We start from the raw sequence: 72,089 nt of genomic DNA, 5'->3' as shown, positions 1-72,089 counted from the left end.
GAGGAATGAGTTTTGGGTTGTGGTTGGAGTGGGTTGTGCATGGGCGTGCCCGCCCATTTGGGCAAGGAAAACTTGTGTTTGGTTGTGAGTTGTATTTCGGTTGAGGTTGAGGTGTGACCACCACGCGCTCTTGCACGGGTGGGCGCACAACTCGGGTGTTGTGGGGAAAATGCCTATGCAGGACGATCCTATCCACCTAAGGTGTGACAGTGCCTTAGCAACAAACAGATACAGCTATTCTGGTTTCTTCCTTTATGAAATGTGAAAGAGGGGAGATCAATGGACTTACCGGTGTCTTCCGTTTGTCCCTCGATCCAGATCCTCTTCTCTTTGGATGTTCACAGCTACTTGCCTCCTCGCTCGCCCAAGAGAACAGCTACTTGATCCCTGCGAGATCACAAGAGAACACCTACTTGCGACAAGAGAAGAACACAACACAAAGACATATATTCATATTCATAAATGATTCAGGATTAGAAGTAAATCAAATACACTAATGCAATCATACATCAAAGATACATCAGTATATAGGAGAAAACCAAGATAGCTTTATTGATAAATAACAAGTTTCAGGAAGAGATACAACCCAGAGGGCTCCAATCCAGCATCTCCTTCCCAGCAGAATGGAATTCCTATCTTCACCTCCCTTCAAAGCATTAAGCACCCAATGATTCCAGTCTCAAACCAACAACAATTCTTTGCAATAACAAAATTCCAGCCTCTAGATCTCATGGAGGAGAGATCTATATATAGATGTTTTGGAGAGAGGATGAGTCAGCTTGAGATCTGACTAGTGTCCTCTCTCTCTGTTAGTTCTTGATTCCACTTGGAGGTTCTTGCTTCCACTTGGAGATTTGGAACCTCTTACTCATCACCAGTCGAATTCCCTGAGGCAAGTGTCATTTTGGAAGCTTCCTGGGCATTGACACCTTGAGGAATGAGTCTGCCACATGTCCAATCTCGCTCAGCGCAGGTAGCCAGTGTTGGAGTTGACATTCAGTGCAGGTAGCCATTGGAGCCATTGACATTCAGCGCAGATGGTCAGTGGAGCAGTTGACATGATCCTGAATTGACTTGTTTTTTAGCAGTTTCAGGTGGAGAACTTTTGTGAATTGCTGTGGTTTGTTAGCCTTGTTCCTCTAGGGGTAGGAACAACATGTTTAGGGAATTTGGATCCCTTAGATTATGGACATTTCATGCTCAATGCTGTAAGGCACAAAAATGTCTATAACATCGGGTATAAAACGTCGGTCGAGCCAAGCTCCCGGTCATTGTACAAAATGTTCTTATATATATAATAAAAGCATTCTCTTGCATATGATGTGTTCCTGGTTGTTCTATCATGTTTGTTATTAATGGTTTCCACACATTAATATAATAATTCATGTTATTGATGAATGTTAAGGCATAGTTCACAAAGTAGGCTAACAATGGAGGATGTTGGTTACTTAAGTGGTTCCGCACCCGGCGAATTTAACGAAAAAAGAATTGGGGGTGTGATAGGTGGTATCAGAGCCAGGTTCATAGGGAGTGAAGCCGTTGCTTGATGAACGCAGAGAATAGACATGTATGCATGGAAAAGTTATGGAGAAATCGTGGATTAACAGTCCGGGTTTCATGGACTTGATGGTTCATGGCAAGACCATTCAAGCTCTGGTGGACACAGGGGCCACTCATAACTTCATGATGACACTGTTAGCGAAAGAAGTTGGACTCATGATCTTCCCATCGAATGTGGAAGTGAAGGCAGTGAACTATAGAGCTAAAGTGGTTGGTTTGGCACACGAAGTCCCTGTGCAGATAAAAGACTGGAAGGGTCAGTTGGACTTCACAGTGATGGAGATGAACGACTTTGATATGATATTCAGACAAGATTTCTTGAAGGGCAATAGGGCTATTGTTGTCCCCTTCTGTGATGAGGTGGTGCTGGTTGGACAGACACAAACTTGGACTTTGCCCACTCATAGGAAAAGGAGGGAAGTAAGGGTGCAACATGTTTCGGCACTGAGTTTGGAGAAGGCTATGAATGAATCAGATATGGAGACATATGCGGTGATGTTCAAGGACGTCGAAGGTGATGGAGTGGGGATGCCTGTTCCAGCCGATATTTCTGAGGTACTGACCAAATATGTAAATTTGATGCCTGATGAGCTACCAAAGAAGCTTCCACCAAGGCGTGTAGTGGATCATAGCATTGAGCTTGAGCCAGGAAAGCAACCCCCGGCTAAAGCACCTTATCGGTTGTGAGGACCTAAGTTGGAGGAATTGAAACGACAACTAAAGGAGTTAGCTGATGTAGGTTTCATCAGACCTTCAAGGTCCCTTTATGGAGCTCTGGTATTGCTCCAGTGGAAGAAGGATTCGAATGAGCTATGGATGTGCTGTGATTACCGTGCATTAAACAAGAAAATGGTAAGGAACATGTATCCTTTGCCATTGGCTGTTGATTGCTTTGACAAGCTTGCAAAAGCCCGAGTGTTTTCCAAGCTGGACTTGAGGCATGGCTATTATTAGGTGCTGATAGCTGAAGGAGATTGGAAGAAGACCGCGATAGTAACAAGGTTAGTAGCTTTGAGTTCCTTGTTATTCCATTCGGGTTGTGTAACGCTCCTGCTACATTTCGCACTTTGATGAATGATGTCCTACAGCCATACTTGGATTTGTTCGTAGTAGTATACTTGGACGATATAGTGGTGTTCAGTGACAACATGAAGGATCATAAGAAGCACTTGGCGATGGTGTTCGAGGCACTGAGGGAAAATCAATTGTTCTTGAAGAAGTCTAAGTGTGTGTTCACTCAGACCGAGATTCCGTTCCTTGGGCATATTGTTGGTCAAGGGTACATACGGATGGAGCCGAGCAGAGTGAAGGCGATCGAGGACTGGGTTGAACCAAAGAATTTCCATGAGATGAGGGTGTTCTTGGGCGTGACCAACAACCAATGGAAGTTTGTAGAAGGGTACTCCAATGTGACATCGGCACTGATAGACCTATTGAAGAAAGATAAGAGGTGGAGTTGGACAAAAAAATGTCAAGAGCCATTTGATGGTTTAAAGAAGAGGATGGTTACAACACTGATACTAAAGTTGCGTGACTTCGAGAGACCATTTGAGGTACACATTAATGCTTCGGATTTTGCCATAGGAGGGGTTCTTATGCAAGATGGGCATCCAGTGGCGTACAAGAGTCGGAAGTTGCAGGATAGAGAACAGAGGTATCCAGTCCATGAGAAGGAGATGACTGCAATCATTCATTGTCTTCATGTGTGGAGGCATTACCTGATTGGGAAGCCGTTTATTGTGAAGACTGACAATGTTGCAGCAAGTTATTTTGCATCACAACCGAAGCTTTCTATGAAGCAAGCTCGTTGGTAGGACTTCTTGGCAGAGTTCGACATGACTATCGAGTATAGACCGGGAAGATATAATGCGGTAGCAGATGCCCTCAGTAGGAAGGGACAACTTGCAGCATTGGAGGGAGAAGACCGGGTAGCTAGGAGTAGCAGTCGAGTTCAGATGTCAGAAGAGATGCAAAATAAGACCAAGGAAAGTGTTGAAACCGATACTTTGGCACAGAATATAGTGAAGCAGATAAAGGAGGGGAAGACACGAAAGTTCTTTCTACGAGACGGGTTATTATTCTTTGGAAACCGACTCTATGTTCCAAAGTCATCTGGGCTGAGGAGGCACCTTTTGAAGTAGTGCCACGACTCACCATGGGCTGGCCACCCAGGGATGCATCGTTCTTTGGCATTATTGGAGAGAAGATTCTTTTGGGAGAAGATGCGAGAGGATGTAGAGGAATATGTACACACGTGCATCATTTGTCAGCAAGACAAATTGGATACTCAGAGGAAAGGAGAACTGTTGCAGCCTTTACCGATTCCTGAGAGACCATGGATGAGTGTCTCAATGTACTTCATCACTCAGTTGCCACAGGTTCAGGGGTATAATGGGATAATGGTCATGGTTGATCGTTTTTCCAAGTATGTTGTCTTTGTTCCAACAAAGATGCCTTGTGGAGCCGAGCAGACTGCGGAGTTGTTCTTTAAGGAAATAGTGATATATTGGGCAATGCCATTGAGCATTGTGTCGGATAGAGATCCACGTTTTACAGGCAGATTTTGGACCACGTTGTTCAAGTTAGTTGGGACAGAGTTGTTGATGAGTTCGAGTTACCATCCATAGACAGATGGGTAGACCGAGAGGATCAACGCATTGCTGGAGGACTACTTGCGACATTATCTGACAGCTGATCAGAAGAAGTGGCCTGAACTCTTGGATATTGCTCAGTTTAGCTACAATATTCAAAAGAGTTCTGCGACGGGGTATAGTCCATTTGAGTTGGTGAATGGGCAGATGTCGGTTGCACTACATACCGTAGTGACAAGAGGTTTCTTGAGGAGTCCTCATGAGAAGAAGTTCATGAAGGCTTGGGATGAGACCTCGGAGTTGGCTCGGTTGCGCTTGCATGAAGCTCCAAGGAGAATGAAGAAATATGCTGATCGAGGAAGATGAGATGCGCACTTCAATGTCGAAGATACAGTGTTTCTCAGGATTACCAAGGTGCAGTTTCAGCCAGCCAAGGGGACTGCAAGCAAACTGACACAAAAGTATGAGGGACCATTCCGAGTGAAGAAGAGAATGGGGGAAGTTTCTTATGAGCTGGAGCTTCCTCACCATATGCACATGAAGCATCCAGTTTTTCACATCAATCATTTGAAGAGATGCAGACTTGATGCTGACCATCCAGAGAGAGCTGAACCGCCGAGAGGACTAGCCGGGATTGTGGACAAGCCAGGACTGGAGTTGGTTAAGATTTTGAGCTACAAAACTATAGGGATTGGTTGCCACATGAAATGGGAGTATCCTGTCATATGGAAGAATGCACTGGAGGAAGAGAGCTGGGAATCAAAGGACTCACTTTGGAGATGGAAGAAGAATATTGCGAAGTATGAATGGAAGATACTGAGGCAGTCAGGATTGTTGAGGGCGACAATGATATCAAGTGGTGGAGGATGTAACGTCCAGTGGTTCATGAGCAACCGGGCACGCGCTCCTTCCTCCACGAAAATTTACTAAGGCACGAAAGAGGAACCACGAGCGACCAAGGCGTGCAATATATGCAGATGAATGGTGTTCGTGGGTTTATAGGGCAAGTTGGACGACTTGCCAAACGAGCCGACCATGGAGCGAAGAAAACAAAGGGTGAGCCGACCATATCGTGGCGTTGCATAATGTTGAGGACGCGTTGGTTGGAAGTGTGTGGAGGCGTCGGCCATGGGCGCGACCTTCACACGAAAGAGGAGTATAAACAAGCAAATGGAGATGGCATTTTGACCATCGAACATCGCTCATCTTCCATTGCTCAACAAGGAGTGTGCACAAGTGTAGAGCCGCGGCAAGGAGCAAGGGATGCGCCCGCCTGTCGGGCGAAGGGCACGAGCTGCACAAAGGTTGTAAGGGAGGTTGAAGGTGCAGGTGGAGGGCGTTCTAAGGCGCCTGCCCGCCAAACGAGGATCGAGTTTTGGATTGCGGTTGGTGTGGGTTGTGCACGGGCGCGCCCGCACATTTGGGCAAGGAAAACTTGTGTTTGGTTGTGAGTTGTATTTCGGTTGAGGTTGAGCTTGACCACCGTGCACTCTTGCATGGGTGGGCACCCAACCCGGGTATAAAATGCTGGTCGAGCCAAGCTCTCAGTCATTGTACAAAATGTTCTTATATATATAATAAAATCATTCTCTTGCATATGATGTGGTCCTGGTTATTCTATCATGCTTGTTATTAATGACTTCCGAACATTAATATAATAATTCATGTTATTGATGAATGTTAAGGCGTAGTTCGCAAAGTAGGCTAACAATGGAAGATATTGGTTACTTCGGCGGTGCCACACCTGGCCAATTTAACGAAAAAAGAATTGGGGGCGTGACATCCCCGCCCACACTCACGGCCAACCCCACCCATGTGTGGCCCGAAATATTTTTTTATTAATTTGTTTTTTTACGAATTTTTTATTTTTTATTTTTAACTCTTTTTTATTTCATTTTTTAATAATCCTTTTTGTTTTAAATATGTATTTTTTTCCTTTTATTTTTTTTTTTAAAACTTTTTTTTAATTGTTTTGTTTTGATCTGATTCTTTTTGTTTTTTAATTTAACTTTTTTTAATTTAATTCTTTATATATATATATATATAATTTTGTTTAAGCTATTATTTATTATTATTATTATTTTTATGTGGGTATATTTTGTGTTTTTAGCTTAAAAAATTCCATATAAATGTGTTTTTTTTCTTTTATTTATTTATTTATTTATTATTTATTTTTTTTAATTTATTTTTTGATATTTTTATTTATTTTTTATTTTTTGTTTAATTTTACAATTTAATTTGTTTTAATTTTACATTTCTATGGGTGTGTTTTTGGTTTTTTATATATATTTTTTATTATTTGAATTTTTTTTGTCATGTTTTTTAATTTTTTTTCATGGTTTATTACAAACATGAAAATGACAAACATTTTTAAAAAATATCCACACTTAATACATTGGAAAATTTAAAATGTAAAAAATAAGCCATCTAAATAAAAACGCTTGATGCTACATCAACACTTCTCAAAATCAAGATGAAAATCACTAACATTTAAAAAAAGTGTTCGTACTTGATACATAAAAAAAAAAAAAATTGTCAAAAATAAACTCTTTAAAAAAATGTGTTGATGCCGCATCAACACTTTTCAAAATCAAGATGAAAATCACTAACTTTTTTTAAAAAATGTTCATACTTGATACATAAGAAAATTTAAAGTGCCAAAAATATGCTAAAAAAGAAAGGTGTATTGTGCATCACCACTTTTCAAAATCGGGTGATTTTTTTCTACCTCAAAAAAGGGGTACTAGGTCATTTTCTCGTTTGATCGGTAACCATGTTCTCCCCAAATGTGAGATTACCACCTGTGAGGGGATGTTCTTCTAGAGTATCTAGTTCATCCTCCACTGGCTGCATGGTATCTTCTTCCTTCAACTATTCCTCTTCTCTGTTTTGAGTTAACTATTGTTCTTCTAGCCTCTATGCTACTTCTTCCTCCTGGGAATTCCTTTGTTCTTCTTCTTCTATCCCTCTCTTCTATTTTTCTTCTACTTCTTGCTTTGCTAGCAACTCATCCTTCTTCCTCTTATCCTCTTATTCTTTTGATTCTATCTTCTCCTATTGTTCTTGAATATATTGTATGTTCAAAGAATCAACTTTCAACTTCCTACTTCTCTCTCCTGATGAATCATATCTCATCCTCTTCTTAGGACCTACATTCCTTGCTTGAGGGGTTATCTATTCTTCCTCCTTTACTTGCATATCTTGAACTGATAGGTCCTGGGGTGAATTGGTATAAGCTATTGGATGTGTCATTATAACTACATTATACAAGTTCGTTACCTTGTAATCTTCTATTATGGACATTGATGAAAACCTTGTATTGAAACCGATCCTTTTAAAATGTTTCCTGCACACTCTCTTGGGATCATAACCATGAAATTATTTAGTGGTGAAGTGCAAGCATTCCATCTATTGCGCATCTACTCCTCTCACCTTGTGTCTCTTCAACTCATATAATTTGATCCTTAATAGGAAGCTGGGGCAAGGGGGTTTCTTCCTCTTGTGAGAATTCCTAACAATCCTGCCCAACTCATTTTCTACTTCCTGCATGACCACCTTATAAGTCACATATCACGGCATGAGATGAGGAGATATATGACAACCAAAATATTTGATGCATGTACCCTCGGGAGTTGCAAATCAATCAGTGATATCTTGCAATGACTCCTTCACTTGATCGATCATACAAAGAGGATTGATCTTGAATATCATTTGAAAAATAATTACAAATAAGGGCTCACCCAATTTCACATATGTGCCTTTCAAGATTGATTTTGATAACACTTTGTAGTGGAAGTACATTGGGAACTTGTTCTTGAGATTCTAGTTCTAGTAAAATGTTAGTAAATAATATGATGCACATATTCCATCTAGAAGAAATGCAGACATGTAGAATTCAAGTGCCTAGTTCGCCTTCAAATTTGTTTTTTCCTGCTTGAAATCACATTGCAATTCAAATGATAGTTTATCTTCCCAATTGAAAGATTTACCTTGGGTTACCACCACATTCAATATATATATCCAATTATTTTCAAACACCTCAGAATTCTTGTGTCGATGCATAGATAAAACATGGGTATCAGATACTAATATATGTCTCTAAGAATCTTAGTTAAATAGACTACGGATAGGCGATGGTGAAACTTGGTAGGCGCTCGGCACCATGATTTGATAATGTCACCTGTGTTGAGGTTGGTCCATCGTTATGAATCCAACGACATTTGTTTCACCTCAGTCTGACACCGGGAGCTCAAGTTATCATCTGTTAATCGATTTCCAAAAGAGGTAAAAAAATGGAAAATTAGGTGTTTGCCTCTCTTCTTTTTTGGGTTTTTATGGAAGAGTGGTAGGCTTCCACTTGGCCTCTCCATGTTGGTAAAAATTTTGCAGCGATCAGATTAGTTGTTGTTGTTTTTAGTTGGACCAATGGTGGAGGGCCACATGGGCCAATTGCTGGTTATTGCATGGCCTCCTCACAATTGAGTAAAATTTGTTATGATTTGGTTTAGGCCTCACCGGATTCGAACATGAGACCATTTCCCAAGCATCAAGCCACATTAGCAATGTACCACTGCACATGTTTCTTACCATATACATTCTCGGCATACATTTAAACTAATGCGCAAATATTGTTGGGGGAAGCACCAGGGTTAAGCCCTAGCCCATGACCACACCCCACACCACATGAAGAGCGGAGGGAGCCTAGGGCTCAGGGCTTAGCCCCAATCCCAAGCCATGGTCGCAACCCACACAACATAGTGTAAGGGAGCTGTAGTCGGAGTTTGGAGTGGGGCCCAACATATAGGGTGCAGAGCAGAAGGTAGCCCTGGGCTAGAGGGGCCACACATGACCGCAGGAGGGAGCGTATTGGATGGTTGGATTATAGGGCCTATCCCTTAGACATATGACACACCATATAACCTTGACAGAGGAGCGGAGGGTGCCAGCCCATAGGCACATGCAGTGGGGGGTCATCCCCAGGTCACAAAGACCCTCACATGATCGATCCCTCCAGCAGTTTGGGGGCACTGATATTTTGATTCTACTCCCGAGTTTCCAACCACTAAATGCGCCATAACATGTGCAGGAATCAATACTTTTGGGAGCTGACCGACGGGGGTGGGCGGTTAGCCCCAACCCTTAGGCACATGCCCCCATACGACCATAAATTTCATAATTTCAAAAGTTAGTGGACATTTTAAGTGTCCAATAATTTCACTCATTGGGCATTATCGGAGGCCAATTTTGTGCGCTAGTTTCAGGTGTGGGGCACTAAAGCCAAGTTTAGGTTGAATTGTAGGATGGTTAACATAAAAGTTCATGAGAGAGCTTGAGAGCTCATAACTTTTGGAGTTTGTTTCCAAAATAAGATTAGAAAGAGGTTTCTTAGGGGTTTTTGGATGTTGTGAATCCACAGATAACCTCTATTTTCCTATTTGAGCATATCTACAGGGTATTTTTGTAGGTTTGAGACTAAAGGTGTATCGAGCAGTCAAGGTTTGGAAGCAGTTCTCGGAAGTTTTTGGGCATGGACAAGATCTTGTAGGGGTATTCTCAATTCTAGAAGGCTACGAAAGCTGCTTTAACCAGTGAGGTTCAGCCCAAGTTCAACTTCTCCTATCATAAAGTTTTGATTATATGTTTCAATATGGAATTGAAACATGCACATGATGTTTTTAGCTTATTTCAGTTAAAGTATATCATTTTTGAGGGATATGTTTTGAGTTTATTCCATTGTGTGAGTTCTTTGTAGGAGAACATAACCTTGTAGTGGTGATAGCCACTTATTTACCTACAACAAATGTTTATGTACTTCATTGATGCCGAATATATGATTGGTCTACTCATGTTAACGGGCCCAAAGATGTAGCCGAGGAGGGGTGAACTCCATCAACAAACCTTTTTCTTGTTCTTATTTCTTCATGGATTATGTGCGTTATGCTCATTATTTCAGGTTACATATGAAGACTAATTAATGTTTGAAGAGATATTGCATAAACTTGTTGTTTCAAGACCCATTTTATGCTTTCAAAATGTCAACACGGTCCTAAGTTTTGTTTTTTTAATTTGTTTTTGGAGAGGAGAAAGAAATCACCTAATCCAATTTGATATCAGTTTGGTATCAGAGCACCAGTTGACCAAGTTATAAGATGGGCAACAAAAAGAATATCCAAGAGCTGGAGGAACATAATTTGGCTCTTTGGATGGAGAACATAGAATTGATATGGGTGTTGGAGATAGTTGAAGAGTAGAAGAGACACATGAATTTTGTATTGTAGCAAGTTCTTGATGAGAATGTTACAGAAATCTTTACTCCTACACCAGCAAGGGAAACCTCAGAGTGAGGCCAGTGTGTGGCCATGGTTAAAATAGTGGTTTTGGACCATATGTGGAAGATGTTTCATGTGCTTTTGAAAACATATTCAAGAATCACACCATATGCCAATGGACAAGCGTGGGTGGCTAGAGTCATCTACAAGTTGGCCATCATCATCATCATCAAAAGTTGACAAGATGAATGACAAATTTAAATAGGTAATCAATATTTGAAATTCCACTAATTTTGTTTTCATGCATAACAAGTCTTTTGCAACATTCGAGAAACATACCAAGGGAATAGGTATGAAGTTTCTTTCCAAGGTAGGATATGAAGGTGGAGGTCTTGGAAAAAATGGTTAAGGTATTACCAATCCGATTATGGTTGAGGAAAGATCGAAGTACGAGGGATTGGGGTATAGCTAGAAGGAGTTTGGAGAATGCTCCAAACATCTTGAGGTACATCAAACATCTGAGCATAAGATGTCACCACCTTGTGATAACTGTCAAGGCTACAACTCTAAAGATAGGTATAACTCTCAAGAGTGTTTTTCAATGCATGGAAATTTTGAATAGATGTGAAATCAGTATCATTATACATTTTGTGAGATATTGACCATTGCGTGGTTGTATGTGAGGAATGTATGATAATGGTTAAACAAATGAACCAAATTTTGGCATCAAGCATAATGAATTTCTTTTGCATGATAGAACTTCTATATCATCAAATAAGAAAAGTTATTTTTGTGCTCAGCAAAGTGTACAGACATGACACTGAATGATGTTGGAAGTTGCATCCATAACTTTGTTCAAAGAAATGTAAAGAGATTATGTTGCATAATGCAAGGAAAGAAAAAGATGGCAAAGAGGACTCTCCACAATCCTAAGTGATCTTCAAGACAAGAAGATGCAAGAAGAGAACCCATAAGCGTAGGAGAGGAAACATTTGGGTACACTTATTTTAAAGTTGTTTTAATTATTTTTTTAAATACTTGTTGTCATTACCTATTTAGGTACTTTTTAAAAGTGGAAATTATTGTCACTATGTGCAACAAGTATATGGTCTCATTGATGTATGTATTGACTTGCTATAAGTCCACATGCTCAAGGACTTTTGTGAATGTACAAGATTGTCATTCAAATTTGTCTACAAATTTTCACATGTTCATTGAACAAGTATTCGATTTGAAACTTATATGAATTGAATATTTTCTTTCAAGATTGTATAAGATGAATATGTATTATAGGCAAGGTCAATCATATCACAGAAAATTTTGCAGCAGTGTACTTTTCATGTACAAGCTCAACCTTTTTTTTCTAAGTAAAGGCTAATTCTATTAATAAAGAGAAAATATTTACATGGAGGTCAAGATCTCAGAGGAAGCCGAAGCCATCCAACAACATTGGCCCAGAGTACATAAGACCAAATAACTAGATGAATAGATAACCAGATAACCCAACTCCCAGATTGAGATGACCAAATACGTAATTCCCAGAATCCATACATACAAAAATACTGGTCAGAATGGTAAGCAACAGTACAGGGCAGATGAGAAATGTAGCCATGATAATTTCTGTGCTGCCCAGATAACCATATGCAAAACTGAAAAATCAAAGGCCTGATCAACTTGCCGAGCCAAGACGTGATAAAAAGCATGTGACCATAAGGGCTGATATCTATGCAGAGCCAAGACCTGATACAAAACATGTTGAAAAAAGCAAGAATAACATAGCACATAGGATAAAAGAACCAGAAGGGAAACTGCGACATCAGGTGAGGTTCCGGAGGCATCATGCATTTTTCAGAGGGTCCCGAGCATCCTTCTCCACCCGGCAAGGAATGCCCATCCACGTATCATCGACATTGTCCCCAACACCCATATCGCTGCCACCTGGAGGAGCTACCAAGCACAGATTGCAGTCTGAGGGGTTCACCAGATCGACCGCAGCCAAATTGTCCTGAGCATTATCTTCTGGAGGCTTAGAGACATCAGGAACATTCCCCTCAGCTTACAAGTCACCACGATCAAACACAATTCCTACATCTTCTCCCTGAAGCACGCTATCATCCTGAGACTGCGAGGGTGAGGTATGGACAGAGACACTGGGCCTGTCTTCTTCCTCAGCCAAAATGAAAGTAATGCTAGCTGAGAGAATCGGTCTGTTGGGACGACTGTGGATTTTAAAGTGGGTGGTTTGGAATGAATTATGTGGGAAGGGCTTACCATGATCAAAGGACGGGGAAGGCGAAGCCAAAGGTATAATGTTCCGGGGAGTAGGTTGAAAACGCCTGCGGTTTCCACCGCTGCCTCCACGGTGAGAGCAACCACGGCGATGCACCATCGTCAGGGGAACAAAGAGACCTGAGGGAAAAGATGGACATCGCCAGACAAAGCAGGATAGAAGGTGGGAAATCCAGGTAAGGAGCTTACACCGTAAAAGCCACCATGCTACCAGAGCAAAACAAGGATGCAGGAATAAAGACAGGCTGATGAAGAGAGACCCGATAAGAATGACAGCAGAGACCAGCGACGAAGCCATGAATATAACAACTTGTGAAGAGTCTCGAACAGGGAGCGCATTCAATTCTGAATGCTTGAAGAAGTGCCAGTACTGAAAGTGATTCATTTCATCCGTGGGAGGGGTTTGAAGGCCGTGCAGGATTGCCAGGTGCAAGTCTAGATGCTGGCTTGACATGAGCCTGCATTGATTATGCCTTGAAAGCACCCACATCCGGGTATGTACAAGCTCAACTTCAAGACGTTAAAGCAAATTTATTTTGATTTTGATTTCCATGATGGAGTCAAGTTTTCTTCAACTATTTAAACTTCAATATGAAGTGTTTTTGGAGATGTTCAAAGATGAGCTTAAAGAGAATGTTCATATTTCACACATTGGTATTGTTCCTGCAACAACAATAAGAATTTTATCTCAATTCTTAACAGGAGAACACGTCTTCATGAGAATGATAACTAATGTGCCTTGATTGGGGCTTTAAGGGCACCAATTGAAAATTTTGTAGTTTGGATTGAGTTTTTGGGTATTTTGGAGTTCCAACCTCTTTATATTGACTAGGGAAGTAAAATTTTGGGGTCTATAACTTCGTATTGGGGAGGTGTGATTAGGTGATCAAATATATGCTCAAAAATTAAAGTTCCTAGAACTTGTTGAAACTGGTGCCAAACCGAAGTGTCTATCATTCTGAATCCAATGACATTCATTTCACCTCTATCCAACTCCAGGAGCTCAAGTTATCATCTGCTAATCGATTTCCCAAACAGGTAAAAAAAATAGCAAATTTGATGATTGACTCTATTTGTTTTTGGGTTTTTATGGACTAGTGCAAGGCTATCATTTGGCCTCTCCCAGTTTTTCAAAATTTTCTAGTGATCGGATTGGTTTATGGTTTTCTAAGATGGACCAATGGTGGAGGGTGACGTGCACCAATGGCTGGTTGTCACGTCGCCTCCTCACATTGGAGTAAAATTTGTTATTGGTCGTACTAGGCCTAACAAGATTCGAACATGAGACCTTTGCCCAAGCATCAAGCCACATTACCAATGCACCACCACACATGCTTCGTACCATATATGTTATGGGCATACATTTAAACTAATGCGCAAATGTTATTGGGGGAAAGGGCCAGGGCTAAACCCTAGCCCATGGCCACACCCCACACCACATGACTGACGAAGGGAGGCAAGGGCTTGGGGATTAGCCCTAGCCGCAAACCATGGTCACAATGCATTCAACATAGTGCAATGGAACCACAGCCGAACCTTGGAGTGGGGCCAACCCCTAGGGTGCAGAGTAGAAGCCATCTCTGGGACACACGGGCCACACATGATTGCAGGCGGGAGAGTATTAGATGGGCAGAGTATAGGGCCTATGCCTTAAACATATGGTGCAGCATATAACCTTAGCAAAGGAGTGGAGGAGACCAACCCCTACGCGCACGCAGCGAGGGGCCAGTCCTAGGTCAAATTGACCCTCACATGAACAAGCCCTTCAATAGTTTGTGCACGCAGACATTTTAGCCCTAGCCCTAGGTTTCCAATCTCTAAACGCACCTTAACATGACCAGGTGTCAAGATCGTTGGGGGCTAGCTGACGGGAGGGCAATTAGCCCCATCCCCTAGGAGCATGCCCCCATACGACCACAAATTTTATAATTTCAAGGGTTAGTGAACATTTTAAGTGTCCAACAATTTCCCCTACCGAACATGATTGTAGGCAAATTTTGCATGCCAATTTCGGGTTTGGGGCTCTCAAGCCGGGTTTAGGTAGAATTGTACGATGGTTAACATAAAAATTCATGAGAGAGCTTGAGAGCTCATAAGTTTTGGATTTTTTATCGAAGTTGAACTCAGAAAGAGGCAGCTTAGGGATTTTTGGATGTTATAAATCCACTGGTAACATCTATTTTCTAATTCGAGTACATCTACATGGAATTTGTGCAGGTTTGAGACTAAAGGTTATGGATCAGTCAGGGTTTGAAAGAAGTTCTGATATTTTTTTGGGCATGGAGAAGACCTTGTAGGGGTATTCTCACTTCTAGAAGGCTACTGTAGCAGCTGTAACCAATAGGGTTCAAATCAGGTTCAACTTATTTTATCATGAAGTTTTGATTATATGTTTCAATGTGAATTGAATCATGTGCATGATTTTTTTAGCTCATTTCAGTTGAAGCATGTCATCTTTGAAGGAGATGTTTTGATTTGTTTCCATTCTGTGATTTATTTGTAGGAGAACATTACCTAGTAGGGGTAATATCCACTTATTACCTACAACAAATTTTTATGTACTTCATTGATATTGAATATATAGTGGTCTAGTCATCTTAACAAGCCTGGAGATGTAGCCCAACAGGGGTGAACTCTGTCAACAAACCTTTATCTTCTTATTCATTATGTCTTTATGGATGATGTGTGTCATGTTCATTATCTTCAATTACATATGAAGACTAATTTGTGTTTGAAGAGAAATTGGATAAACTTGTTGTTTAAACCCTAATTTTTATTCTTGCAAAGTGTCGACATAGTCCTAAGTTTTGTTTTATTTGATTTTGTAGAAGAGGAAGAAATCACCTAATAATTTTTCCTTTAAAGGTGATTTTCTTGCTTTTGTTTGATTTTTCTATGCTTTTGAGTGTATTTCTAGTGTTTCCATAGCGAAAAGGCAAGTTTCTAAGTCAAGATAAGTCATGAGTTCACCTAACCATGAACTATATAACTTAAACACTTCTAAGGGTTAGGTGACGACACTTAAGATAGATTAATTTAGGAAGATGCGACACTAGGAAAAAACAAACAAATAAAAAATCAAATGATGTGCCAACACTAAGGGGATTGAAACGATGGTTTATGTAGGCTCCAAAATTGACTTGGGTAAAAATTTTGGAGGGTCGTTGTCACTGTGACAACATGTTCATAATCGTACGCTACGATTCGGTGATGAGGTATATAATGAAACACACCATTATTTATGATTCCACCTTCCCCTCCCCTGTAGGGCTATGTGATTCTTTCTAGCTATTATCTGACATATTGTGCTCACTTGACTTTGGTAGCATTCCTACTCTAACAATGCATTCATGCAGCAAGATTAAGATTGGATGGAGGAACTGTACGATAAAATGTAAGTTGCATTAACACATGACTATATTATAAACTCCTTTCAACATCTAACAATTCTAGTCTAACACCCTCAAAAGAGGCTTCACCACTTCCTAGCAACACAAGGCAGGCTAGAAAGACAAGAGAAGCTATATTAGTTACAAAAGACAATTCAATTTTCTATAAAACTTGTTGGCATATGAGAGGAGACTTGAAACAAGGCTAAGTGCAGGATGTCAACCAATAAGACCTACAGGAACTCGAAAGCACAACTAAAATCTGAGGAGCTAACATTAGAATCCAACTAGAAAGCAGTAAGTGCAGAATAAAATATGTGTTCCTTACTTCACACACCTATTTTCCTCCATATACACCTCTTCCAAACATATCTTTAGCAGTTCAGAGGAATTTCTCTAACGATTGCAAAGTGTATATATCTCAAGGTAGCTTTCATTGTGTAGAGGTGCGACTTGTGGAAACAATTAGGGAAATGAAGGGTTCTCAAATAATGAAAAAATGTAGACCCCAGACAAAGAGGCAAGGACTATGCATCTATGTATCTATCACCCTTGTTCTGGTATGTTCTATCTATAGCTCTCTGAAATAAAATTGGTAGTAACATTTAATAAAATATGCATAAGGCAAGTAAAGGTTATGATTAAAATGTTATTGGGTAGTTTATCGACATTTTATTTACTTGCGCTCTATATTATTATTTCTAAAGATGTGATTTTTCGGCATGTGTGGATGGCTAACATAGGGTCAAATATATAACAAATATATCGAGTATTAGAGGCAAGAAATTCCTTCTTTAATGTGTGAAATATAAAATTGTGTTCTTTGAGGATTTTTCAATCCACAAGAGAATCACTTCACACATGTAGTTGAAGAGATTGAAATTTATGGACCCATTCATGCAAGTTCAATGTGGTTAGTGGAGATGGACTTGAGAGTATTAAAGTCATTTTATCAACAAATATCATGCCCAAACTCCAAACGGACCAATGGTTGAAGGCTGTATAATATATTACTTTACAATGTGTATTAGCGAGTATTAACCCTAAGTAGTGATGGATATTGACATACCACACCTCCATGATATCAAATTGATTGACAATATGAAAGGGAATTTATTACTATTTATTCAACATTGATATAAAATGAATAAAAAAAAATAAGTATAGACAAAATAGTTGCAATTGAGTTTTAGGAAAGTGTTTCAAAATCTTCTCCTCCTTAATTTAAATGATATATATCTATATATATATGAATATGATATTTCAAATATGAGTTTTCATATGATAATCTATTATAAAATAAAAAAATTATTCAATTGATAAAAATTAGAAGTTATATTTTATTTGTTATAAGTTTTTGGAGATTTTCCTAATAATTTTTTCTGTTTAATTTGTCTCTAATTAAATAGAAATTTAATGGAATCACAAATTTAAGTTGTAAGCTTTTCACAATCTGAATACTTATGTGTATTTTTTAAAATATTAAGTCCATATATAATTAAAACAAATTTTTAAATAACAAAATCAAAATTTAACCAAAAATCTTAAAAAAGCAAAAATACAAAAAATTATAATAATTAAACAATACCAAATAATAATAATAATAAAACAACCCAGCAACCAAGCGCGTGTCGAAATCATTAAACATTTTAAAAATAAATACACTTACGGATTCTTAAAGTATTTATTGGCCGGAACAAAAAACTGTGTGGATTTAGCCGAACCGAATCCATAGAAACCATGTTGGTCAACGTGGCTAATTAGTCAATGTTCTGAAATCACTTTGGCAAACATGTCCTTTTCCCATTCCATTTAAAAGTTTGGCCATATGTGAGTATTAAATTTAAATTAAAAATAAATAATTTCATTGCTAAGATATTATTGGTAAATGTACAACATTTCATATGTATTATAAATAATTTTGTTACCGTTGTTTATTTGATCTATTTATCTAAAAAATAATGAAGCGAGAGTTTTTAATATTTTATTTTTATAATAAATTAAGTTATTATAGTTTTACTCATTAATTTAGCAAATTAAGAAGATTAACAATGTACAAGAATTTTGGAAATAAAATAGATAAAAAATTATTATATATATATATATATATATATATAATATGAAGCGAGAGTTTTTAATATTTTATTTTTATAATAAATTAAGTTATTATAGTTTTACTCATTAATTTAGCAAATTAAGAAGATTAACAATGTGATAAGAATTTTGGAAATAAAATAGATAAAAATAATAATAATATATATATATATATATATATATAAAAGAGATAATGTTGCCTTATTTATTTTGACAAATAAAAATTTATTTAATTAAAATTAATTTTAAATTTTATTTAAAAATAAAAAATTTAACATTAATGTTCATTAAGATCAATGTGGTTTATCTAATCTCAATAGAGATGATCTCAGACTCTTTAATGTTTTATTTCTATGATCAAAAAAGAAAATAAAGAAGTGTTCTAACGTTACTAGAGTTTTTCTTACTCACTTAGCAAGTCACGAAGATTGGCAGTGTGACAAATGTGTTTGAAATGAAAACAGATGTATGTAAGAGCGAGACAATCCTAAAGAAAATATTTTTCGTCTTCAACCCTCTTAGTATGGTAAATGTCACATATTCTTCCATCCCATGATGTTTTAGAATAGGCCAACTGTTTCACTTTGGAGCTCATGACAATTACTTCTAATCTTTGCAATACATTTTCTTCATAGCCCTAATGCAGTTGATCCCCTCTTTATATAACATTAGCTTCCTTTTCCCCTGTAGCTCTTTATCCCACATCTTATCATTAAATCCATCTTTATAATACATTACCTTCCTTTCCCCTCTAGCTCCTTATCCCATAGCTTATCCTTAACTTTGGAAGTAATATTATTTTTAGTATTATCAGTGTTCTCCTAGATAATCTCCTCCTTTATCTATCTTCATTATTTAAAAAATTACAATGAGAAATAATGTTCACTTTATTTTTGGAACTTACTAATTTTTTTAGTTAATTAACTTCGTTCTATTTTAAAAAATTAAATAAATTAAAATTAAAAACAATTTTTTTTTTTTTTAAATCAAATATATCTATAAAAGAAGAAATCTAGAACTAAACAAAGTTAAAAGTATCTCATTAAGATCATGATTTTTTAACATTTAATTTACATCTTAACTGTAAAACTAAATATTATTGAATTGCAAATTAACCTCATGACTCAAAAAGAAAGATACCAACTTATTTAACTTTTTGAAGGGTAAGAGTAGTGTAATATCAAAATTGTATTTTATGAAAGAAAGAAAATTTAGTCATAAAAGTAGCAGTAAAAAGATACGAAGGTGGTTAACGGCCTATAGTTCATGCGGTCTGTGTTGAGGCAGGTTTAGGTTTAGGTTATTGTTATTGAGAGGTGATAAGGTTTGAAGCCGTCAAAAGATATACGTTAACATCGGCCATTCGTTCAAATTCTGGTTTAGCTCTTCTTTATTAGGTACACATTTTTCAAATGTCTGTGTAGCTGATCTTTATTTTGGCTTTAGAGGCAACGCGGAACACGAAATGCCACAACTTTATTCGTGATTCAATTTAGTTTGAAGGCGTCAAAGGGTATACGTCAACATCAGCAAGTCGTTCAAATGCTGCTGCTTTATCTGATCGTAATCAGATAGACATTTTTCCTTAACAGGCAACACTGAAAAAGAAAGGACAACCTCTTTCTATTTTTATAAATGTAATGGAAGGATACAACCTCTTTCTTATTGCCATTCAACGTTGGGAATTGGTCACAGGGCGGAGGAGGCTATAAAGTGGAGCTACCAAATTGAGTCAAAAGTTTTAATACGAAAGTTAAATACATAATATCAAAGTCGATCTCTCAGTCGAAGGAGTCAGTTAATGGGCCGGGCAGTATATGTCATTTTAACTAAATATATTATAGGATTAATGAACTAATAGCTCCCTTATTTGCCGCCCGCAGGAGTGGAAGGAGTTTTAGGTACAGTCTAGAGAGTTACCGTTCATATGAAGTGATAAGGTTTGAAAACGTCAAAGGTTATACTTCAACGTCAGCAAGTCGTTCAAATGCTGGATTAGCTCATACACTTTTCCTTGACAGGCAATAAAGAAGAAGAAATGCCACAACTCTATTCGTAATTCAATTTAGTTTCAGAACCACCGTTTCTACAATGAAGAATAGAAACCCTTTTTTTAATCTCAGTGGGATTGTTGACGAATCGGAAGAGTTTATAAAGTGGAGCCACAAAATTCAGTGGTTTTAATACGAAACTTAGATACAAAATTTCAAAGTCAGTACCTGACTTTACATGGAGTTATAGAGGCAGCAATGTGCAGAAGACTTGGCCGAAAAGTTATCCGGATTCAATTTTAGGAGTCCAACACATTCTATTGAACGAATCCCAACTACCAAATAATAAAGTCGTCTCTTGAAGCTCGATTCCGCGTTTTCTTTGTTCTCTTCCATTTTCTTCCGTAACTACTTGCTATATATATTTGTTATATACATACACTCATAATGTCATTATTCATCTTCTCTTCCTTCTTCTTGCCCTAACACTCCTAATATCATTATTCATCATCTTTTGATATTGATATTGATATTGTTTTTTTCAATTACTTATTGTGCGGTTGTGAAGAGAAGAATTGTATAGGTTGAAGCGATATGGAATTCAGAGTAGCATATGCACAACTGGTAATATTGATTGCCGTGCTTATGATGGTCACAATGGCTAGCGAAAGTTTGGCTTGTAGGCCATTGCAATTGAAATTCATATTTGAGGGAGATGAAATGGAAAATGTTGAAATTGTAATTTCTAACTGCAGGTCGAAATTACACAGTGTTTTTTCTTCCCTTGCGACGCGATCTGATCGCAGATCGCAAATCGCATCCTTGATCCCCTTACCTTATTCTGCTTCCTTTGTTTTCCTTCGAAGCGATCCTGCTATGCGATGAGATCGCAGATCGCAGATCACAAACTTTTGCCTGAAGCCCTCCACTCTGCATCCGACGACTGCGATATTTCGATGCGATATCATCGTACATCGCACCATTCGCCAAGTTGATCCTCGACCGTCCATTCATTTTTATCCAACGGCCCATTTTTGTTCCCGCCTTGAACACGCTTCCGCCATGCCTCATTTATGTTTTAAACTTATCTTTTGTGCTCCCAACGAAGAAAGAAAGCTTTACGCCATAACTGCTCTCCAACAACATTAAAGAAGAAGAACGGTCGAGACCAAGAAGGACGCACCTCGAGCAGCTAAAAGCATTAACAGGTTATGGGTTTCATTTACTGTTTACTGCGTCTACCCCAATAGAGCACCAGAAAGAGCTGATTTGTGTCAGAGGCCCATCTTAGATTGTAAATGTGGTTGGTGGTTCATCAAGACACCTCCATGCATAACCTAGTAGAGATTTTTTTTTGTAATAAATGATATATATATATATATATATATATATATATATATATATATATATATATATATATATATATCCAGAACATCAATGTAACAGAGAGAGAGCGGATGAGAGTTAGAGCACAGCAGTGCAGAACGCAGCAGCGTAAAGAAAAGAGAACACAGCAGTGTTGTTGTAATCCCTCTGATAGAGGAAGACAAATCTTTTGTAATAGCAGTCTTTTAAATGAATACAAGTTTTTTATGTGTGTGTTGTTGAAAACCCTGTTCTCCTGCAAAACATTTTTTGTTGTTTCCGCTGTGCTAAGATCCTATGTGTTTAAAACAGAGCGTCGTTCTCTGTTCAGTCTTTTGTTTTTGGAATTTTACCAGAAAAATTCCCAACAAGTGGTATCAGAGCTAGTCCAGGCTCTTTGAAGGCGTCAAAGAAGTTGAAGGAAGGTTCCTTTTGCTGCAGCAGTTTCACCAGTAGAGCGAAGACTCGGCAAAAGAATCTAAGTTTAAAGTAAAAGAATGGCTGGCACAAGCACCAGCAATAGCATGGGTATTTTTAATACTCAGCTCCCACAGTTTAATGGGAAAAACTATGACTATTGGGCAATAACCATGAGAGCCCTGTTTGCCTCAAAAGACTTATGTGACATAGTTGAAGATAGTTTTAAAGAACCAGCAGATGAAAATGAGTTTAATAATCTAACTCAGGCAGAGAAAGATCTGTTGAAGAGCTACAAGAAGAAGGATTCAAAAGCCCTCGTATTCTTGTGTCAAGCAGTACATGAGAGTGTGTTTCCAAGGATAGCAGCAACTAAGACATCCAAAGAAGCATAGAAAACTCTCAAGACAACCTATCATGGCATGGAGAAAGTGAAGACAACAAAACTACAATTGTTGAGGAAAGATTTTGAGAACCTGTGCATGAAGGAGTTAGACAATATTGACTCATTCTTCACACATGTGATTGGTTTAGTCACACAAATAAGGACTCATGGAGGAGTTCTTGAAGAAAGGAGAATTGTTGAGAAACTGTTGAGGACCTTACCCTCAAAGTTTGATGTGATTGTCACCACCATAGAAAAGACAAAGGATCTCTCAAATTTTTCAGTTGATGAACTTCATGCATCACTGATAACGCATGAGGAGAGGTTGAGTAGAAATGAAAACTCATCTCTAGAACAAGCCTTTAAGACCCAAATGTCCTTTGGAAGAGGAAGAGGTCAAGGTAGAGGAAACAAGAGAGGAAGAGGCATAAGCCAAAACAGAGGTGGAAGGAACAGTCCAACAAATGCTCAAAGAAGAGGCAGCAATCCAAATCATAACGAAGGACAAGGCAGCAGTCAACAAAGTGGACAACATCATGCTCAAGGACAAAGGTATGAAAAATCCAATGTCCAATGTTATTATTGTAAAACATATGGGCATTATGCCAGTGAGTGTAGGAAGAAGCAGCATGATATGAGTAATAGATCAAGTGAAAATATCACTAGAGAAAATATGAGCCAAGATAATGTGTTGTTAGCTTGTAATATGGCTGAAACAAACAGTGAAGATATATGGTTTCTAAACTCCGGTTGCAGCAACCATATGACATGAAACATAGCCCTGTTTTCTACTTTAGATCAAAATGTGAAATCACACGTCACACTTGGGACTGATAGTAAAATTTCTGTTAGAGAAAAGGAGAAGTTAAAATATTTACAAAAATAGGTGAAAAGAAAACCATAGCAGATGTCTATTATGTTCTTGGAATGAAGTGTAACCTCTTAAGTATTGGACAGCTTGTTCAAAAGGGTTACAATGTTTTCTTTGAGAATGATATATGCACCATCATGGATAGAAAACCCAGTAAATGATGTATTGTTGAAGTAAAGATGACAAGGAACAGGATGTTCCCTCCTAGAATAAAGACAGATTTGAAAAACAAAGAAGTAATTGCAGCAGTTACCCAAGAGGCTTTCCAAAGCCAACCAAAAGATGAAAATTGGTTGTGGCACTTGAGATTTGGACATCTCAACTTTGGAGGTCTTAACTTGTTGAGTAGAAAACGAATGGTAAGAGGATTACCATTGATAGAGAAACCGGACAACCTTTGTGAAGGTTGTATCTTGAGGAAACAACACAGAGAAAGTTTTCCATCTGGGAAAAGCATAAGGGCAAAAACACCCTTAGATATTGTCCACTCAGACTTATGTGGACCGATGCAAACTCCATCATTAGCAGGTAGCCAATATCTTCTAACATTTATTGATGATTTCACCAGAAAGACTTGGGTTTATTTCTTAAAGAACAAAAGTGAAGTGTTTGAAAAATTTCACAATTTCAAAGCACTTGTGGAAAATCGAAGTGGGTTGCACATCCAAGTTTTGAGAACTGATGGAGGAGGTGAGTATATCTACAAAGAATTCCTACGGTTTTGTAGAGAAAATGGAATACACAGGCAATTTACAGTAAGGTACACTCTGCAGCAAAATGGAGTTGCTGAAAGAAAGAATAGGACCATCATAGATATGGCAAGGAGCATGCTAAGGGCAGAGCATTTGCCAAATGATTATTGGGCTGAAGCTGTACACTTTGCAATATATATTCTGAATAGATGTCCTACAAAAGCAGTCATGAACAAAGTGCCAGAAGAAGCATGGAGTGGGAGAAAGCAAGGAGTCACCCACATGAAAGTTTTTGGGTGTGTGGCTTATGCACACATTCCAGATCAGCTAAGGAGGAAGTTGGACAGTAAAGGGGAGAAATGCATTTTCATTAGATACAGTGAGGAATCCAAAGCTTATAAGTTGTATATTCCATCTACCAAGAAGTTTTTTGTGAGCAGAGATGTTCAATTCATTGAGGAGGAAGCTTGGGATGGAAGCATAGAGAAAATAATGAATGTTAAAAACTGTTGGTCTCATGATGACGATGATGAGGAGATGGATGAAACACGTCCCCAAATAGCAGCGCCAACAGAAGGACAGCAAGAGACACCCTTGAGGAGAAATGGAAGTGCTTCTCCAAGCACACCACAAGAAGGAAATTCAAGTGCATCTTCAAGCACTTGCACACCAAGTGAACGAGGTAAGAAATTCATAAATTTAAGTGATATTTATGATGAAGGAATGAATTCCTTGTTTGCTTTGTAGTGTCATGTTGATGACCCTATTCATTTCGAAGATGTAATTAAAGATAAGAAATGGATAGAAGCTATGGATAGGAGATGAATTCCATAGAAAGAAACAAGACATGAGATTTAGTTGAGCTACCAAAAGGTAAGGAAGTCATTGGAGTTAAATGGGTCTACAAGACCAAAATTAATGCTGAGGCAAAATAGAAAGACACAAGGCAAGACTGGTTGTCAAGGGATACAAGCAGTAGTATGGGAGAGATTATGAGGAGACTTTCGCACCGGTTGCAAGAATGGAAACCGTGAGAGCAGTGTTGTCCATAGCAGCACAAAACAAGTGGAAAATTTACCAAATGGACATGAAGTCAGCATTCCTAAATGAAGTGTTAAAGGAAGAGGTTTACATTGAACAACCTCCAGGCTATGAGAAGAAAGGCCAAGAGCACAAAGTGTGCAGATTGAAAAAAGCTCTTTATGGGCTGAAGCAAGCACCAAGAGCATGGTACAGTAGGATAGATTCCTATCTACTGGAAAATGGATTTGAGAATTGTGAGGGAGAACCCACCGTCTACATCAAAGAAAAGTATGGTAAAATTTTTGTTGTGTTGTATATTGATGATGTGATTTCTATAGGTAATAATTATTACCTCATTAAAAATTTCAAATCAGTCATGAAAGAAGAATTTGAAATGACTGACATGGGTTTGCTGAGATACTTCTTAGGAATAGAAGTAGATCAAAATAAAAATGGAATTTTTATTTTGCAGGCAAAATATGTAAATGAAGTGTTGGGCAGATTTAACATGTAGGACAGCAAGGCAATAATCACTCCCACAGTGATGGGATTGAAATTCAGCAAAGAGGACATCAGTAAGGATTTTAATCCTAACGTGTACAAGAGCATAGTTGGCAGTCTTATATATTTAACTGCAACTAGGTCGGATATAATGTTTGATGTTAGTTTAATTTCCAGATTCATGGAGAGGCCGAAAGAAGCACATTGGTAGGTAGCAAAAATAATTCTGAGGTATGTTAAAGGTACACAAAAATTTGGCATTTTATATACTTTTTCAGAATGTTCAGATTTAGTTGGCTACACCGATAGCGATTAGGCTGGAAGTGTGGATGATCGGAAAAGCACATCCGGTTATCTCTTTCACATGGGTTCATGAGCAATTTCATGGGCTTCTAAGAAACAACCCATTGTAGCGTTGTCTACAACAGAAGCAGAGTACGTGGCAGCTACAGCAGCAGTGTGTCAAGCGGTTTGGATGAGGAGACTGTTAAGAAGTCTATGCCAAGAGCGAACAAGCAACGGTGATTTTTTGCGACAATAGCTCAGCTATAGCATTGCCCAAAAATTTTGTGTTTTACAAGCGAATGAAACACATTGATACAAGGTTCCATTACATCAGGGAATTGGTGAACAATGGTGAAATTGTTTTACAACATTGCAGGACTCAGGAGCAGGTTGCAGACATTCTGACCAAGCCATTGGATCAGAAAAGTTTCGAACTTTTGAGGAAAAGTCTGGGTATGACTAATAACCCAGCAGTTGAAATTAAGGGGAGTGTTGAAATTGTAATTTCCAACTGCAGGTCGAAACACATAGTTTTTTTTCTTCCCTTGTGATGCGATCTGATCGCAGATTGCAGATCGCATCCTTGATCCCCTTACCTTATTCTTCTCCCTTTGTTTTTCTGCGAAGCGATTCTGCGATGCGATGAGATCGCAGATTGCAGATCGCAAACTTTTTCTTGTGCTCATTAAAGCCCTCCACTCTGCATGCGCCGACTGCAATATTGCGATGTGATATCATCGTACATCGCACCATTCACCAAGTTGATCCTCGACTGTCCATTCATTTTTATCCAACGGCCCATTTTTGTTCCCACCTTGAACACGCGTCCGCCATGCCTCATTTATGTTTTAAACTTATCTTTTGTGTTCCCAAAGAAGAAAAAAAGATTTACGCCATAACTGCTCTCCAACAACATTAAAGAAGAAGAATGGTCGAGACCAAGAAGGATGCACCTCGAGCAGCTAAAAGCATTAACAGGTTATGGGTTTCATTTACTGTTTACTGTGTCTACCCCAGCAGAGCACCAGAAAGAGCCGATTTTTGTCAGAGGCCTATCTTAGATTGTAAATGTGGTTGGTGGTTCATTAAGACACCTCCACACATAACATAGTAGAGATTTTCTTTTGTAATAGATGATATATATATATATATATATATATATATATATATATATATATATATATATATATCCAGAATAGCAATGTAACAGAGAGAGAGCGGATGAGAGTTAGAGCACAACATTGTAGAAGACAAATATTTTGTAATAGCAGTCTCTTAAATGAATACAAGTTTTTTATGTGTGTGTTGTTGAAAACCCTGTTCTCCTGCAAAACAATTTTTGTTGTTTCCACTGTGCTAAGACCCTGTGCGTTTAAAATAGAGCGTCATTTTCTATTCAGTCTTTTGTTTTTGGAATTTTACCAGAAAAATTCCCAACAAAAACTAATAATAATAATATTAAGATGATGAATGGATGATTGGAATCCCTTAGGGGTCTAGTAACTCCGTCAGGGCCCTCTCCTTGTCAGAACTATAGGTCTCCCAGCCGGGGTGGTTCATGTCCTTAACTCAACGGTCCATCGCAATTAGAAGAGCTGTTGATAGTAGATACTTGTCATCGGCGCTATAAGATTGCGAGAATTATCATTAAAAAAACAAAAATTGATTGAGCATGCATCATCTAATTTGGTGCGGTTGCATGTTCCCAAAGTACTAACAGGGCTGCAAAGTCATCGCCAGCATATTGTGATTCTCCTGTATATGTTTATGTTATTACGGTGATTGTCTATATAAGTGAGCCGGACATGGGTATGGGTGTGGGTAAAAGTAAAAGTAAAATTAAAATAAATATATGTCATTTTTGCAACATCATTATATTGAGAAATAGCTTATTTGTGGTTAGGCGTAGGATCGCCGGGATCCATGCCGTCAACATTATTAGATTGAGAAATAGCATATGTGGCTAGGCGGAGGATCGCCGTTATCCATGCCGTCATGCGGCTCGAAGGTAAGCTATGTAGCTAGTTTTATATTTTGCAGCATGATTTAAAATTATTTCTGTTTGATTAAGATTTGGTTTTTTAAAATTATTTTTGTTTGATTAAGAGTTGGCTTTTTAGATGTAGAGAAATAAACGGTTTTAAGACCTAGAAGGTTATGGGATAAGACCCAAGAGTATTTGGGAGTAATGGAAGCTTGATTTTCAAGTACTATCAGACGTTGATCACTTCAGGTGGCCTAGTTGTTTTCCTTTATACAGGAAAAAATTGGATCATTTAAAATTTAATACAAATTCTGAAGTGTGCATGTTACTATATTTTTCAAATGGGGCGAAACTGATCCAAGAAAAATGGTTGTTGATGTTTTTTTATAATTACAATTTACAGATAAAAAAATTTAGAAGTATCTAATTGTATTTTAATTTATTAATGACTGAATTGTTGGATCTTTTTTTCTGTTAAATTTATTAATTATTAGTAATTATAGTATTATAATTTTTTTTGAATAACAGTGATAAGTCAGTTTACATAAACTAATGTCAACTAAAAATAACTACTCTCTATTAATTTGACTAAATTATAATAAACTTTCCCAAACATTCCTAAACTTTTATATACTATTTTTGCTTTTGCATACTATTTTTTTAATTAATGGAGATTTTTTTAATGGACAGTAACTGATATAAATTCAGGTGTTCCACTCAATGCATGAGTTATGCTTAGCTTGAAAACATATAAAATTGTCCCGAAGAAAAACATAAATTTTTATTTCATTATATAATAAAGCAGTAACATAAATTTATGTAAAATGATTTTCTTAATTGAAATCGTAAAATCCTTTTCGGTGCCTAAGAAAGGGATAAGATCGACATACATATTTCATGAAATGTTCTACAGCTGAAATTTCTTTTCCATTAATGTCCAGTTGATTTGTATTTCTTTTAAATGCGCCATAGATCGATGGTAGACCATATAAGAAGATGAAGGTGGCGTTTGTGGTTTCCATTAAGATGGGAGACCATATAAGATACGACCGTGGGTGATATTCAAGAATGTTTAAGGTAATGTTTGACGTATTGTTTACGTGGCAAATTTCACTCAAACACCCTAAAGTGCTTTATTTATTGGGATGGTAATCGACTGAGATGGAGCTTAATTGTTCCTTCAATGTTATTGGGAGGATGTGATGTAACGTAAAGTAGGAGTATTCTCGGGCAATGTATAAGCTTGCACAACCGAAGAAATTTCGTTTTCATTTTCATATTCGGATTTTTCCCCATTAAAACCAATAACGGCCTCCATTGTTCATTTCACTGTTTCCGTCTCGAGGTATTGTAGGTTGGAGGTGGAGGTATGGTATGTTGGAGGCCTAGACTTGGTTTTTTCATTAATAATAATAATAATTTAATTTAATTCTAAAATTAAAATAAGTTAAGATATTAATAAAAATGATTAAATTGGTGTATAATTTATTTAATAATTTTTTTAATGTTTATTTGTTAATTTTTTAATATTTATTTGTAATTTTTTTGAATTGTAATAATTAGCATTTATATTTAAAATAGAGTTCACATAGAGTGCATCATGTGTATCTAGATTTTCTCAACAATATAAGAGAAACAACCACCCATAATGCTTATCATTGCAATATATTCCAAAACTACAAACCCTACGATGAGTGTATACATGACAATTTCAACATTAATACATACGATAGTTGTAGGATGACGACTACTAGAAAGGAGAAACAATCAACCTTTGTAATGAAAGTAAATGAGAGCCAATTAGTGACCCATATGACACACTCCAAGCCTTGCCTTAGTCTGTCATAACAACTACTTCAAAAGAAACCATGTGAAACCTTGTCTCCATATGGCCACCGAGATGTATACATAAGATGCCTAGGACCATAGAGGACTAGAAGTACAATAACCAAAGGAAGCAATAAATGGCCTAAATTTGAAACATTGAAACAATGTGCAATACCTCTAGCACAACAAAAGTGCAAACATTGAAACTGTGGAATGCCTCTAGCATCAAAAGACTGACAACATTCCTTGCGACCAATACACCTCTCATGAGCTAGACAAAGACCAATCCATAATTCATAGCACAATAGAGCAAAGATGAACTATTTTGCAAAGAGTACATGAGACAATAACAACCAAGAAAAGAACCATATGCATACAAAAACATAGAGTTTTCCACAAAAATAGGGACAAGCATCACACGCCAAAGAGAAGCATTGAGACGATATCACCAACAAAACAGTGAGAGCCATAACCATCCAACTCCGAACCAGAAACAAAGTACCCATACAAAAAGTCAATACCCAATGTCACCACTGAAATACTTATAAGTAGAGTAGAATGGCACTGAAGGATGCATTCTAAAAATTTATGACAAAACTTCAGGAAACTAACCATCATTAATCTTGATCACAAGAATTTACTGTAGGATCTTGTCCACTATCAACACGTTAATCTGTGAGGTCTCCAGAGGTGGAATCACTCACTATGAAGCCTTCCACAAGAGTCAAGTGAGAGTCTAAATTATCCAAATAGAATCTTTGATTGCGCATCATACGATTGATATCCTTTAATGAGGAGTAAGGTTGATATCCTCCAATGAGGAGAATATATTATAGTGATCCACTTGTTTGTCCTTATAGATAATGTGTAGTAGGGTAGCGATTTACTAGTATAAGACCGGTGAATTAAACCATTTCATATCTTCCCCCACCAACTCAAAATCGAGAGACAAGGACGGTCCCTTTTCTATTTTCTTTCTGACTAACTTCTAGAGGAATAACATTAAAGAAGGTAGTGATGGAGTCATGTGAAAAATGATGACTCTTTTTATTTGCCACATTTCCTCCACCACCCCTCCTACTACACATTACTTTTCAGGAGGCATGAACATAGTAACCAATAAACACTGAGAAAAATGAGAACAAGGATTGAAAGAATGTCTACCTATAAAACTAGAAAAAAGGAAGAGATACAACACCCTGACACCTCACATTAGAACTACTAAATCATCACCCAATGCCACACCATAAGAGTGAATTTGAGAAAATTCTCGATCATCACACAACTCAGAAACATGAAATAACCCAACCATAAATAATGACATTGCTTAATCCATGGACCTAATTCCAAGGATGTCGAATAATATCCAGAACCCTTAACACTGCCAACTGATACTGGAACATGAAATTTTGACTAAATTAGAATGGAATAGGTAAACTAGATCCCATAAAACTAAAATAAAACACTAAACCCTTTTAAAATAGAGCACAAAGAAGAAAATTAAAAATAACCCAAATAATTGTAGACTCTTTAAGTCATTGGGACACAAAAACATAGTAAATGAGAATCTAGCCTCAAGAACCTAGGAAAGTAAAATGATAGAACATACTTGACAAAAACAAAACACAAAAACAACAAATGTGGAATGAAGTCCTTCATAAATTTTGGCAAACTTAATGATGATGATGGTGATGGTGGTTAACGTCCATTGAGACCAAATTGGTCTATCGGACCTATAATTTTCTTAGTATTTATTTTTCTAGCTCCTCATCTTTCCTAGCGAGATTGGTGTTGTAGCTTTCTTTTTTTTCTCTATAGTCTTCCAACTTCCTTTATCTTGCATCTCCTTCATCTCATATGGTTCTTGGGACATTGGTGTCTTAGCTTCGCGATCTATTGTGTTCATCCTTTTGAAGATAGTCAGAGAAGAAATTTGGTCTAGGAGATCTGCTTTGCTCGTAAATGAATATTTATTTTGTGCGATATTCGAATCCTCATAACTATTGATGCTTTAGGGGTTGTCGAGTTCACTGTCCCCTTACTTTTCTTGAGATTCGTTTCTTTCATGGCCGATTTCTTGTGATTCAGAGTTTTTTCAAGAGTATTCTTCTTTGATGACAGGTAGTGTTATTTTTGTGCTCCTTCCCACCATGTAGATCTGTGGTGATTTTTTCTAGAAGAATTTTTCTGGGAGGCTTTTGGGAAATTTTTAGCTAGATGACCTGTCTCAAAGCAAGTTCGACATCTGAAGAGGACACTTTCATAATCGAGCTTTTGGTTCCACAGATAGTCTTTACTTGTTAGGTTTATTTCAACTAGGAATCCGGTGCTGAAGTCCATTACCACACAGATGCATGTATAGGTGGTTCTAGCATATTCCTCTGTTTCTAGGCGCCTACAATAAAATTTCCCAATTGCATTTCCAATGGCTTTTATCGAGGAGAGATTCCAAAGATGCAAGGCTAGGTTTGGAAATCTCACCCAAACTAGTGTTCAGGTTACGACTGTTGTTGAGGGATCGAATGATGGGTTCCATGGCTTCATGAATAGGCCTGAGTTTTTCCAAAACCAAGGAACGAAATCTAGAATACATTGTCTGCTTTCAGGGTTTTCAAAATCTACTATAAGAAACCCCTAGCACAAGGGTAGATATTAGTTGCATCAGAAATGATAGGCTTCCATACCTCCAAGATCCAACTGTGGAGAGCTGTCATCTGCAGCCAAAAACCATTGAAACTGTAGATTAGGGCACTTTCAAAAAAAATCAAATCCTCATTGAGTGACGCCTGGACCACCTGGAGAGTGGGAGTTGGGGCTTCACTAACGATATGGGCAGGAGCTTTCCCCCCAGAGGCAGACAGAAATGAGCCAGCAACTATTTTCGTGAAATTGGGAGCCATATGGAGATTTAATATTTGTGAGTTGTTGAGATTTAATATTTGCGAGAATCTCATAGGATCCCCCACAACAGAGAACAAAATGTGCAGCTACAGAGATAATTTGCTAGTCGTAGAGATCAAAGCCCTCACTTTCTTGCTATCTTAAATCCCAGAAAATCGCTTGCTATCTTAAAAATGGTTAACTATAAGTTTAGAAACCCTCAGGCCACAGACATCAAGAACCAAATCAGGTTCTAGACAACCAAATTTGAGCCCAAAATCCACCAAATGTAGAAGAAAAAACTCGAAAAAGTCGGATCTAAGCCCTAAAACAACCTTACATGCAACGATGTAAAACGCAGATACAACAGATCTATGAAGAATTGAACAAAAAATGAAAACAAAAATCGATTTCGCTGCTTGCTTCGCTCTGCCACAACCGAGACGGGAATGAACGACTGGAAGCAAAACCTTGTGTTCACGCACGAACAGTGGCTAACCCAGGGCATAACTAGTCATAACCAGTCACTCACCAACAAGTAGAACAAATTTCTATGACACTCCAAAATGTAGAAACTTGAACAAAATATTATCAGTTGAAAACAATTGAAGGTGGAAAAGGAAATGTCATCATGTCCTTACACACATACCTCGTACCACATCCTTATGAGCATCATAACTACCACTTTAAATTGAAAAACCCACCTACGTGAAAATGTGAAGTCGGGTTACGCTTTTGTTGGAACTGCTCGCGAAAATTCAAAATTGTACTTTTTCGGTCAAACTATTTAAATTTTTTTTCATTTAAACTTTTACTTTTCACCCGAAATGTTAAATTTAACATTTGGTTGAAAAATTGGCCATTTAAATTAACATCAACTATGCAACAATTTTTTTGTCTCTAGGGGTAAAATCTGACGACTATATTTTTTCAACCAAACAAAGTTTTTCGGCGGAACAATTTTTTCGGCCCAAAAATTTTTCCGATCAAGAAAACTTATATGTGTATAGGTGGGCCATGAGACCATTGCATACCTGTCTACAGTTGTGCATTCGACACTTGTTTATTCGTTCATTCACAGTTGTTTTGGAAATGTTGTGGTAGGTTTGTTGTTGCATTACAGGAATTTGTGAAGGGTCAATTGTTTTTTTTTTTGGATTGTTGTTTTTTTGAGTTCTTGTTTTCAGTTTGTTTTTTCTGTTGATTTTTTTTTTGTTTTTGCAGGATTGTTGGGTGTCATAGGAGTTCGTGCACCTCCCCTGTGCTAGAGGAATTATATCTATATTTCATACTCTTGTCAAGCTAACCACACAACAACAAAAAACTAGGTTATTAACAGGAGACTTACACATAGCATAATCATCATGGCGATATTGACTAGGTTTCTTTCTCTTCTCACTATCTATTTGTCAACCCACCAAATTGAAGAAACATAGACACCTTCATAATTGTACATCAATACACACGTTAATTTCTATTGGAATAATTGATAGATCACAAAAGCATTGTTCATTGTGAGTAAAAGGAGAAATTGTGTGATTTAAAGATCAACATTGTAGATTCTCTCTCTCTCTCTCTCTCTCTCTCTCTCTCTCTCTCTCTCTCTCTCTCTCTATATATATATATATATATATATATATATATATATATATATATATATATATATATTCTACGCCTTTTATTGTATTTACCTTTCAACAAAAATGATAATATATCTTCTTTATTGTAATCAAGTTTTAGTGTTCGGATGCATTATCTGGGCTTAGAATGAAGTTCATTGGTGTTTCAAAGAATTTTGTATATTGTGTACTCAATTTTTAAAAGATAACAACATGTGTTGTTTTATGGCCTTTCGTTTACTTTATCTTACAAGTTGCTCCTATATTGTTTCTGTGTTATTGATACACATGGTTTAAATTTATCCCCATTTTTTTACCCGACATTTTTAATGTTCCATACTTATTCACGGGTTTTCCTTTAATCAAAATTGCTCGACCTTCAGTATTTTCATGAACATATTTTCCTTCAAAAATCTTGGATTCCTTGACATATTCACTTAGGAATAAACCAAAAAAGGAGTAATCATTGTATTGTAGTGAATTTAGTGGACCTTGTATTGGAACGTCATGAATATCATGCTCTAAATATAGTCTACTATTTTAGTCAATCAGAAAGAGTTGTATATTTTCTTACCAAATTCCCATAATGAAATTGCAATTTGCCTTGTACCATATCTCTCTATGAAGCCAAGTAAAATTTCTCAAATTCTCCAAGATAAGGTTAAAATCACGGACGATTCATGACATAAGGGCTAAAAAATAAATTTGGACAATTCTACATTAAATATTCACCTATCCTTCATATTATAACAATGTCCCTTTGGGTTTCATATTTTACTCTATCATAACTACTAAAGAATTTCCTTGATGATTTGGCTTTACCAACAAAAGAGGGGTCATGATCAGTCTTGATTGTAACATATTCTCCTCCTATTCCACAAAACGTTAAAAGTCTTCTCAGATTTTTCAAATCAAGTATGCCTCACGAGATGAAGCAAGGATTGTCAATTCCCATTGCTTCTAACATCCTTGGTCTTTAGGTTATTTGTGACTGCTATTTTGGTACAAGTTGGAAACGAAAGTCTTTCCCATGCACATAACCTTACAACATACACTTGAAATTATTGGACATTTGTGACATTTTGTGACAAATATGTGTTCCTCTTATGAGCATCAACTTTCCAATAAGAATTGTCACTAGGTATGTTTGTTGAGCCCTCTGACAATACTCTGATATTAGCATCTTCAATATATAGTTGTAAACCATGAATGAATAAAGAAAATTATTTTTCAAGTCACTTTCTAGCCATTCTTTTGGTTTTGTATTAGTAGCAAAAGTATTTTGAGCGTTTTCTAAATGTTTCTCGTTATGACCTAGTGTGTGGTCTTTGTGAAAAGAAAATTTGTGATGAAAATCACTTCTGGAACTACTGTCTAAAATTTTGTTCATTATTCTGTCACTTAAATTCCCTTTATGTGAGTTACTTTAGGTCTCAAGTAAATTCATTTTATCATTTTCGAAAATGATTAATTTTCATCCATGACAAATCACAAGGGTGTTTGTGGTTATCATTATAACTCTTATTTCCTACACGAATGTCAACATCACCAATACCATCATCATACTGATCATCTACATCAACCTGCTCATGATCCTATGGTTGTGAAGTCTTCTTAATGTTTCCTTCAATCAATGTGGCCTTTTCTCCAACATGATTTTTGATATCAATGAGAAGTGTAAGCAAGATGAAGGAAAACCATCTTCTATATGTTAAAAATCATAAGGAACATTTAAAAAAAATAAAATCATAAAAATTCAAAATCCACAGAAACACCTTACAAAGTATCAAGAAGTAAGGTTCATTACAAAGTACTCGCATTCTAAACTATTGCAACAATTCTTCATAGATATAAACAAATATTGTTGAACCATTATCTAATCAATAAGAATTGTGTAAGTGGGATTTTTTCTTAATTTTGTATTTGATAGTCATTAGAGAGTACATATGGTTTTGTTAACAACAAGTGCAGTTAAGATTCCCAAAGGACAAATGGACATGAGGGAGAGAAACTACATTCATGAGAAAATGATACTTTTCTTTAGTATAAGGAGTACCTTTCCTTTAAAATTGTCCTTCCTCCTATATGAAGATACTTTAGAGGAGGAGATTGGGCTACATACCAAGATGTTAAAACTAAGATTAAGACAAATATTTTCATATTAGTTGGTACATTGCTTCCTATGTATGTACATGTTTTTAGTGACTTATTAGTTAATGGTTTAAATATATAGTAAATATATTACAGGTTTATAGAAAATTAGAGAGAGAATCTAAAAAAAAATTAAGTAGATAAGATGACACATATATAAAGGTGATATAAAAACTAAATAATGTAATTTTTTTCTATCTCATTATGCCCTATCTTGATTCTGAATTCTCCAATATAACTTATATGTTGGTTATTACACCATTGAGAGGACGATAGTGAAACCTAATTGCTAATATATGTCAATTATATAAGTGAAATTAATGGTAAGAATTCTAGTTTTACATTGGATAAAAGGTTGTGAGTATTAAAGCATTGACCATAGGACAAGTACCATGCAATAAATCTTTTTGGGTTTTTTTTGACTTCTTAATCTTAGATTTGTTTATATGACTTCAATATTGGGATTTTTAAATAATTGACCACATCACAACTATGCAATGAAACCTTTTGGGAGTTTGTTCATTATTTAACATTATATTGTTTATTTCCCTATAATTTTATTTTGTACTACCATGCCTTCATAGAAGGAATTTTAGTGAGATTAACCAAAAAGGAAAAGATATCCAGATATAAGAAAAACTAGGATCTTGAACCAAGTCCTTAAAGATATTTCTCAAGATTAAGTGAAATAAAGAAAATGGGATCTTGAGCCCTTTCAAGAATAAATAAAATAAAAAAATGTGACCATGACTTGTTGTTACGCTTGAATCTGGGTATTGAATTTTCAACCAGATTTAAGTGATGGTTATCCCATGTATCACATAATTTAGGGTACTAGAAGGTGATGGGACTTCATTGTAGGACTAGATAAGAGTAGATATAGAACGTGGTAGGATCACTAGCATGAATTGACACAATTGGTTATTTAAGTGATAAGCCATAGTAACTCTCCAATCGAGATTGTTTCCTTATTCACTTGTCATATCCATTAATAACATCCAATATGTAGAAAACTTGGTTGATGATCTAATCCATGTATTTAGGAAAGCAAGCCAACGATCTTATGCATATTGAATATAAATATAGGATTTATGGATGTCAGTGTACTTAGTGGCATGATCGACAATCAACCCTTATTTCCTCGTAGAAAAGTATTGAATGACTTATATAGAAGATGAAATCCCTTACAAATTAACTTTTTATTGATTTGAATGTGGGTATAAACTTTTTAAATGTAGCATTTTTTGTAACAGAGTCATACATGGAATGATGCAAAATAGTCATTGATAGGCTAACCTTTAGTATCATCCAAACTTGTTAAACATGACAATATATCTAATTTCAAGGATTGGTATTCTCATGACAAGTATAAGCTTCAATGAATAGTGAAGGAATCTCATTAGGCATGGAAATACTAATAGCGATTTTAGTCTTAGGGATATGGAGAGTTATGGGCGTAACTATTAGAGTATTAGAGGCCTTAGATTGGGTTAAAAATCACATTAATTTTTTTATTGTAGAAGCGGACCAATGCAAATTCATTTATTTGATGATGAAAAATATTTTTCTCATCAACAAAATCAATGCAGCGTAGCATGTGTTTGAATGCTATTGTTTGCATTGCATTACTTTTTTTGTTTGGGAGTAAATTGTTGGGTATTAATTAAAATTGGACTTTTATTTCTCTGCTATCTATAATCAATCTAATTTTGACTCTTTATCGTTTTATTATATTTAATTTATCATACCTATTATATCTTGGTTGCATCATGATACTCTGAATTATTATAAATCATAAGATTTTTTTCTTACTGATTTCAACTCTTACCAATTTGGAATCTATCATCAATCTGATTCAATTTGATATTATATATTCACCTATTTTCCCCTTTAGATATTCTATAGATGACCATGGCCTTTTCATTTCAATTAGGTTTTTTCATTATTACGTACACCTTTTAATAATGACCTTTATGAAGCCAAACATGAAGGGGGACATATCATTTTTCTATAATGGAATGGAGGTGAAAGGGTAAGGTGGAGAGTGTTATGCATGAAGGGGATACATAGCACTACCTCTAAAATCCACCTACTAATACAACCTGGCAATTTGATATGGCATTTATATCAGAATATTATGTTCTACAAAGTATGACAAGACAAAGGAATAAAATGAAGGATTATGAAGTGTCATTAAATCCCACTTCGATAAGGACCATTGTAACCACTCACTAAAGTTGTAACACCATCCACTTACATTAATGAAGTCATGGTACACCATCCAATAGTTGATTTTTTGTATCTGAGAACTAAGAATAAATGTGATACATCATAGTTGAGCCAGGATGAGTCTTTGAGAAGAACAATGAGTAAGTTTTTTGGATGAGTGAAGATCATATGTAAGTAAATAAATTCCAATTATTTCAATATCATACACACTTTTGGGGTGATTGTTCAAGCAGTTACCCCTTAGGCGGTAATATATCTCACTTGATATCCTTCCCTACAATGAGTAAGCTTCTATATATATAAATAAATTGAGTGAGTGTTTTGGATGAGTGTAGATCATATGTATGTAATTAAATTCCAATTATTTCAATAGCATACTCCCTTTGGGGTGGCTCTTCAAGTAGTTACCCCTTAGGAGGTAATATATCTCACTTGATATCCTTCCCTATAATGAGTAATCTTCTATATATAGAACTATCAACATGAGAAAATCAAATATGGTTCAATATATACACATTAGGATCTTATATGCATCTAAGGAAACCTTTGGAAAGGCGATAAGAATCCATTTTTCATACCAAAATCAATGCACCCACTTAAGTCCATATAATGATTTCTTCAATTCACATAATAATAAAGGATATTTGGCATACCCCTATGGTTGCTCCATATAGATCCCATCATCAAGATCTCCACATAGAAAAGCATTTTTCAGATCCATGTGGTGTACCTGGTGATGGGACAAGAAGATGGACAATCATAAGTGATGGAACAATAATATCGACAACCATTTAAGGAAAGGTATATTACACTATGTTAGCAATACATATATGGTATTTATTTACTAATTTTCTAGTGGATTACATTATTAATCATTGCATAAAGTGGTAAGGAAAAAAATGACATCATGGGATTTGTTATCCTAGAAACTTATTGGGTGGTATCTATACTATTAAAAGGCCTTTGTTTGTGGCATTGGATCCATTAGTGGTCACCCAAGTTGAGATTTAATTAATCATATTTCACTTCATGAAATAGGGATCACACAAAATGTTAGGATGAGGGTGTGTTTGTGTTAGTCATCATATCCAAGTGTCAAATATAAAATTCTAGGCTTCTTGTGAAGGATATTTAACTTCCATGTGGACATAAATAAATATTCCATTGAAGAGGGAAAATATCTCAAATAAGGAGGATACATATTTTTAAATTTATGTTCAATGAGGAATAATCTAATGAATGACGCATTCCAAACTAGGATTTTAATGGTGCCTCACTAAATTATTATTCATGTTTGGGATCTAGTTACTCATACTTGCTATTGAATTTGAAAGATACTTGATATGTGTTGCAATATGAAACTTAGAATATAAAACTATGTTTAATATGAAACTTAAAATATAAAATGATGTTTGGAATTTGTGCACTATTAGAGGTTGAGATTTATTCTTGAGAAAATTAACCAACCTAATTAAAATTTTGGATTATATTGCTAAGTATTCCAACATGAGACCATTTGTTACAGCGATTTCCCAAGGGCATTGATTTGTAAACTGCTATTATTATTCCATTGGGGTAGTTCATCACAACAAATATTGTAATATTCCATCATTCCATCACGATAGATATTTATTTTTCACCTTTCTCCAATAATCTAAGGCATTTTCAAAAAGGAACATTATTGAATTCATTTTCTACATGGATTAGAAAACCCATTAAACATGGCTGAAAAATCGACATTATGCTTAGAATTTTCTTGTTATCCCATTCGAGGACAAGTAGTGATTACTTATATGCTATAAAATATTGAAATGAAGAAAGTCCTACAAAGGAAAAGGAATGTACCTAGAAGGACAACAAACAATGAAGAATATTATATAGAAGGCTTAGGAATAGCTAGGGAGTGTGGATCCAATGGAATGTGAGTCTTCACCAATTCTGAACTTCTATGCAACAAAATGATAGACATGTACCAAGTCAAAAAAGAGAAGTGAAAACATTTGCGTAGAGAAAAAAAAATTATTACTATTAAATTTCAATCATTTAGCATAAGTCATTGTTAAAATGTTAGTATGATGTCTAGTGATCTATTGTATGGGGTAATTTCAATTCAATATTTGTGTGTGAAAGGTGAATTGGTGTCGAGAAGCACTCCATCAAAATTTGTTGATGGACATTGTAAGATATCTCTGATATGTGTGTGTTTTTTAGTTATAAATGTGGTTTCTTTAATGACCATGTGTTTCTTTCGATAATATACAAAGTGTGCCCCCACTATGTATTCACAACTTTGTCAATTAATAAGTGAACTATTATGACCTAACATATTTAAAAAAATTGTATTTAATTCTCAAGATGTGCACTTCAAAATTTGTGTTTTTAGTCTTCAGTATATTTGAAATGAAAAACTTACAACAAATAATTTTTAAGAAACCATTAGATAGTTACATTTATTTGTCTTATTAACTTTCTGAATTCTTGATCTTTTCAAATAGTAATTTTAAAGATTTTTAAATGCATGATGTAACTTGAGATTTTTTAGGATCATATATATATATATATATATGTGTGTGTGTGTGTGTGTGTGTGTGTGTGTATGTATGTATGTATGTATATATGGATTGAGGTTTAGATCAGCACATGAGCAGTCACCACCTGGTTGGTTGAGGCGTAAACGAGATAGAGAATCAGCTTAGTCTCCCACATCAACTAGAGGGAAACTTTCTATGCATGCCGACGAGATTGGTCATAGATCGAGGATAGTATATGTATGGTTATGTGCAAACATAAATTATATTCATAGAATAATGTGTATATACATGTTGAAAGAAATTTTGTCAATTTAACTTTATTAATTTATAACAAATTTCATCTTTTGTAGTAGCATCTCTCACTAGGTCGATGAGAGTATCAGATCAATCAATGGAGGACCATCGTTCACATCATCATCGTATGGTATATATATATATATATATATATATATATATATATATATATATATATATATATATATATATATATATATATATATATATATATATATATATATCTGTGTGTGTATCTACTTAAATGATAAATGGGTAGAATCATATGTATATTCATATTGAATAGATTTTTTTTAGTTTAACTTAATTAATTTATAATTTCTATTTTTTTAGAAGCATCTCTAACTAGGTCATCACATGAGGGTGTTCAACATTCTCATTGTGGTCAAAAAGATCAATCAACTCATGTACTTGGGTGTGATGGTGCTCAACTATCTCTAGGTGGTCATGAATCTCAATCAGATCATCATGATCCTCCTCATTTTGGTAAATTAGATAATAATAAAAAAATTATGTTAAAAGAAAATTATGCATGTAAACAAATTGTATGTACATGTATATCTTGCATGTGTATAAATACATTGACATGTTTTAATATCTATCTAATTATATTGAAGCAGGGGGTGAAAAAAATGACCAAAGTCAACATAAGAGAAGCACGAAAATTCAAGAAGAAGACCATACTCCAGCTACCACTTGTCCATCTCATATTCCTGATGAGATTCCTTGGGAAATGAACATGCAATAGTGTAAATTACGAAGGTGCACAACTAATTATTCAAAACTGAAGAAATATCTTGGGAGTTTGGAATTCCCTACAGAGAGTCATCAAATATTAGAAATAGTTTTGCACTCTCTAAGTAAATTTCTTGATATTTACAATAACCTTGGGCCAGCAACTAATGTATTTATAGATATGATGAGGTGTAGAAATGAAACAATGATGAGTCCCAATAAATGGGTCAAGATAAGTAGGAGGGTTACCAAAGAACATGCCAAAACTATGTTTAATTTCAAAGAAGGGATGAAAAAAGGATGCTCAAGGTGAAATATTTCAAGCACCCTAAAATAGCCCACCATTTGTATGATAGGTTCCTTGAAGCATATGGAAAGATGCCATTAAATGATGAGGTTCCACATTTTTTTGCAAAATTATTTTATGCATAATTTTCTTTTGGTATGAAACTTGATTATACTAACCATCCCTCTAAATTTTATGGTACTCAGAGAGGTCAGACATATGAACATAAAGGTGCATTAAGGAATACTAATTTTCCTCATCCACCACCTCCTTTTGTAGCTAAACCTCCATGTATAGTAACTTTGCGGTCATAGATGGATGCCACTTCTCGAATTGCTCAAGAAGCAAGGGATGCCATTATAGAAAAGTCACAAACCGCATTGACTGGAATAGATGTCAGTCTAAATCGACAAAGAGAACAAGCTGATGCCCATGCTAATTTTGTATTTAAATCAAAGGTGGAGATAGATAATATGAATATTTAATAGGTTAAATCATATACAAATTTTTGTCATGATATTTGGCAAGACGTAATTGGTCATGTGGAAGAGGCAATGGGACCACTATGTGTCAATGTTTGGGTTGGATATTTTATTGAAATGAAATGTATGTGTTAATCTTGATTGATATATGCCCCCAAGAGCATGACTTGTTGGCCAGTGAACACATTTCTAAGGCCTTCGTGGTGTTGTGAAGGTCACAAGTTCAAACCTTGACTTACCCATGTGCCACTCTTGGGGGCAGTGCGGTTGCACCTAGAGGTTATAGGGTAAGTAATCAGTTATCGGCCCCATGTCATGTGAGTATGAGAGCCAATGCGTAACTGATTCCACTAGTCATATAAAAAAAATATTGATTGAGATACCTTTTGTAAAAAATTTCAAATATAATCTAACATGAATATATCATATGTTCACCATTTGCAGTTCACTCATTTTTTGAATAAAAATTTTGGTTATATGATAGTGCCAGGTTCAGGTTCAAATGAAGATATGTTCATAGATTTTAGGTTTTTATTAAGAATGTGTTGATAATATTATTTTAATTTTATATATCAGTATTGTGAAGGCATATTTGTAAAAGAAATAATTACGTATAATTAAATTTTAACATATTTCCATTCCATCTTGCATTTTCGACAGAAAGAAACTCTCTTCCTCCCTATTAGGAGATGTGTCGAATATAGGCTTGTCAGAAGTATTGAATATTTCAATTTTGTTTTGTTATAAATTGAATCAAGTTTCATTAAAAAATGTGATCTCTATGTTATAGTTTTAAAATTTTCGAATTTTAGGTTTGTAGAGATGGCTTCCCTTCTTTAGGGTAGTTAGAGATGGAGCCATCTATAGGGATAGGATCATCTATACGATTTGAAAAACTTGTTATAATTTTTTTAATATTGTGAGTATGCATTTTCATGTGTAGTTCTAAATTTTGAATATATACATGTACATGTATTGTACATGGCATCCATGAGGGCACAATGTAGAGCGATAAACATGAGGTATTGCATGGAATTTGGACGCTGAGTAAGCTACACGGATTGGATCATCTAGACAATTTGCAAAAATTGTTACAATTTTTTAATATTGCGAGTTTATGCATTTTCATGTGAAATTTTAAATTTTTAATATATACAGGTATATGTATTGTACAAGGCATCCATGAGGTTGTAATGTAGTGGGAACACCACAAGGTCTTTCATGGAGTTTGGAACTTGATTCAGTTATGAGGATTGGATTGTCTACATAATTTTAAAAAGTTGTTACATTTTTTTTAATATTATGAGTTCAAGCATTTTTATGTGCAATTTTTAATTTTTAATATATACATGTACATCTATTGTATAGGTTTTCCACGAGGGTGCAATGGAGGGAGAAGACCACAGGGTGTTGCATGGAATTTGAAACCTTTTGTAATTTTATTTTGATGATAAAATTCTCATTTAGTTTTAATACATTAACTTTTAATTTAAAAGTACACAATCTTATGTATATATGCATATTACAAATTTTGTGCAAGGCACTCATTAGGATGATGATAGCACAAGGATGTTGATAGATTGTATATTTCAATGAGATTCTCTTTGATGAAAATTTTCATTTGACAACCTTTTTATTATATTTATTTTTATTATAATATAAATTTTCAACATATTTAAAGTATAATTATTTATTATGAACTCATCTCTTTGACGCATATTTTTATTTAAAAACTTTTAATTATATTTTCTATTATAATGATATAAATTTTGGACATATTTTAAACAAGACTCTTTATTATGCATTGATCTTTAATATTCTAATTTTGGAGTTTATACATTTTGCATGACGATTCTTACAATGTAAGAGAATATGGATTTGGGTTGATTCTTAGGTCTTGTGAAGTTGTTTCGTAAGGTAGTTTAATGAATAGTAAAATTGAAAATTACAAAACATGGTACATTTTGCATTCATGAATCTTATCAGGGTGTATATTTATGAAACAATAATAACTTAAAATTTCATTATAAGACATGGTATATATTTTTCATTCTTGAATAGGTCATCATCTTGTATATAAGAGCTACTATGGATGTGGTTTGATACTTCACTTTTAATATAAACTTGTTCAAAGAAAACATACTATAAAATTGCATTATAGAACATGGTACATATTTCATGATGCATGGTTTGATGCTTAAAGGTTTTACATTTAAGTTCATGAATATGAAGCAATGAAAGTAAGTTTGAATTTACTTTGGACATTTCGGATAATGATTCTTATAATGTTAGTAGGAAATAATAGGGATTTGAGTTCATTATTAGGTTTTGTGAAGTTATTTTGTCAAGTTTTTTAATGAATAGTAAAATTGTGAATTACAAAACATAGTACATTTTGTATTCATGAATATTACCATTGTGTGGATGTCTAAAACAATCATAAGATAAACATTCATTATAAAACATGTTATACACTTTTCATTCATGAATAGTTCATCATCTTGTATAGAAGAGCTACTATCAATGTGTGTTGATACTTAAATTTTAATATAAATTTTTTCAAGGAAGACATACTATAACATTGCATTATAAAACATGGTACATTTTGCATGATGCATGGTTTGATGCTTAAACATTTTACATTTAAGTTCATGAATATGAAGCAATGACAGAAAATTTACATTTATTTGGTACATTTTGCATGATGATTATTATAATGTTAGTAGAAGATAATATGGATTTGAGTTGACTCTTAGGTTTTGTGAAGTTTTTTTTCAATTTGTTTAATGAATAATAAAATTGCAAATTACAAAACATGGTATACATTTTGCATTCATAAATAGATCATCATTTTGTATAGAAGAGCTACTATGGATGTGGTTTTATACTAAACTTTTTATATAAATTTGTTCAAAGAAAACATACTATAAAATTTCATTATAAAACATGTATAGTTTGCATGGTGCATGGTTTTATGCTTAAAGGTATTACATTTAAGTTCATTAATATGAAGCAATGAAAGTAAATTTACATTTAGTTGGTACATTTTGCATGATGATTCTTATAATGTTAGTAGAATATAATATGGATTGGGTTGATTCTTAGACTTTGTGAAGTTTTTTTGTCAAGTAGTTTAATGAGAGTAAAATTGCAAATTACAAAACATGGTACATTTTGCATTCATAAAGTTTACCATGGCGTAGATGTCTAAAAAAATCATAACTAAAATTTTTATTATAAAACATGGTATAAATTTTGAATTTATTAATAGATCATCATATTGTATAGAAGATCTACTATGGGTGTGGGTTGATACTTAAATTTCAATATAAATTTGTTCAAAGCAAACATACTATATAATAGCATTGTATTTTTCATCATGCATTGTTTGATGCTTAAGTGTTTTACATTTAAGTTAATGAATATAAAGCAATGAAAGTAAATTTCCATTTAGTTGGTACATGTTGCATGATTATTCTTATAATGTTAGTAGAAGATAATATGGATTTGGGTCGGTTCTTAGGCTTTGTGAAATTGTTTTGTCAAGTTGTTTAATGAATAATGAAATTACAAATTACAAAACATGGAATATTTTGCATGATGATTGGTTTGATGCTTAAATTTTTTAATTTAAGTTCATGAATTTGAAGCAATGAAAGTAAATTTTCATTTATTGGTACATTTTGCATTCATGAATAGATCATCATTGTGTATATAAGAACTACTATGGATGTCTATTGATACATTAAACTTCGATATAAAATTGTTCAAAGAAAACATACCATAAATTCCATTAAAAAACATACATTCTAAAGTACCTTCTTTGTCTTAAATTCTCTTACTATTGTATTTTTCATGAAAATTTAGAAATCTTAGACATCGAGAATTAAAAATTGCAATGTTGAATCAATTGAAGTTACACTAATGTCAAAAGCTGCATTAATCTCAATATGGGCCTAACTTTTGTTTTAAGTAAATGAAAATTTCAAATATTAAATACTATGTGTGGAGCATGCATTGCTAGTTTTAATAGGTTCATATAATGCAGTTTATGCAATGCACATATAGATGGTGTCTGCATTGCATGTATAGAAAAAACACAATAAAATGCATTTTTTTGAGCTATCAATATGTAAAAGAGATACAAAACATTTGAAATTGATGGTAATTTGATTTTAATAAAGTAAATAATGCTACTAAGATAGCACTAAAAATATTTGGAAAGATAAAATGATGACATAAAAAGAGAAATATACACTGCAAATATGATGTGTGTATAATCAATAATAAATGAAAAGATTGTGATCTTCTACATCCTTAAATTATATTAGCATTTGGGATATTTGAATTTCCTTTTAACATAACAACAAAGCCACGACATTAATGAAAGCAAATTTGTAATACCTAGTACTAGCTAGAATGGGAAACTTAAGAGTGAACAAAAATAAAGTCTCACAATCTACTTGAATGATTTCTCAAAGATGAATACAAGGACAAGATATTGTTGTTCGGTTCAATTAAAAAAATTCTAATGGAATGCCATCCTCAATGATTTGTTCATGGTCAACTTTCAACATTCTCCATTTTTTAAATTTTTATTTTTTCTTAATTGAACATCTCTCAACTTTATGCACATTGCATACACCAAGTGACTTATTGACAACTTATGGAATTGGATTGATAGTATTGAAAGTAAGAATGACTCTTGGTTTGATGAATTTCTTGGAAAAAATATCCTTTCAATATAATAGAACCTCTTTCATATATCAAATTGTTACCATCATAGTCCTCCAATAACTTCATATTTTGTTCAGTGCATCACATCAAATAATACTTGAAATTTTCTATATTGTTAATGGGTGCAACTACAACAAAAACATCTCCTCCACAATAAAAAAAAGAGTGTAAATTCAGGTAATAATGAACAAGAAATTATTTATCAACATTTTCTTGATTCTATTATATTTATTTCTATATTTTAATTATTATCTATACTTTATTTATTAAAGATATTCATCAATAGTTTATTTAAACTGTATAATTTATAAAATTTTAAAATTAAAAATTAATAAAAATCATCATATATTAAAAATATATACAATTTAATATATATATATATATATATATATATATATATATATATATATATATATATATATATATATATATATATATATATATATATATATATATATATATGTACATACCTATGCACCTCCCTTGATGGGTTAGTCTCATGGCTTAATGCAACAATGCACCATTGAATAAGTTGATCAGCTGCGACAAGTTAGTTTGTAGAGTGGTCCATTTGATATCTTCAAAGTTCTCATTTTATTCGTTTTATGCGTGCCCCTGTGCCATCGTTTTCTCCTTTTCCATGACCAGTCTCAAAGAAATTCCAACAATGTTTAATGTTGGTTTTCACATGAAGACAGAACAACCAATATAATGATCATGAAGATTTGAATTGACCTATGCATCAATCTGATCATATCCAATGTTCATTTAATTTTGTTCCACGACCTTTCAATGATTTGTTAATCTTATGAAAGTAATGTTGTACAAAATGTGTATCATGCGTATGATCATAACTGATATAAAAATGAAATGATATTCTTTAATAACATGTTTCTTCTCACTGGTGCTTTCTCACTCGTCCTTTGGTAGTGATCTTTGTGCTTTCCACAGAGACCCGATCTACCATCATGCAGACTTCCTCAAGTTGGTCATTTAGATTACGGCTCAGTGTCTAGGATCTCTTCGGCCTCTGGATCGACTTCGAGACCTCACCACCTTATTGAAGTCAGACTAAGACGTTCCATGAAATTACCCCTTCTGAGCTTGGGTGATATCTACACTGAGGGGTTGCTACCCCATGGGCCTTCCCTACTTTTGGGTAGGGAATTCCTCGCATAGCGGCGTAGGCACTCTTGCATGTCTTATTAGCTAGAAGCCTGGCGCAAGCTTCCGAGATTCTTCCACATATCTTGCTACATACTAAACATTCCATATTCCACATGAACTCTTTAAGCAACTCGTCGGTACGATTCATGGGTTCCTAGAGAATTTGGCTATTGGTGGGGACCCGTAGTCCTTATCGGAAAATTTCACGTGGCGAGAATGGAGGCTTATCAATGAGAAAGCCTAAAGACCATGGTAATATGACAATTGTGCACATACAACCCTGGGAACACTCCATTAATCCTTCACATACTATTTTAGTGTCGACACATGACCTTGTAAAAATATACCCTGATGTATACAATAACCAACTCTGGCCAACACCGAGTCTTTCGTATAAATTGTATATTAATACGAAGTGTCTCAAAAATAACTTTTTTTAACTGTTCATGGTTTGGGCTTGATATAGATCATTGTGTTCATTAATTTTAACTATTGTATTTTTTCTAACATAGATGAGCATTTCATTTTGACTAAGATTTTGCCTCTACTCTATAGCTTAGGAAACACTATTATGGGGCTCTTATTCCACTCTGTAACTTTAGATACTCTATTATTACCATTATTTAAGCTATTAAGTTATTCAATTTTACATGTAAGAAAAGCACACATGTACCCATACATATTCATAGCCATAATAAACATACAAATCACATAAATATCCCTTCAAAATTAGATCACAGGTATATACACACAACGAAATTATAGTCCCTCTTCATCTATATCTATTACAAATGATAACACATCATAATCCATTAATTTGTAAGCAGTATTCACAAATACTTATCTTCTTATTTGTAGGGAAATTGAGTCTGGGACTATGACTCTCCACCCCACCATAGACAGTTGCAGCCGCTACTACTTACAATTGTCACCCCAAGCCATATTCTAGAGTCTGGGGGGACGGGGGTTCTTGCTGTTGGGACCATACTCAAGTTTCCAGAAATGTTAGGGACTCCAGAGGACCTCCTTCCTAAATTCCCACAGTTGTTTATATCTTTATTTCCTCCATGGGAAGTTCATAGGTGACCAACCAGACCCCCTCATGTGCATAAAATGTTTCACCCACTCCCCGAAATCACTGTATCAGTCAGGGAAGTAGCCAGGAGATGTAACTCACGCTTGTCTCTATCTAAGCTTCAGGATGGTATCTTCCTAAGCTATTATAGGGATCCAAATTATTTGGTTCAACCCACAACATCCATTGAATAAAAGGCTATTACAAAGCTTTAGAAATTTCATTCCACCCATAGCCTCTAGGGACCCAGACCATTACAGGGCTCCAGAGACCTCTTGTCTCAAGCCACAACCTCTAGGGACCAAAGTTCTTATAGGGTTCTAAGAATCATATTTCAGCCCACAACCTCCATGGATCCTAAGCTATTACAAACCTCCATAGACTAGCAATCAACCCACAATGTCTAGGGAAAGAGAACCAGTCACCTTCTCTTCTCTTCTCTTCTCTTCATCGCTACTTGCTAGAAGATATTCTTGAAGGTGCGTTTCTCATCCTTTCCTTGGTCTAATTCCTAAGCTTGAGTTTTTCCTCTCTAGTTCTACTCAATGCTCTTTCCTCTCAGGGCTCCCATTTTCTCATACCACTCTATAATTCCCTCCTCCATGTTCAAGTTTTTTTTCTCTCCCTCTATGAATAATTCTCTCCTTCATGAGTTCAAGAGTTTTGTTCCCTCTCTTTCTGACCTCCTGAATTTATCCTCCTCTGAATAATGACCTCCCTCTGGAGATATTGTCCCCTTTTATTGAATGCTTCCTCCTTTTTTTTGGTCAACACTGCTACCCCTTCCTTTACTGTTGCAGCCCTTCATAAATTATGTCATATTTTTCTTGTTGTCTTTTCTCAAGAAAGCATGGGCCTGAGTACTCTTCTTTAGCCCATTTAATTTTAGGAACCAGTTGCTTTACATCATGGACCAACTAGCCTTTAATGGTTGTCCTGAAGTTCATGTTTCTTCCTTTCACAAGAAACCATAGCATTCCAAGAAAAAATTATCGATCCCTAGCTCTGGAATCTGTCGCATGACTCAGTTCCCCTTTTTCTATTATTTCAAACATTCCAAAGTATTTAAATCATTTCTACAATGTGGCTCATACCAAAACCTTGGGTGGGGTGGTCACAATAGTGTCCCAATAGAGTCACTTCAGGAACAAAAATGCTTCACTTCCAATGAGCTTAGATAGTACCTAGAAAAAGTAGCTTGCTTCACCAACCTGTGTAGGAAGCCTTTCTCCTCTTTTACCATTTTATTTTTATTATTTTTCAATAAGAATGTGCTTAGGAACTTATTATTTTTCAATGGGTGGAAGAGGGATCCCATCTTATTTATAGTTGAAGAGGTTACTCCTTTAGAGACAGATTTAAGACCTCTGATGCTTTGATTTCTAAAAATTTTCCCCTTATCTTACTCTACTTAGATAGATAAGAAAGAACACATTATTCATAATAGGAACGAGTGCAGAAATGAGAATCCTAAATGGATACAGGTATCAAGGTTTTCATACAAATTCCTAGCTGAAGGATCATATTTTCCATCATTCACTTGAAAGATGTAAACCAAAAAAAAGAAGAGGGTAACAGATAAGGCAAGGGTTGTAAGGTACTATAAATTTCCTTGCACAAAATTTTAGCCACATCATCTCAAAGCTCAAACCAACTTTATTCAAGAACCAACAAAACAAAGGGAAGATGAAAACCCCAAACATGAATGCAATGTATCTAGCAAAATGAAACCTATCATGGTTGGGTCATGTCAGCTAGAACTTCCAATGCAACCATAAAAGCTTCTCGAGACCTTTGGGTGGATGTATGTGATTGTGTAAAACCAAGATAGTGTGTAGTTCAGTGAAAAGAATAAAAAAATAAAAAAGGCACATTGACACAAGGAAACAAGAAGTGCAATCACAACAGTGGAATAAACTCTACTACTCTATCAAATAGAAGATTCCATAATAGCAATAATTACCATACCTACGGTTATAAAAGAGTCGATGAAGCACATACAAGTAGAGTCCACAAGACATGGGTTAGAACTGAAAATATTCTTCTAAAGAATCTTTGATTAGATCATGGAAACAACATTTAGGGAAACTATGACAGGAACATCTAATTAAAGGAAAATCCACATCATAAGTAACATTATTAGGTTGATTACAATCCATGATGTCATGCGAGTGAGATTATTTGATGGATGATGAAGAAGATTGATTAAAACCCTTCTTTGTTTCCACATCAAGGTTTAAATATTTTCCTTAGGCGGGATGTAGTGATGGAAGTTAATAGTCAAATTAAATTTTATCCCCATGGAGTTTAAAAAATTTATGTGAAGAAAATGGGCATCCCTCAAGCGAGAGATGACATCCTATGTGATGAAATTAGTGAAAAAATTGTGCAAAAAGTATAATGAACTCACCGAAATAAAAAATATCGTTGAGGTCACAAGAACTTGCGATAACCATCAGCATAGGCTGAAGTATCCTACTCACTTGTCTTGACTTTGAATTTCGTGGAAACATGATCAATTTATTATCAAAAAAGAGTTATTATGCCGTAAGGCGTTCCCTCTGAAACAAGCTCCCCTTCCATGCCAGTTGTAACTTTGTCATCCTTTGTCAGCCTTTGATTCCGATGTTAGACAATGGAAATAGTGACTGCCATTAGATTCGAAAAACCGGTATGAATCCATTGAATCGTTACAATCCATTAATGGTCTGTTGTCTACACTATTTCACATTATTTCTTGTAGGAATATCCCATTTTCTACAACGTTTCTTCCTCATATACTTGTTGATGCCATGGGCTCTCCATGGAGCGTTGAAAAACCAGGGATTCAAATGCCTTGCCCCACGCTTTATGATCGAAAATCTATTGATATTGTGAGCACGATAAGAAGGAGCTACGCACAAAGATGGCCTTTGTACATCACGATTTCAGAAAGAAGCTTTCCCTTATATGGTTGAGTGGCACTGTGACAAGTAATTTTTATGGCATATGTTGCTCATGGATTGTTTGTTTATCTGTTTGTTGTAATTGTAGATTTGAAATTCAATTGCTTTTTGTAGGTGAGAAGTTTGTGATCTGATTTGGTTACAAAGTGAGAATTGTTTTGACTGATGCAGATAGTTTCTATCTTCCGAGCACGTGAGAAGTGTGTTTGTTGTTAATTGTGAACAATGGTCTTACCAACACCAAATGGTTGTGCATGCCTTTAATATGCTCAAACCTCAAGGTGAATATGGAAAGTAAAGATGGTAGAAATAACTTTTATTTAATATATAGAAGCTCAAAGTTCAAGGTGAATATGGAAAATAAAGATGGTAGAATAATTTTCAAGTTAATCTCATTGAAAAAATTTAATGGTTATAGGCATTGTTTTTCTGTTTTACATACTCTTCATATAATTTCCCATCTTCTTCGCTCAGGCAACCCGAGGTTTGTCTTTATCTCATTTTTCTTGCAAATCCTGATAAAGTTCTGAATTACATTTTCTTGATAAAAGTTTTTAAAGATTTGTGGTGTCTTTTTATCCAAAGTATTAAATGTTGATATGATTGCAGTCATTTTCTTGATAAAGATTTTGATAGCTTACAAATTCTGCACTCCATTTTCGTTATAGAAATTATTGAGTGCTAAAATAATTTCAGTGGATTTTCTTGATGGGAATTTGAAGCGCTAAAAGAATTGCAACATATTTGCGTATATGATGTAAGGATTGAAACATATCTAATTACTTACATAATCATGAGAGAAAGAGAGTTAATGAAATGTTAACTTAGTAATAATGGCGTGAATTATTAATTTAAAATTTTATTTAAATGAATAGAAATATGTTAAAATATCATATGGTTGGCTACATTATTAAATAACTTATTTAAATGTAATATGGTTTGTCTGGGTTGGGGATGTCATTTCGAGAAGACGGAAAAATTATAATAAATGAATATGATCAACATGAAACAAATAGTGTTATTTTGACCCAAATTTTCTTTATAGGTAATACAATTTAGGTTTTAGGCTCACCAAGAGCTAACTAACATGATAAAGTTGTGCTAACATGATAAAGTTGTGCTTTTTAAGGTGATTAATTTAAATGGAATGATGACACACTAATATGTTCCTTATAGCATGTTGATTTTCATTAGGAATTTTTTCTTGCTGGTATAAGAGAGTTTAAAAATTGATTCCAAATGTTTACTATATATTTGATAAAATTATGTAGGGAGGAAGACTAAGGGAGGAACTTAACAAATTTCTTAATGATGTTAAGAAATGGTATCCATAGTAACAATGAGAAAACTGGAATAATGAGATGAATGGAAAATAATATTAGACTTAATGCAAGTAAGTGGAAGTTTTACAAAAAAAGGTATAAAAGATCTGTCACGGACCTTGGTATAATTTTTTTTTCCTCAATTTATGCTTGTGACACAAGGATGAAACCCAAATATCGAAGAGTATCTAAGTTTCTATACCTAGTTTCGTTATATAATATGTACTTAAACCATTTCTCCATGTTCATATCTAAGTTATTGAAGTATGTTTTCAATATTACTTTCAACCTTTTAATCCATTACCCTAACAGCTTGGTAACATGTGACCAACTAATGTTCTATGTTACTGCTTGGGCGCATATGCTAACCCTATTTTCTCAAGAGTATAAACATAACTATGCCATATGAAACTACTACCAGATAATGTGCTCTGAAGTAGTTATATCAACATATATTACCTATTGACTCTAAAATGATAATGCACCCCATCTGGCAGCCTTAGCTCGGTCCTCGAGTGTAATATAGGTACCCTGGTTCATTGTGAAAATTTTCAAACCGACCTGTCGGTCGCATGGGTCGCACTAGAGCATCAAGTGAAGCTTCTCGCAAAGGGTCCAGATTGCTCGATCGTAAACACGCTGCATCTTTTTGATAGAAAATATTTAGATAAAAAACTATATTTTATTTAATTATTATTAAATAGTTTAACTTTATTGTCTTAAAATATTTTCTCATTTTAAAAATTAAAAAAATTATTTAAATAAAAAAATTTTAAATTATTTTAAATTTAATATTTTATTTACTTATTACACTGATTAAACCATTAATTTTATGTTTAGATTTTTAACAGTATTCCTAAAATTTAGAACTAGCTTTTTAAAATGAATTTTTAAATTTGTTTGGGTTGATTATTTTTTACCTGTAAAATTAAATAAAATACATTTTTAATTTAATGTTAGTTATTTATTATAAAATATCAAATATTAATTTTTATGCTCTATTTTTTTGTATTTTTCCGAAACGTTAGGCCACAAAAAGTATATTTAAATCAGAAATATATGTTTATCATTTTAAATTATTAAATTCCAAATTTGTTTCCGTTCAATATTTTCTACTTATAAAAGTAAAATATGTTTTTTAAGAAATAGCTTATTTATTTATCATAAATTATTAAACGATTAATTTTCAGATCAATTTTTTTCATAGTTATTCTAAAGTTAAAGTTCAGTGTTCGAAAAGTTATAAATTTTACTTTTACATTTTGAATCATAAGTTTCGAGTTTTTTTAATTCTGAGATCCTAAGAATGAATTTTTAAGCTACAATTATCCTAAAGTTTAGTGTTCGAAAAGTTAAAAATTTTGCTTTTACCTTTTGAATCATAAGTTTTGAGTTTTTCTAATTTTTAGATTCCAAGAACTGTGAATTTTCAAGTTACAATAGGTTTAATAAACCGGTATCATATATCAGGGATTTTTAGTTAAGATGGATAATACAGTCACCCAGGGATCTTTAGTTAAGATGGATCTATATCACTTCGCAATAGTATTATTTATGTTATATAAATTTCACATCTTTATATATATTCTTATTTTTAATTTTATTATAACTTTGATTTAATTTTTATGGGAATCTTTTTAGCAATAGTGAGGATAGAGGGTTTAGATATATTTCAAAAGTAATTATAACATTTTCCCTTTTAAATTTAATTAAAAAATGTTATAAAACTAAATTAAAATAACAAATTTATAAAATATTTGATTGTGAAACATGTTTTTTGGAAATTAGTTAAGATGGATCTATGTGAGTTTGCGATAATATTATTTATGTTATATAAATCTCACATCTTTAGATATAATAGTATTATCATTTTTGGGGACAAGAAACCCCAGAGGTCCTAAAAATCGGTTCAACAAGAAGGGGTAACGGGAGATGGAGCTGTAGCGCTTGTCTAAAAGGGTTAGGGGGCTTTTTGCATCCGAGCGACACGACTGCAACCTACCCAACCTCCCTACCCTAGCTGTTGTTGTTTACTTCCTCCGGCTACCTTCACCGCCGTGGTTCTCGTAACCCGTCGAAGCCATCTGCAATAGTTACCACGTCCTCCACCCCGATTACTGCATAGTCGCCAATTTCCGACACTCTATCGCGGCGACGGTTACGATGGTCCTGGAGGCAGCTAGAAGAGAACATCTCGGAACAAGCATGGAGCTTGACCTAGTAGACTATTCGGAGGACCCGTTGGAGAATGTTAATATCTGGAAAACTCCTCGCTCCATCACAGATGACCTCCTTCCTTTCTTTTGCGATCTATCGCTACCATTGCAGGTCTACCCTCGATCTCGGGACCTTCCTACTCCATCATGACCTTCTCTGAGCCTCCTCTGATCTGGCTGGTTCCACCCTTGCCGCCGTTGTCACCCTCTGCTGCTAATTTTGCATCTGCCTGCTTCCACCCTAACCTTGAGGCTGCAAACTCACAAACCCCCCTTTCCTCCCATCCTGTCGGATCTACAAGCAACCCCCCAAGTCACCTTAACCCGGCTCAGGGTAACCAACAAGCTACAATACCTGAGGCGCCTCCATCTGGTAGCTACGTGGTGGTACCCCCGTTTTTGGAACCAATTATAACAGTCGACCATGTCTGTCCTGATAACCCTTCTACAATCCCTAACCAGCTAGAGGATCGTTTAGACACCCTTGAAGAAGTGACTTGGCCGGTCAAAAAGAGGAAGTGTTTCAAAGCTAGAGGAGAAGATGTAATACTCATAATAGGGGAGGATATAAAGTGGGGCGACACCATAGACACGATGGACCAGGTGTTGGTTGGAAGGGTTCATAGTTGAAGCTACACAACGACTAGGCTCAAGCTGTGGACCTCTGAGGTATGGGACCAACACCTGGCGGACCTCCCTTTTGTTCAAACCTTTATTAGGGGTTGGTTTGCTCTGCGCTTTGCCAGAGCCGAGCACACAAATTGGGTCTTGTCTTCCTTCTGGAATTTTGAGCATGCTCCAGTTCTTCTCTGATGATGGAACCCTCCCTTCGATCTAGAAAAAGAACAGATAGGAGTTGGGCCTATTTGGGTTCAGCTTCCTGTACTACCCCTCCAATTCTGGTTAGAGGATATATTCTGGCGCATCAGCAACACTCTGGGAACCTATCTAGAGCATGATAGATCATATCTGGCTACAGGCATGATGGCATATGCCAGGATACTGGTTCATCCCAATACTTGTGGGGCCTCCAGCAGCATATCACTCTACAATGGAAAACCTTATCTTGTCAGCAAATTTTAGATTATGAAGGACTCTCGTCTAGCAATTGCCCCAAAAGGTGCAAAGAGAGGCCGATAGAAATGTTAAATTGAAAGAATTATATTTTGGTTCAAAATAATAAATATTATAATAATTCAATCATTCAAACTAAACCTAGTCAATAAATTGCCCAAAATAAAATAAATCCTTAATCAAAAATATACAAATTATTATTCTTCCTTTCTACCATTCCATTACAGCTCTACCACATATATAAAGATACACAAATTAAAGTATTGAAACATGAATATATTCTCATAATAACTTTTAGTTATGAAAATCCATTTCAAAACCCATTGTAAACCATACCATTATAGCATTGTCACATTTCATAACCCATCCCATCGTATACCATTCCATTACAACTCTGCCACATATATAAAGATACACAAAGTAAACTATTGAAATTGCCGAGTATTATCACCACTGTAATCGACTTAGTTATCATCTTGAAGTTTGGTCCCTCAACGCTTTGGAAAACGAGGCACAGATGGGTAGGGTTTAGGGGTCTCTACCGTGCCAAATTGGGTGTGGTGGTGATTTCCAAAAAGATTAAAGAAAAAAAAGTAAGTAAGAGGAAATCAAAATGGCTGCTTACTAAACTGATCTCCTTGCCGGTAACCTCTCGGTCATCTTTGGCAGGTAATCACCCTGTGCAAACGTGGTGACAATGCAGCAAGACTATCTTTGATCACAGAAAGTCGGTTCCCTAGTGTTCAGGGTGGCAGTGGATTGTTGCTCTCCTTAGTGCAAGGGAGGAGAATACGAAAACGACAACGGTGGATCAACAAGAGTGGCGGCGTAATGAGGAGGTTCATTTTAAAAAAATGAAAATTAACGCAGACTGACGTTCATGATTCCAGTGTCCGCGTACCATGGGTACAGGCTATCCTTATTGCACTTCTAGTTTCTTATTTATTCTCGTTTTGTTCTTATTTATTTTGGTTTTGTTTGTTCATGAATCTACACTTAGAAGGGTAATATCTTGTACAGGAGTGATTCGTTGTTTGGAGAAAGTTTCACAAGATTATTTGTTGAAGGAAGGTTTCAGATTTTTTTAGAGCATTCCCGGTTTTGGATTATGGCAACTGCAGAATAAATCACATTATTATAGTGCACAGGTCTACAACTGCGCAAAATCCATGGGAATTAACCTCATAAAATCCACCCATAACCAGTTTGACCAAAGTTTTTTAACAAATAGATCAAACAATAACCCACATGACCTCCAAATCCACAGTGTGAACCCTGGTGCCTAATAATAATCACGGAGTTATGTTTGGTCCTTCGGCTTTAAAATCCAACAATACTCAAAGTCTATGGATATTGTTCTCATACAATTTATCTACCCACTCACAAATATTAGACCACAATCCACAAACAAATAAACCAAACTGTTTCATGGAAAGAATCAAACAGTCCATTTGTAACATCCCAAAGCAAAAACCCCATTTCACCACTCAGCTTTCCAAAATCTTTTTCAATAAATTGCTGACAAAAAAATTGAACGCTTACCTTCAATGCATCGTAAGATCTGTTCACGTTTTTCATCCTGTAACTCAAACCTCAAAAACGATAACAAATTCAATCTAGCTTGCATAAAAAACAGAAGCTCAGCAGGCGCTTACATTGAAGTTACATATGAAATAGAGTTTCTAGACAGGGTCGAATTGTAGTCGCCGCCTGAAAAAAAGATGCCTTGGTAATCGCGAGAGGATATAGTTTATTGCAAACTAAGAAACCACCTTAGCACATATCACTGAAGAGATCTCCGTCCATATATTAGGATTTGCAAGAACAATCCGCTTGGTTCTGCACATGCCCATTTTTCTTTTGTGCTTTTGGCTCCCATGTTACTTTTTGCGTTATTTCTATCGAATTTTCTGCAACTATTTTTAGTTATTTCTATATTTTGCAATATGATGCCATTTGAATACAAAGATGTGCAGGTTGAATTGTAAGTTGTAGTGACCACAATAGACCTCCAAGAAAAATAGGTTATTTATTCCAGATTTCTTTCATCGAACTAAATCAGAATGTTTTATATAAATTTGATTCCCGGACAGTTAAAATAGGAAAGATACAGACAGAGCCGTAAATAGCTATTATTTCCAATACGCTGAGACTCTGTAACTGAGAAAAGCATTCGAACAGGAGGTAATCTTCAGAAAAAACAAGCGAACAGTCCAGGAAAAAAAACAACTAAAATGAATATATGATCGAGGGATGCTTGACAGATGTCAATAGGAGAATTTTCTGCAACTATTTTTAGTTATTTCTATATTTTGCAATATGATGCCATTTTGAATACAAAGACGTGCAGGTTGAATTGTAAGTTGTAGTGACCATAGTAGACCTTATTCTAGATTTCTTTCATCGAACTAAATCAGAATTTTTTATATAAATATGATTCCTATACAGTTAAAATAGGAAAGATACAGACAGAGCCATAAATAGCTATTATTTCCAATACGCTAGGAAAATGGCATCATATTGCAAAATATAGAAATAACTAAAAATAGTTGCAGAAAATCTGATAGAAATAAAGCTCAAAGTAACGTGGGAGTTCTCGTCTGACTGTCAGGCCGGATCTAAAATACAATTTAACATGCACTTCTTTGTATTCAAAATGGCATCATATTGCAAAATATAGAAATAACTAAAAATAGTTGCAGAAAATATGATAGAAATAAAGCTCAAAATAACATGGGAGCCAAAAGAACAAAAGAAAAATGGGCATGTGCAGACCCAAGCGGATTGTGCTTGCAAATCCAAATATATGGACGAGGATCTCTTCAGTGAAATGTGCTAAGGCAGTTTCTTGGTTTACAATAAACTAGATCTTCTCAATCCATTTTTCTTAGCTTTTTAAATTAAGTCCTCTGAATTACACCCTCTTCATCCATGCTGACAAGAGTTTCTTGTTTTTTTGACTGCTTTTTCCCATTCTTTTATGTCCTTTCAATCACGAGCCCTTCTTTTCTGGTCTTCCATTAGTGAAATCTTCTACAGTCATATATTTCATCCCTATCTTCTTGCACTCTTGGCCCCAGAGTTAATCGTTTCTTCAGTTTTCAGTTGTTGTTGTTGTTCTTCTTCCCTGGCTTTTAGCAAGCACTAGTTAGTATTAAATTATCATTGTTCTTGTTCTTCTCCCCTAGCTTTTGGCAAGCAATGATTAGTACTAAATTATCATTGTTCTATTCCTTCGTTGGAAATTTCAGACGGATTATATGCTTATAATGCTCACAACACCATGATTTGAGTTTGACAGGTGGTCACTCTGTAAGCACTTGCTGTGTAAAGTATGATTTGAGTTTGACAGGTGGTCAGTTGTGCCCTCCCATGCGGCTTCAAAATCTCCAAGGTGGATAGCATTTTGGAGTGATTTTGCATAAGAGAGGTACAATTCTTATCTCCACATCATTCCTGAGACATCTAGTAGCTTTTTTCCTTGAGATTTACTGTGCTATAAAAGATCCCTATTTCTTTTCAAGTTGTGTTTTTTTGATGTTATAACTTATTTTTCAACTTGTTCCTGGCCTAAAACTCAGTTTATTGTTTTTTCCTTTTAACCCAATGTGTTTTTTCATTTATCATCTTTCTGATCTATCATCTATACGGTCATGTAAGTCAATCTATTTTTATTGCTCAATAGGTGGACAACATTAAACCATGAAGCTAAGAGCTCTGCCCTGCTTCTAAGTTGGTTTAGAAGGATAGGGTAGAAAAGTGTTCTCGGCATAGGAATCAGTAGTTCTTTTTTTCCTTTTAAATCCAATGTGTTTTTTTATTTAATTGTATGAGACTTTAAGAAAACATAGGTGGACAATGGGTTGTCGGATTCTGTACTGGGGTATCACCAAATATTATTTTGTTTGAGTGATTGGAGTATAAAATACAACTGTTTACCACCAATTTGCATTCTATTTGCTTGTACTATATGATCTTCCATCCTCCAAGCCAAGCTACAGGGTGAGCATCTAACGGTTGCGGGGCATACAATTGGATAGTTGAGGTTCACCCAGTTAGATGGACCATTGCAGATGCTTTTGGTGGATCTTAGGCAAAGGAAAAAATCTAAGGAGATGTCAATAAAACACCATACCTTTTAAGCCACTGTGACAACATGAGCGCCTAATTGATGTAAGGTTTCATTTGAGCCATTCCTCCATCTGAATTGTTAAAGAACTCAAGAGAACTACTGGAAGAGTATGGACAGTTTGGAATTTTGTTGAGCCATTTCTCTATGTGAATTCTTAAAGAACTCAAGATAACTACTGGAAGATTTTTGTTTTCTTTTAACCCAATATGTTTTTTTATTTATCATCTTTGTGGTCTGTCATCTATACGGTCATGTAAGTCAATATGTTTTTATTGTTCAATATGCGGACAACATTAAACCATGAAGCTAAGAGCTCTGCCCTGCTTCTAAGTGTTCCCGGAATTTTATAGCTTGAGTTTTATAGCTTGGGTGTATATAGGTATTCACTCTTTTAAGGCAGTTTTGTATTCAATGTTAGGCTATTTATTTTCTTGGTTTATAAGTGTTGTTCCTTGAGATGTTTTTGGGTAGCGAACATTGCTAATGCATCTGCTGAAGGCTTTAAAACCTCCCTACTTAAGGCCACAAGTTGGCTCTTGGATCAGAGGATGTAGCCCTCAAATATCTTTTTGAGCTAGCTGCCCAATGTCACTTCAATAGCAACTCTATCTTTTATGCTTTAAATGCCAAATTTCGATGGTGATTAAAAAGATTGAAAAGAAAGAAAACTACAAACTGAATACAAGCAATTACAATTAGATTTCTAGACCATGGCTTTTCCATTGGGCACATTTATCGTACATTGCAGAATCATAAGGTTAATTTGGATGAAAGAAATAGAAGAGTTAGGAGATAAACAAATACCATCAAGGACCAGAAAGGGTGGCAGTTCTTGGCACTCAAAGAAAACAGAAATGTCATAAATGCTAATGAGGATGGAGACCTTTAGCATTAGCCGATATGATAAGTATTTGCAAATAAATTCAACAGTTCTAATTTGTTCACGGGACCTTATAGGACCATCCAATATATGCAAAGGAATTCATCTCACTAAATAACATTTTTAATTTATGCCAAAACATTTAAAAAAAAAAATTCTACCAAATGTGCAAAATATACACTTCTCCTTGAATGTTATTGAAGAAAATCTCTCAATGGGTTTTACGTTGTGTAATAAACATGTGGATTTTTCCTACAAGGTTCCCTATACCACCTACAAGGCCACCATCATGGTCATGACCTAGAGGTCTTAATGTTCTTGAGAATATTTTCTTTCAGTGGCCCTCCAGAGGTATCCTATTTGTTACTTTTTAGTTTAGGTGAATGCCTTTTGTTGGTAGGGGAGACCCATTTAACCCACAAAATGCAAAGGAAGAGTCCATCTTCAGTATGCATGGAATTTTATAGCTTGAGTGAGCCTAACAACTAATAACATGTGTTTCCTCCTCATAAATCATCAGGTTGAATTAGGAGGGGTAGAGTCAGTACACCTCTACAGACTAACTAGTCAAATCCTCCAAGCAAAGCTACAGGGTGAGCATGTAACAGTTGCAAGGCATTCAATTGGATAGTTGAGGTTCACCCAGTTAGATGGACCATTGCACATGATTTTGTTGGATCTTAGGCAAAGGAAAACATATAAGGAGATGTCAATAAAACACCATCCCTTTTAGGCCACTGTGAGAACATAACCACCTAATAAGAATAAAGTTGCATTTGAGCCATTCCTCTATGTGAATTGTTAAATAACTCAAGAGAACTACTGGAAGAGTATGGACAGTTTGGAATTTCGTTGAGCCATTTCCCTATGTGAATTCTTAAAGAACTCAAGACAACTACTGGAAGATTGTTTTATTCTTTTAACCCAATGTGTTTTTTATTTATCATTTTTCTGATCTATCATCTATATGGTCATGTGACAATCTGTTTTTATTGTTGAATAGGTGGACAACATTAAAACATGAAGCTAAGAGCTCTACCCTGCTTCTAACTGTTCCTGGAATTTTATAGCTTGAGTTTTATAGCTTGGGTGTATATAGATATTCACTCTTTTAAGGCACTTTTGTATTCAATGTTAGGCTATTTATTTTCTTGGTTTCTAAGTGTTGTTCCTCGAGATGTTTTTGGGCAGAGAACATTGCCAAGGCATCTGCTGAAGGCTTTAAAACCTCCCTACTTAAGGCCACAAGCTGGCTCTTGGATCAGAGGATGTAGCCCTCAAATATCTTTTTGAGCTGGCTGCCCAATGTCACTTCAATAGCAGCTCTATCTTTTATGCTTTAAATGCCAAATTTCGGTGGTGATTAAAAAGATTGAAAAGAAAGAAAACTACAAACTGAATACAAGCAATTACAATCAGATTTCTAGACCATGGCTTTTCCATTGGGCACATTTATCGTACATTGCATAATCATAAGGTTAATTTGGATGAAAGAAACAGAAGAGTTAGGAGATAAACAAATACTGTCAAGGACCAGAAAGGGTGGCAGTTCTTGGCACTCAAAGAAAACAGAAATGTCATAAATGCTAATGAGGATGGAGACCTTTAGCATTAGCTGATATGATAAGTATTTGCAAATAAATTCAACAGTTCTAATTTGTTCACGGGACCTTAAAGTATGCTTTAGGACCATGCAATATATGCAAAGGAATTCATCTCACCAAATAACATTTTTAATTTATGCCAAAACATGTTAAAAAAATTTGTTCTACCAAATGTGCAAAATATACACCTTCTGCCTGAATGTTATTGAAACACATCTCTTAATGGGTCTTACATTGTGTAAGAAACATGTGGATTTTTCCTACAAGGTTCCCTATACCACCTACAAGGCCACCATCATGGTCATGACCTAGAGGTCTTAATGTTCTTGAGAATATTCTCTTTCAGTGGCCCTGTAGAGGTATCCTATCTGTTACTTTTTAGGTTAGGTGAATGCCTTTTGTTGGTAAGAGAGACTCATTTAACCCACATCATACAAAGGAAGAGTCCATCTTTCAGTGTGCATGGAATTTTATAGCTTGAGTGAGCCTAACAGCTAAGAACATGTGTTTCCTCCTCACAAATCATCGGGTTGAATTGGGAGGGGTAGAGTCTGTACACCTCTACAGATTAACTAGTCAAATTGTTACATGGAAGAGACCCCTTGACCCACAAACCAAGGTGTCTCATATGTCAATTTGATGTTCAACTAGGCTGCAACCTTAAATTAGATTATTATTATAATTTATCAATTTGGTTATTTACATCTTTGCAATGGACACACTTGTGTGCTAGAAAGTAGAACTCAATATTTCCATTATTTTTGGGTGTATATAGGTATTCACTCTTTTAAGGCAGTTTTGTATTCAATGTTAGGCTATTTATTTTCTTGGTTTCTAAGTGTTGTTCCTCGAGATGTTTTTGGGCAGAGAACATTGCCAAGGCATCTGCTGAAGGCTTTAAAACCTCCCTACTTAAGGCCACAAACTGGCTCTCGGATGAGAGGATGTAGCCCTCAAATATCTTTTTGAGCCGGCTGCCCAATGTCACTTCAATAGAAACTCTATATTTTATGCTTTAAATGCCAAATTTCGGTGGTGATTAAAAATATTGAAAAGAAAGAAAACTACAAACTGAATACAAGCAATTACAATCAGATTTCTAGACCATGGCTTTTCCATTAGGCTCATTTATCATACATTGCATAATCATAAGGTTAATTTGGATGAATGAAACAGAAGAGTTAGGAGATAAACAAATACTGTCAAGGACCAGAAAGGGTGGCAATTCTTGGCACTCAATGAAAACAAAAATTTCATAAATGCTAATGAGGATGGAGACCTTTAGCATTAGCCGATATGATAAGTATTTTCAAATAAATTCAACAGTTCTAATTTGTTCACGGGACCTTAAAGTATGATTTAGGACCATGCAATATATGCAAAGGAATTCATCTCACAAAATAAAATTTTTAATTTATGCCAAAACATGTTAAAAAAATTGTTCTAACAAATGTGCAAAATATACAGCTTATGCCTGAATGTTATTGAAACACATCTCTTAATGGGTTTTACGTTGTATAAGAAACATGTGGATTTTTCCTACAAGGATCGCATATCATGTGCAAATAGAATATTGCTGAAAGGATCAGTATTAGGCATGGCTGGCAAATGTTCCTATTTCATACATGTTTTAAAGGTACTGTAAGACTATAAGGATCTTTGAGTCGCTTGAGCTATTTCCAAATTTTCACAATATGTACCTTGTCGCTGAATCTTATTAACAGACATTTTGTCAATGTGGTCTAGCTTGGGTGGTTAATATGAGAGGTTGTTCTCCTCCCCCTCTAGGTTGAATTTCTGCTTATGAAATGCTTACCGCTTTTGGGGGCTGTCCGTCTTTGGAAGGATTCATATTAGGTGGATGTGTCTTGGTACTAAGAGGATACATAGCTTATGCAAATCAAGATAACAAATGTAGATCAAGGGAGGGAAAGGCATATTATGTTTATGGGCTGAGTTCCTTTAAGAACAATGAACCAAATTGGGAAACTCATCATTGCATCAAGCAAGGCTTGAGTGGAGTAGTGACAGAGGGTATCACATGTTGGACACATCAGGCAATTTTGGACACATCAGTCGGCATGTTCAGGCAGATTCTGAGCACATTATAAGAGTTTTAGAAACATCGTTACAGTTTCTAAAAGGTTTAGACACGTACCTTACATACATAGCATGGGATTTACATAAAACATTTGTAATTTATGCCAAAACATGTTACAAAAATTTGTTCTACAAGGTCAGCTCACCTTTAATAGTGGTGTGAATGACAATTCATTCTCATATCTTGTGCCCTTATTATTGTTTCACCATCAAAAGTTAGCCTTGTTAGATTAGATTCCGCATTCACATCACAACTTCTTTTACTAGAATTTTGTGTTGTGGTGAATTTGATGAATTGCAAGTACTACTATCACGGAAAAAAAGAATCCCCCTGTTAATATTATGGAGACAACCTTGACAACGAATGCCATTCCTCTGTTGCTGAATGGTTCCACTGAGATTCAACCACTACTTCAGATAATCGATGTTGGTTCTGTTACCTCATTAAAAACAACATCCTCACACTTCCACATTACTCTATCTGATGGAACACATCAACACAAGACTTTGCTACCATCCGCATATAGCCCACAAGTTGCATCTAGAGACATCCAAATTGGCTCAATAATTCTACTTAAAAAAGCAGCTTGCACGGTGCTCCAAAACTCCTCGTAAGGCCCAACATTTGAAATTACCCTCTTCTACTTTTTTCCTTCTAAACGCTTCTTGCATTACAAAAAAAATGGAATCTTCATTAATTCATTTCTCATTTGTTTACATAAGGTCCATCTGAGTGGTTGAGCTTGAAGTTGTGATGCGCTCAGCAGCATTGACGAAGGACTCATCAACACTACTACATGCAAAGGCAGGTACATCCCAGGTTAGCTCTTCATCAGTAGAAGATACCTTGCCCTATGTAGTTACTCCACCAATTACGGCAACACCTAAAACAATTCCATTCACGACACTCAATCCTTCCCGAAAATAATGGTCAATCCAAGGTAGAGCATCTGCAAACACATCATTGAAGACTTACAACAATGTACGAGGCTCAGGAAAAGTTTTTGGGTTTGACCTTATCAATCATGATAAGGAAGAGATCCACCTTTCTGCATTTTCTGAATTGGACGAATCTCCTTATAGTCTAATTCAAGTTGGGTAGCTATACATTGTTTGAAATGGCACAGTTAAAGAAGCAAATCCAAACTACAACCACGTCAAGAACAAATGGGAAATTTACTTGTTTGTTGCTTCCACTATCAATCCATGTCCCAAAGATGATCCAACATTTCCTTACCAGATTTTTCACTTCAAGACTATTGCGAAAATGAAAAGTGAAAGTCCAAATACGAATGTGGATGTCATTAGCGTTGTTACCTCCACCTCACCTGCATCAACAATTCGATAAAATGACGGAAGTGAAACATTAAGGAGAACACTCAAATTAAAAGACAAGTCGGGTTTTAGCATTAATGTAACATTATGGGGAGACCATTGTGACTCTATAGGACAAAACCTTGCTGAATTCTACTCTTTCGACAACCCACCAATCCTTGCAATCAAAGGAGGTCATGTATCTGAATTTAATGGCACCAAAATAGGGACGATATCAACAATCACTCTCATCATAAATCCACAAGTTGAAGAAACTCATCAACTACATGCATGGTTCCGTGAAACAAGTTATAGCTCTTCTTCTCCATCTTTGAGTAGAAACTATGGTGTTGCTTAGAAATGTGCCCTACCACGAAAGATGTTTCATGAAATTGTTGGCATGCAAACCTCCGATAAAGCAATATGGGTTTCAGTTCGTACAACAATAACTGCTCTTCACATGGACAACTTCTACTTTCTAGCATGTCCATTAGATTTCAATGGAAAACAATGCATGAAGAAGGTTGTGGAACATTCTAACAATCTTTGGCATTGTACAAAATGTAACGGTAACTTCCCAGAATGTGACTACCGTTACAAACTTAAAATTGAGCTACATGACCACACCGGGCACCTACAAAATGTCACAAATTTCAATGACGCAGGAAGTGAGCTTATGGGCATCATGGAAAAAGACATGTTCCTTCTTTCTATCGAACCAACTGATCTGCAAGAAATTTGTGGCTGAATTTCAGGACGTCACTTCCTGCTAACACTTTCCATTAAAGCAGATTACTTCAATGGTGTTCAGTGCTTACAACCAATACTGATAAATTAGGAAGAAATTCAATATGCCTCTGCATGCAAAGAAGCCCTCAATGACATTCAAGCAATGTCCACCTCAAAATGACATGTTGTACACTTCCTTTGAAATGTTTTTTAGGGTCTCTTCAAACACTACTGTTTGTACATAAACAAACATTTCTGCGCAACTCATTGTTTCATATTGTTGTAAATTACACCGATGTTATTGTGATGCACACTATCACTGCAAATACTCTCTTCCAGTTATTCCAAAATATGCATGTTTACCCCTTTTAATTTTACATAATATAGATATCAACATTTGTAAAGACTTACTACATAAATTTCCCGTTCATTGTTTACATGGCTATACATTGATCTCTTGCTTACTAATCTATTCATGCAATCATTCAAACTTATAAAAAAAAAAAAGAAGAAGAAGGAAGCAAAATATTGGTTATCTTGCTCCTCTCCTCTCAATAATAGATGCCAGAATAACATATGATTTTATAGTACTCCTAATTGCATGTTTTTCCTTCTACCTAATCTACCTACCTTCACCGATGTTCAAATAAAAAAAATTAATTCTAAAACTTGTAATACATTCTCCAAAAATGCAATACTCGTTTATGAAAACTAACACTAATTATTTGTACTTGTTTAGATATGCCAAAAAACAATCAAAATGCGGACAAAAATGAGCGGCGACATCTTCTTTATGCACAACAAAAGGATACAATAAATGGACGATGGCAACTACTTTATAAAAACTGCAACAACCCTACTACTTCCTCTACATCCCTTCCCACCTCAAATGCTCTCCCAATTATACAAACTAACCCATCTCACCTTCATCAAATCCAATATAACCCTCCCCTTAATGAACAACACCATCGCTTTCGAGAAAGGATTGATGAACTTTCTACCATGCATGTTTGCATAATATGCAAAGAATCATGCCCAGGAATGAAAACAAAGCTTTTACACGGTAGACGTTCTTGTTTTCGTTGTGCATCATCTAAATCTACCAGTCATTTTTCTGAACTGAACAACATGAACCCTAGTGAACAACCCTATGTCCTTAAATAGTTAACACAAGTTGAATAAATTCTCATTGCACGCGTAAACCCCATTCTACAAGTCACTCATGCCCATGGTGGTCAATACAAATATAGTGGCCATACAATTAGCTTCCCTCAAGACATCACCACTATTGCCAAATACTTACCCCGAATGATTTCTGACTTAGACATCCTCATTGTGAAAAGGCAAAATCCATCTGAAAAGGCTTATGAATTCTTTGTTTTCAAATCACGTGTCCTTGCAACCCTTGAATAGAAAAAAAAAATGACCCTTACTACTATGATGTTCAATTCAATCAATCTGCTATTTCTGTGCTACCATATCACCCTACAGATATTTCTTCTCTTCGCCATAATGTAACCACCTCCTCTTTTGTACCCCATCAAACCACTACTAATTCTACTTATGATACTGATGTCATGCTACCTCCATTAGAAATCCAACCCTATTCTTTCGTTCCATTACTCCCAAATTCAATTACTGAGCTTAAGCACATTTGTAACTATTTTCACTTGACCCATTCAAATTCAACAAGCTCTATAGATTGCCCTCTAATATCTTTAACAACTATGAATGAATACAACACCATAGGCCTCTTTGCCATGGCATTCCCCACACTCTTCCCTACAGGCATTTCCATGATCATGCAACCAAGACTTACAAAAGTTGAGATGCATGAATATGCTTTAAACTTGTTGCACTACCATGATAACCAATTTGGACAACACCCAAGATTCCACTACTATCTTTATAACATTCTAATGCATCATCGTAGCCAAACAACTACTAGTGTTTTTGTGAAGAAGTACATTGAGAACAACTCGCCAACAAAGGTTTCAGACCTACCATAGTGTCTTCGTGACTCTCCAGATTCAAGATTTCGAGAGCAAATAATGTGATTCGGTTCAGCCCTACGGGGAACACGGTATTTTTGGAACAGACAATGATCTAAGCTTACTGACATGATCACGCAAATAGGAAGTCTGACATTCTTTTCCACTCTCAGTGCAACTGGTACTAAATGGCATGACTTGCACATGATCATGCCTGCTTGTGTTCCTTCCAATTTAGTCAACCACTTCCAATGGAAAATTTAAACATAATTAAGAACCCACATCTAACAGCCCAATATATGCATTGCAGATTTAAAGTTTTCCTCGAATAAATCTTGCAAAAAGGCCACCATGCAACAGACTACTAGCGCAGGTATTTTTTAATATCCATTTCCCTCTACATTAATTTTCTACATTGCATATATATGTTTCAACCAGATTTTACCTTCATATTATATTCAGTTACGAATGGCAACATAGAGGATCCACACACATTCATGGCTTCCTCTGGCTACAAAATGCACCAAACATGGACACAATTGATTGGAACAGTGCATTAGAAGTTGGTAATGCACATAAATATTTTGACCACTACGTAATTGCTTGGAATCCACATCAGGCAGAACACTGAAATATTCTGCTTCACCAATCAACAACTCATAACCCATGTCTTCTTGACACAGTATCAATATTCACATCCAATCAGTCTGAAGACTATACAGAGTTCATCAACTACGTTCAACGTCATACAAAGTGTCATCAATCTTCTTGTCTTCGCAAGAAAGACAATGTACTTAGCTGCTGGTATGGAGTACCGTGGGAGTTGAAGTCCACATCTTCACTTTTCATTGATGATAAAGGTCATAAACCTACGTCCCTGCTCACAATGATGAGAGATTGAATATTCACAATGTCGATCTACTCTCTGTTTGGAGAGCAAATTTTGATTGCCAACCATTCCTTTCTCGCCATGCTGTGTTAAAATATATTTGAAAGTATGCAGCAAAAGAAGAAACAAGATCTGAGAGCTACCATCAAATGATATCACAACTATCACAAAGTGCCATTCCAAAAGCACCTATTATTTTTGTTATCTGAAAACTCCTTACAGAAACCATTGTAGATAGAGACATTGGAGCACATGAAATATGCCATATGTTACAAAATCTACATTTTTCTCTCTACAGCCATACATTTCGTTCTTTGAATGTCAACAAGATTGTTTTTAAATGTGTCTCACAAGATATTGAGAATCTCGGTTTGACACCAAACCTTATCCTTGCATACATGAACATGCCTGCCTCATTGGAATCACTGCCCCTCCTTGAAGCTTCACGCTCATGGTCATATTCTGCCCAGCGGAAAAAAAAACCAATGGAAACACATATTCCCACCAATGATTGTACATGTCTTGCCTTGTTACAATGTCATTCCTTCCTCTGATGATCCTTCTTATGCCACTTTTTGCTGGATTGAATTACTATTGTATTTCCCCTTCTGAACTCTCCCCAATGATATTGGTTCAACTGATGCAGAAATTATTGCACACTGGGAACAAAAAAAGGGTACATATACACCATGGCATGTCCAAGGAGAAATTGAAAACCCACAAATCCCACATACTGAAGATCAAACTACCCCCGACACCCCTCCTGATTCCATGCAGATGAATGAATGGAAAATCCTCTCTCAGTTGCACCCAGGTTACAATATTGCAATTGATGACCTCGACATGATTGGCTACCACGACTTCGATGCCAACCAAAATTGGTCACATAATACTATCCCTCCCCACATGCAAGGAACTTCCATAAATTTCGTTGAATTCAACCGCTCAACGATTCAAAATGAACATCATTCTTTTTCCAACCTTCCCCAAGATCACACATTATCTCCTACCCAAAACATAGCTTTCACCACTATTTTTTCATGCTTTAAAACCCCTTCGCTAAAACGCCAATGCAGAATCATCATACAAGGAACAGTTGGGACAGGAAAATCTCGTTTGATTAAATGTCTGCACCATGCATTTGTGGAAAACTCACCAGCAAACAAAAACCCTT

The sequence above is a fragment of the Pinus tabuliformis genome, chromosome 9, assembly GCF_031772625.1.
Source record: "Pinus tabuliformis cultivar Carrire ecotype Pingquan chromosome 9, CPIR1, whole genome shotgun sequence".
Taxonomy (NCBI): Eukaryota; Viridiplantae; Streptophyta; class Pinopsida; order Pinales; family Pinaceae; genus Pinus; species Pinus tabuliformis.
This window is presented reverse-complemented; position numbering follows the sequence as displayed.